Source organism: Sapajus apella, unplaced genomic scaffold, assembly GCF_009761245.1.
Source record: "Sapajus apella isolate SASKATOON/1434 unplaced genomic scaffold, GSC_monkey_1.0 scaffold189, whole genome shotgun sequence".
Classification (NCBI taxonomy): domain Eukaryota; kingdom Metazoa; phylum Chordata; class Mammalia; order Primates; family Cebidae; genus Sapajus; species Sapajus apella.
The window spans coordinates 520311-589835 of NW_022437129.1; the positions used below are offsets into that span (position 1 = coordinate 520311).

The window sequence follows — 69525 nt, forward strand, 5'->3', positions numbered from 1 at the left end:
GTGGAGGCAGGAGAATCGCTTGAACCCAGGAGGCAGAGGTTGCAGTGAGCCGAGATCACGCCACTGCACTCCAGCCTGGGCGACACAGTGAGACTCCATTTAAAAAACAACCACCAAAAAAAAAAGCTTGTTTAATTCTAAACAGGTCCTGTTAAGAATTCCTTCATTATCTTATCGTGCTCAAGGCCCAGGAAAGGCCTAAGCAAGACTCTTGGTGGGCTTCTGTTACATGCCAGCTTTTGTATAAGGGCACTGGTTCGTTCTGCTTTTAATATTTAGCCTAACCACTCAGTCAGTGCTGAAGCAGTTGTCATGGAGTCCTGCCCGTTCAGCTGTTCGTGAGACCTGGCCTGCCACAGCAGAATTTAATTCAAAAGTTGGGATTGGTCGCATATTTCTCGGTTCTTCTGGGTGCCTTGGGGCTATGGCAGAAGCTGCTACACTTGTTGTAGGGGTTCAAGCTCTTACTCTGGGTCTTAATAAGAGGAATGAAAAAAACAAACTGCATTTCCTATTCACACCACTCAACACACTTCACTTCTGACACCAGATGTGTGTGGGTTTGTCCTCACACACTAAGCAATTGTGCAGTGGACACCGACCGGGTGTCCTCCATTCAATTCAATTCTGACACTGTCTACCTGGCATAGCAACAGATCCCACAGCTTAAGGGCTCAGGCCTATTCTCACAAGACTGCCCTATTTTCAGACACCAAATGCAAGTAGTAGGTTGTCACCTATGCATCTGGCTGAGCAGCTGTAAATTGGGGTTCCCACCACCCCATTCTAATTTGTTAGGATGATTCACACTCAAGGAAACATTTGCTTATGTTTTTAATAAGCTTGTTTATAATAAACATAGCTTATTATATTAGTAAGGAATATTATAAAGGATGCAGATGAACAGCCAGGCGGAAGTGGTACATGGAGCAAGGTACGGAAGGGAAGGGGCAATACATTTCCATGTCTTCTCCCGCAGCACACCCCCATGGCATCCTGTAGGCATGCCACCCTACAGGCAGCTTCATCCATTCAGCAATTCAGAAGCTCTCTAAACCATGTCTTTTTGGAATGTTATGGAGGCTCATTAGGCAGGCATGATTGATAAATCATTGTCATTGGTAATCAACTCAACCTTGAGGCCCGCTCCACTCTCCAGCGTTAGCAGGTGGGGCTGAAAGTGCCAAGGTTCTAACTGTATGGTTGGTTCCCCTGACAACCAGCCCCATCCTCAAGCTATCTGGGGACCCCCAGCCACTAATAATCTCACCAGCATACAAAAACACACTTGTCACTCCAGACATTCCAAGAGTTTAGGAGCTGGTGTGCCAGGAGCCAGGAACAAAAACCAAATCAATATTTCTTATTATAAATCACAATATCAAAGCATCTGATGGAAATCAGATGACTTCACCCTAAAATATATTTTCTCGACATAGCTCAAGGCAGCTATTCAGAAGGGTTGGAAATACAAAAATAACTGAAAGCTGCCTTTTGTGGGGGAGATTTGCATCTGCAGAGAAATCTGCACTGATGAAGCCAGGCTGTCTCTGAGGCCTTCCCTCATCCAGATCTAGGAAAGATTAACTGAGAGTCTGACACCTTTAAGGTTTAAAAGAAACATTCACCATCTATTCTTTCTGAGGGCTGCTACCTGTGAGGCTTCATCTACAAAATAAGCCCCTCTGCTGGCCAGGCCTCCTCTTCTTTCCCTCCACAACCTGTGTTGCCTCCATAATAACTTGATCTACCACTGTAATTTAGTGTTGGTCATGTTCTGAGCTCCCATTGCTAATGTGGCCTCAACATAGTACATAAGCTTCGGAACCCCACTGGGGAGTGGGGGTAATCACTCTGATTTTCCTTCTGTGCACATTTGTCAATTTCTATGCCATTTCTCCTATTAATTTAGCTATTGTGAGTTGATTTTTCAGCAGAATTTTCCCTCTCCCCCTAGAGTTTTGGCGCTGTGAGCAGGATACTGCTGACAGAAAGGTTACATAACGGGCACTATAACTTAAAGACATTTCAAGTTAGTTTTATCCTGAGCGAAGTCTGAGGACTAACTCCCTGGGAAATACGGACCCAGAACAAGGTGAGCTACACGAAGCCAGTATTTATACATTCTGTTACATGGACATGGAGAAGCAAAGGTGACATTCCTGCAGCTCTGATTGGTGCCCAGTGACGTTGTACATAACATAAAGCAAATACGTCGTTAACATATATAGGGTGTGAAAATAAGTAATTCAAATGTAAGCTGTTGGAACCTTAAAATATTTCGAGCCTTAAGAGAATGTGATTATGGGACCTGAGTCACACAAACTGGCAGCTGTAACCTAGGAAGCTGTAGCTTCTGTTTCCCTGATTACACATTAGTCTCTTTTCTTCCCTCAATTATCTTGTAAAATGTTGTAAATGAATAAAGGGTGCCGGGGGAGACCCCTTCTCTCAACTATCAACCTTCATCATAGATTAACTTCCCTGTTTCCTCTCTCACACAAAGATTTCATGAGGATCCCATCGTCTAAAACAGAATGTTAAATACACTCTTTGTGCTTTTCACATCTAACAACGGAAAGGAAGGGAAGACAAGCCGATTAAATTGTAACTAATAAAGCAGCCCTGTGTAGAAAATGTTATAATCCAACTAGATTTCTTTCTTTTCTGCCAACATAAGTGAGACCTTCACTTTTAATTTCGGAGCACCGGCCCCACCTCTCAGGAGTCTGTGTTTTCTGATGGCAGTTGCCAGTCTTTCACTTGAATAAACTGTTTAAAACTGGATTCCGGTCCTTTCAGTTATTTCCGGTCGACAATGGTAAACGGTTAACGAGCACGTGGGCATCTTAGGGGATGACTGATTCCACACTGTCTGTGTGCTCAGTAATCCAGTGAAGTATCTGACAAACTCCAGCCTTGCAGGAAACAGTTCAGCTTTAATCCACAGCCCCGTTTCTATTACCCATATGTCTAACTTGCAGCCATCTTGGGCCACTTTTCAGATTTTCCTTTTTCTGACAATACCAAAGCTCTGCTCTTCGGAAGCACAGGTTAGGGAACCCGGGGCCTGACCAGCCTATGGAAGGATAAGACGTTCTTACCAGCCAGGCTCCCTGCCTCCCTTTTTGCAGAATCCAGTCAAGCAGAAGGTAAAAATCCCTGTCTCTATTTTCCTCTGCAAAATCTTGATTACTGGGAGAAAAGAATTTGTGTGACTAGTCTTGGGTGTAGCAACTCTCGTGTACTTTTTGATATAAGTATTCATATTGTTTGATCTCTTTCCTTAGATGGATCCTTTAAATTAGAAACAGTTCTAATTTTTTTTAAAAAGGATTTTAGAGAGCTCTTATTCTAAACAATTGTCTTCTTTGTATTTATGGGAAGACTAAATGAAAAGAAAGACAGCATAGTGGTGTCATGACTAGACTTAGAAATTCTCTTGAGAAAATTAACAATCAAGAATTTGACCTAGCTGGGCGTGGTGGCTGATGCCTGTAATCCCAGCACTTGGGAGGCCGAGGCAGATGGGTCACCTTGAGGCCAGGAATTCAAGACCAGCCTGGCCAACACTGCAAAACTACTAAAAATACAAAAATTAGCTGGGTATGGTGGTGCACGCCTATAGTTCCAGCTACTTGGGAGGCTGAGGCACAAGAATCACTTGGACCCAGGAGGCGGAGGTTGCAGTGAGCCAAGATGGTGCCATTGTACTCTAGCCTGGGCAACAGAGTGAGACTCCGTCTCAAAAAAAAAAAAAATTCACCTAAAACAAAGTTAAAATCCTTTATATACTCAAACTGCCTGCTTTGGATCCCCTGCAGGAGTTACAATGACTGCATTCTATCTTGCAGTCCTGTAGTTAAAATTCCTCACTTTAACCACAATAACCTGGGTTCAATGTTCAGTTCCCACTCAGGGAACCAATCTCATTTGGTTTGACATTTGTGTGACTTTTGACATTTGGGAGCTACCAATTTTGATTGAGGAGGGTACCTTTGATAAAAAAAAGTTCACAAGCTGGGAATATTAGCTACTTGTTCTGAGTAAAATCTGATAAGAGATTTGAAAAGAGTTTTTCAAAGACCTCTATGGTCAGAAGTCAGCTTAATTAAAAGCTGATATTCAAGCTATATATGTATTTGTGTAAAGGCCTTGTGTGTGTGTGTGTGTGTGTTGTGTTTCTTTTTTTTTCTTCTGTTTTGAAACCACTTTTTGTGTTATGGGCTTGGTCCCTCTGCATCCTTTCTTAAGAATTGTTCTCCCATTTATTTGTCTTTTTTTTTTTTTTGAGATGGCATCTTGCTCTGTCACCCAGGAGTACAATGGCGTGATCTCAGCTCACTGTAACCCTTGCCTCCTGGGTTCAAGCGATTCTCCTGCCTCAGCCTCCCAGGTAACGGGGATTACAGGCATGCGTCACCACACCTAGCTAATTTTTGTATTTTTAGTAGAGATGGGATTTCATCGTGTTGGCCAGGCTGGTTTCGAACTCCTGACCTCAGGTGATCTGCCCACCTGGGCCTCCTGAAGTGTTGAGATTACAGGCATGAGCCACCGCGCCCAGCCTCTCCCATTTACTTCTAATCCTCCTTGCTTCTCCTTGTTTTTGTCATCTTCAGCGCCACATAATGGCATCTAGAGGGGACTTCTAATGACTCTGAGACCCCTTGAGGAATACAGAAAAGGTTTCACTCACCCGCTTTCCAAGGTCTTCTGTTTTCCTTGAGAACTTTTTCCTCCAAAGAGTTGCAGGCAGGTTCCCCTTGGTCTAAAGCTCTGCTCCCCCTTGCATTGCATTGCATGATCGCTTTGGCTTTGTGGGGGTAGCTCTCGTGCTATGGGAGAACCCAACCTTTGTGTGTGTAAGATGGCTGGTCACTGGTGAGGGCTGCAGTTCTGGAGGTGGCTGACTGCAGCTGTTTGCAAGGGGCTACTCATTTCTTTGGGTGTTTAGATAAGAAAGGGACAGTGTGGCCACTTGGAGGCTGTGGAAACACTCACCACCAAGGCATAGGACTCTCCTGAGAATGAGCTCAGCACAGAATGCACTGACTGACATTGGGTCGCTCTTGTAGTGAGGTGCACTGTGGAAGCACTGTACAAGACTTGGACCCATGGAGTGTCCCTCTTTGGGAGGACCCAAGATTCCATGTAAAAATGAGATCCTTGGCTGGGTGTGGTGGCTCATACCTGTAATCTCAACACTTTGGGAGGCTGAGGCGGGCAGATCACCTGGCGTCAGGAGTTTGAGACCAGCCTGGCCAACATGGTAAAACCCCATCTCTACAAACAATACCAAAATTAGCTGGGCATGGTGGCAGGCGCCTGTAATCCCAGCTACTCGGGAGGCTGAGGCAGAAGAATCATTGAACTTGGGAGGCAGAGGTTGCAGTGAGCTGAGATCAAGCCACTGCACTCCAGCCTGGGCGACAGAGTGAGTGAGACTCAGTCTCAAAAAAAAAAAAGATCCTTGATTTCTGGGGATCTAGATGCTCTGCCTTCCAGCTGTGCTTGCTTTTCACATATTTGTTTATTCATTTTATTTTTAAAAATTAAGACTGAGTCTTGCTTTGTCGCCCAGGCTAGAGTGCAATGGCGTGAGCTCGGCTCATTGCAACCTCTGCCATCTTGGTTCAAGTGATTTTCATGCCTTAGCCTCTCAAGTAGCTGGGACTACAAGCATGCACTGCCACGCCCAGCTAATTTTTTATATTTTTAGTAGAGACAGAGTTTCGCCATGTTGGCCAGGCTGATCTCCTGACCTCAGGTGATCTGCCTGCCTCTGCCTCCCAAAGTGCTGGGATTACAGATGTAAACCACTATGTCCACTATTTCCGGTTTGTGGAAATCTTGTGATCAAATCTGAGATTGAATGAATTGTGTTTATAATGTCTTATTAAAATTATCTCTAGCATTAATAATACATGGATGCAAAGGTAGGATTTTGTTTCTTCTTTTGAACAGATTTTTGTGTAGTATTAATAAGAGATAGTAAAAGATTTTTGTTTACCCTTTGAGTAAACTGCAAAAAATATTTCATGTTGTTTTTATTAGGTATTTTCATTACCTAGGAAACTGAGTCTCCTCTCTATCACACAGTAATCTTTTAATTATCACTTTGGCTAAGTGAATATAATTTTACAGTGACCTGCAATCCTATTTTGATCAAATGCTTTAAACGTTCATTATTTTAATATCAAGTGTTTTGAAGCTTTGTTATATAACAAACTTCCCCAAATCAAATTTCTTTTCTTTTTTTCTGAGACTGGTTCTCACTCTATTGCCCAGGCTGGAGTGCAGTGGCACCATCTCGGCTCACTACAACTTCCACTTTGTGGGTTCAAGCAATTCTCCTGCCTCAGCCTCCCAAGTAGCTGGGATTACAGGCACCCACCACCGTGCCCGGCTAATTTTTGTATTTTTCTAGAGATAAGGTTTCACCGTGTTGGCCAGGCTGGTCTTGAACTCCTGACCTCAAGTGATCCGCATGCCTTAGCCTCCCAAAGTACTGGGATTACAGACATGAGCACCGTGCCCAGCCTTCTTCTTTTTTCTTGTTTTTTCTTTCTTCTTCTTCTTCTTTTTTTTTTTTTTTGTTTTGTTTTGTTTTGTTTTGTTTTGTTTTTGGTTTTTGGTTTTTTTTGTTTGTTTGTTTGTTGAGACAGGGTCTTACTCTATTGCTCAGGTTAGAGTGTAGTGGCATGATCATGGCTCACTGCAACCTCTGCCTCCTAGGCTAAACTGATCATTTCTCCTCAGTTCCTGTCATGGGGACCACAGGTATATGCCACCACACCTGGCTACCTTTTGTATTTTTAGTAGACACAGAGTTTTGCCATGTTGTCCAGGCTGGTCTTGAACTCCTGGGCTCAAAGGATCCACCACCATGGCTTCCCAAAGTGCTGAGATTACAGATGTGAGCCATCACACACAGCCCCAAAATAAAAAAAATAATAAAAATAAATAAACTCTGGAAGTCTAAGAAAGACATATTAGGCTTATTTAGTATGTAAAAATCATACAGGAAGCATTTTTAACTTTATTTGAGTTATATTTTTATAAATGTGTTATTAATAGTGTTCCAACATTGTATGGGATTCTTAAAATTCTATCTTGATACACTTTGTCAGTCATAAATATGGTTGTTTTGTTGTATGCCTCAGAAATAACCAAATTTCCTTGTCAAGTATATCTTTAATCATGGCTATTCTAAGTATTTTGTCACTCACAGAAAACAACTGCTTTAATTCTTCTCAAAAAGCAGTTTATAATCAACTGCAATCCAAAATTTCTTCAAGGAAATTAAGGTAAGGACCTGACAAGGACTTTTGAATACAGGCTTATGATAACTTTGGTCATCATACCATTGGATTAGGTAAAAACTTCTCAAACTCTAATAAAAAGCTGATTCAAAGGGCAAAGTATGTTTTTATGAGCAAGACTGAAACATTTACCGGATTTCTCCAGAATCTGAAAACTATTTGTAAGTATTCTTTATCTATGGCAATATAGTTATTTGCGTAAGTTCAATAAGGATCCGTTTTCTTTTGTAACAGGACACAATTGATATACTGGTTATTTTACTGAGGCTTTGACTGGAATGGTATGTTTTCAATATGACCAGACTACTTTGAGGAATTGAGGTTGACTTTACAGAGCCTATAAAAACTCCCCTGGAGGCCAGCCACAGTGGCTCACTCCTGAAATCCCAGCACTTTGGGAGGCTGAGGTGGGTGGATCACTTGAGGTCAGAAGTTCAAGACCAGCCTGGCCAACATGGTGAAACCCCATCTCTACTAAAAATACAAAAGTTAGCCAGGTATGGTGGCACATGCCTGTAGTTCCAGCTACTCAGGAGGCTGAGGGAGGAGAATCACCTGAACCTGGGAGGTGGAGGTTGCAGTGAACTGAGATCATGCCATTGCACTCCAGCCTGGATAACAAGAGCGAAACTCTGTCTCAGGAAAAAAAAAAAAAAGTCCCTTGGAAAGACTGACCTAATACCTAAAAGGAGGGTGAGGCAAAATTAATATAGAGTTTATGTGGGCTGAAGCTGAGGACTATAGCCCAGGACACACGTTCAGGTTGCCTTGGAGAGTGTTCTTGGAAACAAAGCAGAGGCTCAAGTTTTGTTTTGGTTTGTTTTTTTTGTTTTGTCTTGTTTTGTTTTTAATGGAGTCTTGCTCTGTAGCCCAGGTTGGAGTGCAGTGGCGAGATCTCGGCTCACTGCAATCTCTGCCTCCTGGGTCCCGGTTCAAGCAATTCTCCTACCTTAGCCTCTCCAACCTCTACCTGGGATTACAGGTACCAGCCACCATGCCCAGCTAATTTTTGTATTTTTTAGTAGAGATGGGGTTTCACCATGTTGGCCAGTCTGGTCATGAACTCCTGACCTCGTGATCCCCCCGGGCAGAGGCTCAAGTTTTTAAAGTAAAAAGGACAACTCGGAAGAGGGAGTGATTGCAAAAGTTGTTCATCAGGAATTCTTGTTAGTGTGCAGAAGTAACATTAGATAGTGACTGGAAACACTGTTGAATATAGGGTATATGGCATGTTAGGACGATGTGGTGGCAGTTACTCCAGAGTGTGCACAGCAAGTAGCTTCAGAGTAATTATTTAGCTCAAAGGGGGGTGAAATGTGACTGCTGTTACTGGTTTTTGTTTTGTTTTTTTTTTTGAGACAGGGTCTCACTCTGTCACCCAGACTGGAGTGCAGTTGTGCAATCTTGACACACTGTAACTTCCACCTCCTGGGCTCAAGCGATCCTCCCAGCCCGGTAGCGGGGACTATAGACCTGTGCCACCATGCCCGGGTAATTTTTAGTGTTTTGTTTTGTTTCGTTTTGTAGAGAGGGGGTCCTGCCATGTTGCCCAGGTTGGTCTCAAACTCCTAGGCTCAAGTGATCCACCAGCCTTGGCCTCCCAAAGTGCTCAGATTACAGGTGTGAGCCATCGTGCCTGACCACATTTTAAATGCCTCTGTGGCCCTGATATTTTAAAGGGGCTCACATTACTCAAGTAAAAAGGCCTTTTTCTTCTTTCTCACTTGTCTACATTGTTCCCTTACAAGGTTCCTGACTTTGCAGTAAGTAAACAGTGTCACATTCTGACCGGCCCAAGAACCTCAAGATATTTGAGAGACCTCAAGAAGAGAGGATTTCACCCAATTTGTACAGGTATTGTAAGTACAGCCTGATGGCAAATTCTTAGCTTACCTTCTTAGCCTCAAGAAGCTTTTAAAAGTCTAATCCAGCTGGGCATGGTGGCTCACGCCTGTAATCCCAGCACTTTGGGAGGCTGAGGCAGGTGGACCATGAGATCAATAGATGGAGACCATCCTGACTAACATGGTGAAACCCCATCTCTACTAAAAACACAAAAAATTAGCTGGGCATGGTGGCACATACCTGTAGTCCCAGCTACTTGGGAGGCTGAGACAGGAGGATTGCTTGAACCCGGGAGGTGGAGGTTGCAATGAGCTGAGATTGCACCGCTGCACTCCAGCCTGGCAATGGAGTCAGACTGTCTCAAAAAAAACCAAACCAAAACAAAAAGTCTAATCCAAAATTCTCTATGAAAGGTTCCAAAAGAGGCAATTTGGAAAGAGCCTATATGGCCAATCACTACTCTTACTATACTTTATGCAAATAATCAGGCCAAGTATAATAAGACAAAAATTTATTTTACAAATAAATTGGTTCTACTAGGATTTGTCTTTGGTAGAAAAGGGGGACCAGAAACAGAAAAATTATGTTTCAGAAGAAAACCATAGTACACCTGCTCTTATTATTATTGGGCTGAATCCTGAAATCTTTCCTGGCTACAAGTCTCCAGACTAATGTTTTTCCATTTTTCTCCCATTTTTCTGACTTGGACTCACTAGAAATTAAAACTGCTTTTCTTGAAGCCCCGCAAACTGAAGCTAGACAGCTTGATATAAACTTTGGCATAAATCACCAGAGCAATTAAATGTAAATAGCCTTCATGCCTGCTGGTGTATGGGCTACTCAGAAAGGTTACTTGAACATCTGATTTGAACTACAGTCCAGAAAAATCTGTCAGATTGCCACCACAGGCTGGCGCAGTGGCTCAAACGTGTAATCCCAGCACTTTGGGAGGCTGAGGTCAGGAGTTTGAGACCAGCCCTGACAACATGGTGAAACCCGCATCTCTACTAAAAATACAAAAATTAGCCAGGCATGGTGGTGCACACCTGTAATCCCAGCTACTCAGGAGGCTGAGGCAGAAGAATTGCTTGAACCCAGGAGGTGGAGGTTGCAGTGAGCCGAGATTTCACCACTGTGCTCCAGACCTAGCCCATCTGCAATGTTACCTCTTGAAACTGCTTTTTTGGTTTTTGTTTGTTTGTTTTTTGAGATAGAGCCTCACTCTGTTGCCCAGGCTGGAGTGCAATGGTGTGATCTCAGCCCCCTTCAACCTCCGTCTCCTAGGTTCAGGCAATTCTACCTCAGCCTCCCGAATAGCTGGGATTACAGGTGCCCGCCACCACACCCAGCTAATTTTTTATATTTTTAGTAGAGAAGGGGTTTCACTATGTTGGCCAGGCTGGTCTCAAAGTCCTAACTTGAGGAGTTAGGGATGACCCGCCCGCCTCAGCCTCCCAAAGTGCTGGGATTACAGGCGAGAGCCACCACGCCTGGCCGTGCCGATTTCTTATCTAACAACCGCTAATTCAGTTCTCTCCAAAGCTATCAACTTGCCTTTTTTTTCTTTTCTTGAGACACTGTCTTGCTCTGTCACCCAGGCTGGAGTGCAGTGACACAATCTTGGCTCATTGCAACCTCCACTTCCTCGGCTCAAGCAATCCTCCCACCTCCGCTTCCCAAGTAGCTGGACTACAGGCGCACACGCCACCACGCTTGGCTAATTTTTATATTTCTTGTAGAGGCAGGGTTTCACCATATTTCCCAGGCTGGGCGCAAACTCCTGGGCTCAGGAAATTCACCTGCCTCCACCTCCTAAAGTGCTGGGATTACAGGCGTGAGCCATTGCACCTGGCTTCAACTTGCCTTTCCATATGTGAAACTTTGTAAAGGTAAAAGTGTCAAAGTGGGGACTGAAGAAAATAAAAATATTTTACCCCAAAATATACTTCCTTGATATAGTTAAAAACAACTATTCAGAAGGGCTGGAAATAAAAAAATAACTAAAAAGCTGTCTTTTGTCGGGGAGATTTGCATCTGCAGAGAAATCTGCACTGATGAAGACAGGCTGTCTCTGAGGCCTTCCCTTATCCAGATCTGGGAAAGATTAACTGAGGGTCTGACACCTTTAAAGTCTAAAAGAAACATTCACCATCTATTCTCTCTGAGGGCTGCTGTGTGTGAGGCTTCATCTGCATAACAAGCCCCCTTCGATAACCAGGTCTCCGCTTCTTCCCCCCATAACCTGTGTTGCCACCGTAACCTAATCTACCACTGTAACCTGGTTTCGGCCACGCTCTGAGCCCCCGTTCTTCTTCTCTAACCTCAAGATGATAAATAAGCTTCTGAATCCTATTGAGGGGTTGGAATGATCACTGCGATTTTCCTTTTGGGAACATTAGTAAATTTCCATGTTATTTCTCATATCAATCTGCCTTTTGTGAGCTGGTTTTTCAGCAAACTTTCAGAGGGTGAAAGGGAAGTTTTCCCTAGGCCCCTACAGTCATTCGAGTTATTTTTATGTCCCCCATACCATGACAGCTAATCTCACGAGTGCATAAGACCCGGCATTTGTAGGTATGCCATGGGACCAGCTGTGAACAAGCATTATTATCCGACGCCTATGTTGTACTTGGGAGGTGCAAACTCCTAATCCCTGCTCTCACCAGCTTTGATCAAATAGATGATCATGTCTGTACAGTGTTGATTTAGTTGGATATTTGTCCTCGCTCAAATCTCATGTTGAATTGTGATCCCCAATGCTGGAGGTGGGGCCTGGTGGAAGGTGTTTGGATCTTGGGGCTGGATCCCTCATGGTGTGGTGCTGTCTTCCCAACAGTGAGTTCTCGCAAGATCTGGTCATTTAAAAGTGTGTGGTGCCTCCCCTGAGCCCCCTCCACTGCCTGCACACACCCTCTCCTGCCTCACTTGTTCCTGCTTTTGCCATGCGATGCGCCTGTTTCCCTTCACCTTCTACCATGATTGAAAGCTCCGGCCGGGCGCGGTGGCTCACGCCTGTAATCCCAGCACTTTGGGAGGCCGAGGCGGGTGGATCACGAGGTCAAGAGATCGAGACCATCCTGGTCAGCATGGTGAAACCCCGTCTCTACTAAAAATACAAAAAATTAGCTGGGCATGGTGGTGCGTGCCTGTAATCCCAGCTACTCAGGAGGCTGAGGCAGGAGAATTGCCTGAACCCAGGAGGCGGAGGTTGCAGTGAGCCGAGATCGCGCCATTGCACTCCAGCCTGGGTAACATAAGTGAAACTCCGTCTCAAAAAAAAAAAAAAAAAGAAAGCTCCGTGAGGCTTTACCAGAAAGCAGGCAGATGCCAGTACCATGCTTGCTGTAAAGCCCGAAGAACCATGAGCCAATTAAATCTCTTTTCTTTATAAATTACCCATTCTCAGGTATTTCTTTATAGCAATGCAAGAACAACCTAACACACATGGTAATAAAAGAAGACACTGGGCTCCAGTGTGATTTCTCTGACTTTTCTGCTAAAAATTCAGCTTTGACCTGTTAAATAAAACTGATAGGATGCAGTTAGTCTGGAGTGAGCTTCTGCACTAGGCTCGACAGACCAAACCAAAACAGAGTTCCTCATGCTGAAGTTCCCTGCCACCACGCCAAAACTAAATTGTTTATCTGACCTTCCAAGGAATCAGGACACAGAGGGATAACAGCCAAATCCCCAAACAGGCCAGCTTTAGCCAGCATGAGCGGACGTCCCCTCTGCTTTAACCTTTGCAGATGCTCCCAATACACCCATCCTAAATTAAAAATATTACAAATTAAGTCATTTTAGGTTGGGACCGTCGTACAAGGAAAGTCACTTTGAAATCATTCATCTGCTTTTCGGGCTCTGTTTCCGTTCTCCACAGCCCTTTTCTGCCTAGGAAGCCAAACCGCCTCTGTTCAGCTCATCAGAACACTCATTCTATTTTACGAGAATGAGGTATTGCCCAATTCTTGAGTCACAAATAAAAGCCAATTAAGATCTTTAAACTTGTGCTTTTGGCTTTTGACAGATCATATTTGTTAGTGGGTCACATACAGGATGTAAACAGCCAACTTCCTAGGCTGTGGTGGCTGCTCATGAAATCGTGGGAGCTTATTTTGCCTGGAATTAAATCAGCACAATCCGAGTTAACGAATAGGTAACATTTACTAGGGCTTGGTTCAGGACTTAAAACAAATGGACATAGTGATAGTAAATGTCTGTTTAGTGTCAGTCACACAACTGGGAAGATTTTGAAAAATAGGAGATTCTTGACTTTGACAAGAAGTAAATTATCTCACAGAAAATTGAGAGCTGAGGCCAGGCTTGGTGGTTCACACCTGTAACCCTAGCACTTTGGGAGACCAAGGTGGGAGAATCACTTGAGCCCATTTCAAAGCTACAGTGAGTCGTGTTCATGCCAATGCACTCCTGCCTCGGCAACAGAGCGAGAAGACCACATCTTAAAAAAAAAAAAGGGAAAGAAAATTAAGAGCTGAGTGTTTAGTGGCATTACATTGTAGCATTCACAAGGGCAAAACAGTGCCATTTCTAAAGGAAATAATTTTGCTGAAGAGCTACAAAGGCCACAGTTCAAATATGACAGACCCAAACTTAGAAGTCCTACTTTTTCTTTTTTTTTTTTGAGACAGGGTCTTGCTCTGTTGCCCAGGCTGCCGTGCAGTGGTGTGATCTCGGCTCACTGCAACCTCTGCCCCCTGGGTTCAAGCAGTTCTCCTGCCTCAGCCTCCCAAGTAGCTGGGACCACAGGACCACCAAGCCCAGCTAATTTTTGTACTTTTGGTAGAGATGGGGTTTTACCATGTTGCCCAGGCTGGTCTTGAACTCCCAGGCTGAAGCGATCCGCCTGCCCCAGCCTCCCAAAGTGCTAGAATTACAGGTGTGGCCTGCCACGCCCAGCCAGAAGTCCCACTTTTAACACAAGTAACTTCTATTTACTTTCAAAACTATGCATCACAAAGGAAATGGACAAATGGAGTAGGAAAGGCCTAAAAAAAATCTGACCGGACTATGGTGGTTAGCTAACAAAATAATATTGTATCATGGTTCCCATTTGCTTGATTAGTAATGTTGTGTCATCAACAAAACCATCCCCCAGTGAAAAGGGATCTCAGAGACACTCCACTCCACTATGCCTGCTGAGCAGGTGGCATCATCCAAAACATGTTGATGTGCGGGGTGGTCAGCAGGATTATTTAAGGCCTCTCCCCAGGCACGTACAGAAGGTTCTCTTCCACCAGCTTTGCCAGGGACCTCACAGCAGTTGAATTCTGTAGAAATAAGGCCTGTAGGAGGTAAGAGATTTTTGTCACGTTATGTTTTGTAGGATGTCCACATAGCCCATAGTCTATTGTGGTTCAGGAATGATGCAAATCATGCTATCATGCTCCCTGTTACCCTCAGTCCTCTGGAGAAATAGAGCAGATACATTGGACTCTAAAACCTCATTCAGAAATCTGCTGGCCTAAAATGGCCTCATGCTTTAGTGCTAGCCTTGTTAAAAATGAGAGCAACCCTGCAAGCAAGCTCAATATCGCTCCCTGTGACATGATGTTCAGCAGGCCTAGGAACTGGGTCTGAGGCCATGTCCTGGGCCCAATTTCACTGAATCCTCTCATAATCACGTTCTGTACCTAAAAGGGTTTCTCTCTTCCCTGGAGACATAAAATCAGAAGGCTCTGCCAGAGGAAATCTGCCACCCCATCAACGATGAGGTGATTTCGTGTACATAAAGGTGTTGCAGAGCAAAGATAGCTGTCACCACTGTGCGAGGGACCCTTTCACATGTTCTGATATAATTATCAAGGTGAAAGAAAAATCCAGTTGGATTCATGCTTTCAACTGGACTTGGGTTCCCACGAGGTCTTGAAACTTAAATCTTCTAGAATAACTATATTGGTACTGAATTCAACTGAAAAGAACTATTTTCAATGAACTTATTACTATTATCATAAACAGCCCTGCTGGCCTATTCACAGCAGTGATGATTTCAAATTACTTTTTTTTTTTTTTGAGACGGAGTTTCGCTCTTGTTACCCAGGCTGGAGTGCGATGGCGCGATCTCGGCTCACCGCAACCTCCGTCTTCTGGGTTCAGGCAATTCTCCTGCCTCAGCCTCCTGAGCAGCTGGGATTACAGGCACGCGCCACCATGCCCAGCTAATTTTTTGTATTTTTAGTAGAGACGGGGTTTCACCATGTTGACCAGGATGGTCTCGATCTCTTGACCTCGTGATCCACCCGCCTCGGCCTCCCAAAGTGCTGGGATTACAGGCTTGAGCCACCGCGCCCGGCCCTCAATTACTTTAAGACTCATAATTTACTAGAAACAAACATGTTATTTGTAATACTACTTTTCTTACACTCCCAGTAATGGTCCCCAGAGTTATTTATTTCCCATTCGCTCTATATTGTGTTTTCAGGATAGACATGGACCAAATTTATAAGACCAACAATCTGATTGTTGTCAGAGTGAAGGTGGGACCATCTTTGTGAAATATTTGTGGTAACATTAACATAACTAATATGCATCACAATACTCAACCCCTAAATTTGATGTGAAATGTCTGAGGCTAGTAGTTTGCATAGCCAGAATTGCATCCCCTAGGCTCTCCCATTATGAAATCTGATTATTAAGGGGCTTATTTGAGGCCATACAAGAACAAAAAGAAACATTAAATACAGTCCTTGGGGCCAAGGTGGCTCATGCCTGTAATCTCAGCACTTTGGGAGGCCATGGGGGGCGAATCATGGGGGCCGTGGGGGGTCAGGAGATGGAGATCATCCTGGTCATAGTGAAACCCCGCTTCTACTAAAATACAAAAAATTAGCCGGGCGTGGTGGCATGCGTCTTAGCCCCAACCACTCAGGAGGCTAAAGCAGGGGAATCGCCTGAACCCGGGAGATGGAGGATGCAGTGAGCTGAGATCGTACCACTGCGATCTCCAAAGATCCATCTCAAAAATAATAATAATAGTACAGTCCTTGAAGAAACAGAAATAGACAAATGTAGCTAATGCTTGTTGATGTCGATACCTTAATAACAAACTTAATGCTCTGAGACAATTACAAAAACATGTAATACAATTGCAATGGAAACAGCCAAAAATTCAGCATTGGACTGTTGAGAAATAATTTAATGCCCAAACAAAAATTCACCGCAAGAATCTCGGAGGGACTCGGCAATAAAGCAGCTTAGCAATTAGCTAGAGAAAAGTTCTGAGATTTCATCACTCGTTCAGCATGACATGCTGCTATCAAGATAACTATGGATTGGACTGATGTGGAAAATGGCCTATGGGTGGGTTTGTCCTCAAGACTTAGCACAATAAGAGCCACGGACATGGCCGGGCACGGTGGCTCACGCCTGTAATCCCAGCACTTGATCACTTGAGATCAGGCAGATCACCAGCCTGGCCAACATAGTGAAACCCCATCTCTACTGAAAGTACAAAAATCAGCCGGGCGTGGTGGGGGGTGCCTGCAGTCCCAGCTACTCAGGAGTCTGAGGCAGGAGAATTGCCTGAACCCAGGAGGCGGAAGTTGCTGTGAGCCGAGATCACACCACTGCACTCCAGCCTGGGCAACAGAGCAAGATTCCGTCTCAAAAAAAAAGCACCATGGAACATTAAACACTGGAAATTGGAAATTGTATCTGTACCCCTCCAAAGGTGCCTCGTCTTTGATACCAGATAATGGCCATGGGTATCTTTATGTTTTGTGGCTGGGAAATATTACTGAGGATGACAGAACAACTAACAAAGGGCCTAAATTGTTATGTAAGTGTGAGGTTATTTGATGGCAATGCAGGAGAAATGTATTGGGCCTTTCAAGAAAAACTCTTAACATTTTAGATAGGTGCTGCAGGTAAGCCACTCCTGTGGCTTAGGTTGGGTAAACTGTAAGCAACTACAAAATGATACTCAAATAGTTGCGTGAAACGGCAAGTGATAAAGACAGCACAGCAGTTTGTAACATTAATGTGTGCCAAAGGAGAATTTTTGCACACTGCTAATCAAGTTTGTTTTAACCATTTGCCATTAATATGATGGGTTTAGAGGTTTTTCCTGAGTGCATATCCCACTGACTGTTAAATTCATCCCATTGAGACCCTGATAATTGCTTTTGCGTCCATTCAAAATTCATATGTCGAAATCCTAACTAACCCCAAGGTGATGGTATCAGGAGGTGGGGTCTTTGGGAGGTGATTAGGTCATAAAGACAGAGACCTCTTGAATGGGATTAGTGCCCTTGTAGAAGAGAGCCCAGATTACCCTTCGCCCCTTCCGGCATGTGAGGTTAGTGAGAAGACAGAAGTCTATGAGCGAGCAGGCCCTCACCAGGCATCAGATCTGCTGGAGCCTTGATCTTGGAGTTCCAGCCTCCAGACTATAAGAAATAAATTTGTGTTGTTTATAAGCCACCCAGTCTGTGATGTTTTGTTCTAACAGCCTGATCAGCTTTGCTGTTTCACTGTGGGCTCGCTGAATATTTTAATGGTTACAAACTCCCCAGAGAATGCAGTGTTGCTACAAAATAATAACAAAGGTGGGGGGGAACTGTAAAGGGAAATAAAAATAAGAGTGCATTTGTCTTGTTCCCAAAAGGAAAAGAGACCCCTTCTCCCCCTCCCTTTGCTTAGAACATTTCCTTGAGAAAGCTGGTATTTGTAAAGCCTTCCTCTGTTCCTTCAGATGCTGATGCCAGTCTTTTTAAAGTTTAAATAAATCTTTTACCAGAATTAAAACCCAAAACTGTTTTTCTGAAAAGCCTGGGAGCCCCCCTCTTAAGCGTAATGTCAAGGATGACAGTGCCCCATGTCGCTTGTCACCAGGGGTGTGTCAAGGCGCCCAGTGCCCTGACAACCTGCTGTTCGTAGAGATTCAACTTGCTTTATTTTCCTATAGCAAAAGGCACAGATGGCCACCCCAATCACCAGGTGAATTAGGTAAGCTGGGAGTGTGTGTATAGCAAACAACGCTGTGGAGCTCTCTCACCTGAGTTCAAGTCCTCGCACGTGACAGCGTGTGTGTAATGGGTTGTAGCTGCTTGGCTACGTAAACGGGGGAGATTTCTGACGGTCTTTATGATCGCATTAGCTGATGACATGTAATGCATCCATGTGGTTAGTGCTTATTCAATCACAGAAGTACTATTTTCTTTCTTTTCCACATTTGTGGAGAGAATATTCTGGGTTGGCAGGAGATTTTATTTAAAATAATTTTTTTCCTCGATAGCGTAAGGTCTGTCTTCCAAGTTGCCATAGGTGACAATTTTAGCAAACGTTCTGTTACGACATAAAATGCCTTTCCTTACTGCCCAGCCCCCAGCTGGTGATACTTTACCTGTGTGTGACAGTATCACTCCATTTCAAGGAACACATTTCTGGGTGTGCTACAGTAGGGTGGGCAACGGTGCACTAAGTCAACCTAGAGATCACGTCCCCTTCATGCAGTAAAAGTTTATATCTTGTTGGTGGCGTGGTGTGATGAAAGCCAGTGGAATCGGGGGCTCCATCTTGCTCCAAGCAGTGTGGGGCCTTCGGGACGCAGGTTCCTCTTGTCTTGCAGTACTGTCATCTGCAACATGAGGGAGGTCTCAGAAACAGGAAGCACACAGCAAGCCACCAAACCTCTAACCCAGTCTTGGAACATACCAATCTTGAACCCTCAACGGGTCATAGAAGGGAAACCAGGCAGATGTCAGCACGCTGCTGAGACCTCGGTCAATGAGTCACCTAGGCTCTTGTGAATTACAGAATCAATGTTGGAAGCCCAGGAATCCAACTAATCAGGTTTGGGACCCAGAAGCCTGGCCGTCTTGGAGTCTGGAGAGGCTTGAGGGCTCCACTGAGCCAGGGATTTGTCATCAGAACTCTTGGGGTCAAGTCCTGGCCTACCTCTGGCTAGTTGTTTCCACTGAGACATGTTATTTCTCTCAGTTTCAGTGTCCTCCTCTGTAAAAACATGTATTCTACATACTGCTTGAGATGATTTCAAGGCTTACGGGAGATGATGTTTGAGGAAATGCTTTGAAAGCTACAAGGCACAAGACAAACACCACTTAATATTACTCATCTTGTCTCCGCAGAGACATCCCTCGCTGGGCCAACCTCTTCCCATATGTGCAAAGAGTGGGGAGAGGTAAACACTGACGTTTCTTCCAGTGCTGCCGAGTAGGATTCTAGCCATATGACACCCTCCCTCTGTGAGTCTCTGGACCCCCTCAGCCTGAGCCTCCAAAGTCTGGAAGGTTTCACAGCTCATGTGTCCACCAGATGACAGTGGAAGGGCTCAGAGAGATGCTTCCAGAAAGCCTTTCTCCACAAACACTACACAGAGTTAGGTCCCTGTTCCAACCCTTGGCTCAGACCCTAAAAGAGAGAGTCACTGTCATCTGTCTTTACCCCACTCAACCCCGCCCTGGCTTTGGAATTTCTCTACATTCTGTATTTGTCCCTAGCCTGTTAACTATAGCTTCACTGCTGAGCCATCTGTTCTAGACCATGTTCCTGCCTCTGCCCACCACACACTGTTCCCTGGAGCTTGACCTGGTCAGCCAGAGGAAGCATCTGAAAAGGAGCATCTCAATTTCAGCACAGTCGACCTTAACAAAATGACTTCGGGAAGTGCACCAGCTTGGGAACCAGGACTTCGGGGTTCCCCTGCTTCTGTCATTGGCAGCTGCACAGCCTTATCTGAGACTTTCCCTCCCTGGGTGTGCGTCTATAAATGCCAGGTTTGGACGCAGTGACTGCTGCTGTGATTCTGAGATGGGGAGCTGGGGAGCAGGGATGGGAAAAGAATCAGTCGGGTGAACTCCCGGCTGGCTGAGCCCTGCAGAAGCGGTCCTGGGCTCCTTCTTCCTTCAAGGCTTGGCCAAGTTCTCTCTGCTTATGCCTCCATTCTGTCCTCTTGATGGGACAGGTGCTTGTTGACTGCCTGTTGACAGGATCATGGGAAGCAGTTTCTCAGAGAAGCGACAAGAGGAGCAAAGCCCCAAGTCCTAGTGGAGCAGCCTACAAAGGTGGCCATATGCACTTGGCCTTGGCCTGGGCCCTCTTGCAGCCACTGAATGCGGACCCCTGACATTGACTTCCTCAGATCTCTTGAATTCCAGTCTCCTTCTTCCCATCTGTGCATTCCAGCATTAGATCTCATTGGTTCACCTGCTCCCACCCTGAAGTCCTTTGAGGGTTAAATTCTGTTTCAATAATATACTGGGAAGCTGATATTCACATACACACATTTTATTTTTCATAAAATAAAGGATAATATACCCACCCATACCCTGTAAGTTTCATAGCCTAGAGTCTTCCTAGTAGTCAGATTTTCTGTCTCCCAGAGGGAGAACTCCTGCACCCCAAGATCCAGGGGGCCTGGTGTTTGAGGAGCTGCATCTTCTTCCAAGCCCAGGGGAGAAAGCATGTCTTGAAGGATAGACGTTCATTTGTTCTCCTTTGTGCGACTTTGATAGAATCCCATATAAAGGCTATCTGGCTTAGCTCAGAATGCACGACAGAGGACATGGGCACTCCCCCATCTGAACAGGCTTGAAAAAGGGCACAGACCCAAGAGAGGCCTTCGCGGAGGCCCAGCACAGGGTGGTTCAGGATGCACAGACAGGTTCCCTTGGGGCTGTGGGCCAGAAGGTGGGGAAGCCACCTTAGTTCTGCTGGAGCAAATTTGGGAAGAGTCATGGGAGAAAGATTCTCTGCTCTGGGGTCTGGGCCACTGCCTACCATGTCCCATCTCTCCATCTGCCCCGTGTTCCCTCCTTCCTGTCGTCCCCAGCCCCTCATTGGTGCTCCCACTCCTGAACACCACAGCCAATTATCCTGGGGTTTCTCCCATCTGTGAAAGAACAGGTCTCTCAACTACCCAGAGGCAGACTTCCAGGATGGTGCCTGCTTAACTTTCCTATAATCCAGGGTCATTGGAGAAATGAGCCAGGTGGGGAGAGTGGAGCCTCACTTGTGGTGAGAGACCCCGGGATCTAGCCTATCTGAGACAAGGGCAGGTCAGCAACCATCTGCAACCAGAAGCAGGACAGGTGTTCTATCCATTGCCCCCGGGTGCTGCCTCCCAGGTTCCTGGAGCCACCTTGAGTCCAGCTCAGCCCATCACCCAGACGCTGAGCATTCAACCAGGGCAGTATAGTACATGGGGCTCCTCAGAATTCCTGGCATCACCCTTGCCCAACCTGTCCCTTTTTCCATCCCCACCTCACATCTCTCCTGTCCTTCAACATCTCCTGGAGCTGTTACTCTTCCTGGAGAAGGGGTTCTCGGTCCCCTTCCAGCACCCTCTCATCCTCCTCCTTCTCCATGCAGCCCACGGTGGCAGCCAACCCGGCGCCTACGCCACCCCCAACCACGGCAGCCCCTGTGGCCCCCACAGCAGCTCCAGCAGCCACCATCCCGGCCTCTGCAGCCAGTGCAGCTGCCGCCATGCCAGCACCCACCACGCCACCTGCCAGGCCCATGAGCCCAGCCCCCACAGCACCCCCCACAGCAGCCAGGTGCCCACAGAAGCGCATCGTGTAGGAGTCCATGAAGGCCTTGGCTGTGGCCTGCAGCTCGGCTTCCAGCGCCTCCAAGGTCTGATCTCTTCCCTTGCAGAGTAAGGCCACACCATGGCGGGCCAGGATGGTGTCTTTCTGGGTGGAGAGGAGGTTCCGCATGGTGTCTGGCAGGACCCGCAGCGCAGAGAATATGCGCTTGGTAGCTATGTCCTGTGACAGGGAGGGAAAGGAAGGTGCCCTGACCAGGAGCCCGAGGCATCCTCTCTCCGGCCTGTACCCTGCCCGGCCCGCACCTGCCTTCCGCACAGGTCCTGGGGCTCACCTGCTGCCTCACGTACTCCTCAAACTCCCTCTTGGCAGCTTCCACCTTCCTCAGGTCATGCAGCTGAGCAGCCATCTGTCCACGGGAAAACCCAGGCTGCCTCTTCCTTCCTCCTCAGCCAGGGGCGCCGCTCGTTTCCACATCTCCACTCCCAGGGCACACGGACCCCCACCCCAGAGGCCTCAGCACATCCCCCACCTCCCTTCCTCCCTTCCTCCCTGCCTCCCCACCTCCCCACCTCCCCCGCCTCCCCAGCTTCCCTGCCTCCCTGCCAGAATGCTGGATCCCCCAAGGGTTCATACCTCGTCCGGAGAGGTGAAGCCAGGCCCTGTCCTCCCCATCCAGCCTGAGAGGTTCTGCAGAGATACCATCGCTGGGGTCAGGGAGAGCAGGGGCCCAGCTGAGTCGCCTGGGTCTCCAGGGAGTTTTCACACCTTGATCTCCTGAGCTAGCTGCTGCCCTGTGAGCAGGCGTCTGTCCCCCCTGGCCACGGTGCGCCCCTCGTTCCAGTACCCCTGGCAGCGGCTCTTAGCATGCTGGGGGGCTGTGCTCAGCACATCTGAGACGTAGGCCCCCAGAAGGTGGCGGAAGTCATCATCTGTGTCTGAGGGAGAGATTTGCACGCTGAGAGACTGCAGGCAGGCTTTGGGAGAAGAAGGAGTGTCAGAGGCCAAGTGGGTGCTTCGAAGGGCTTGGTCGCCAGAGGAGGGGAGGTGGGAGCAGGGCAAGGGAGGTCCAGCTCTCGGGGACACTCACCACCAGGGCTTGTGTGGCCTTGGTTCACCCACCGCCTCCCTGGGGCAGGCAAAAGGCAGCAGCGGGCTCGCTTCCCTTGCAGCAGCTCCTGCACTTTGGGGTATCTGCCAGACAATCTCTGCGAGGCAGCGAGAGGAGTGCTCTGAGCTAGGAGGTCCAGCCTCCCCTTCTTGGCTCCCTGCCAGGACCCCTCCCAGTCTTCCCCACCTTCTGCCCTTTCCATGGTCCCTCCACTCCCTCCCCTTGCACCGCTCACCTGGAAGATGTCACCTATGTGCCCCTGCCCTGCCTTGTTGGGGTGGGATGAGTCACGAACTAAGAGGTCCAGATGCTGGAAGAGAAGGGGTCCTGACACCAGCAACTGGGGGTGGCGGGGCCTGGGGCTGATGAATCCAGAGATGGATGTCTCACCTGGATTGGCACCATCCCATAATGCTTGCCCATCACCTCGGCCACGTGGACAAACATCTGGGTGGGGCACAGAAAGCGTCAGGGCTGGGCCACTTCGAGGACTATGGTGTACCCCAAGCCTGTCTCCCCACCTCCATGTGCCTGCTGTAGAAGCCAAGCTTCCCCCTTTGCAGCCTGGGGTTCTCCTGCCTCTCCCCAAACCAGGCATCTCATGCTTTACCCTCCACTCTCCCCCTTCAACCCTGTTCAAGTGTCATAAACCCTAGGCCAGGCCAGGGGGCACATAGTTCCTTCTGGTCCAGGCCCTGGCCTTGTGGGCAGGGCAGGGGTGGGGATGCCCCCAACATCAGAGGTCTCTGTACCTCCAGATAGTCCAGGTCTGTATCCTTCAGCTCCTGGGAGGTGCTGAGGATCTGGAATGTAAGAGGGATTACAGAGGCCAGGTGACTTCACGGGGGAAGGGCCTGGTGAGTGGGGAGCTCACAGGCAGCCTGTGGGCCTCACAGCACAGGAGAGGCCAGTATGGGAGCCTTGAAAGCTTCAGGATTGGGCTGGCCTCGAGGCCAGAGGCAGGCCTGGAGGGTTCTGCGATCCACTAGGCCTTCGGCTGCCCCGGGGACCATCAGCCCACCTTTAGGAATAACCATGTTCCCACTTTCACAGAGTAGGATCACCTTCCCCTTTCTGGGGCAGCCCCAGAACCTATGAGGACCCCAGACACCGAAGCCTGTGAGATGGTCTGGCCTTGAGGAAGCTGGGCTGGAGAAGGGTGTGTGGGGTGAGGATGCCAACATCAGTGCCCCCCATCACCTGGTAGGAGCTCAGCATCGTGGTGAGAGCACAGAGCTTGATCCTGGTTTCCCTGCTCAGCTCAGGGCTCATGGCATCCCCTGTGTCCACCAGGAACACCGCCACCTATGCAGCAGGCAGGGGAAGAAGCACGGGGCCAGGACTACCTTGTTCTGCCACATTCTTCCCACCCGCGTCTTCCATCCTTACCCCAGAGATGCCCTTCTTGATTCCCCTTCCCATCCCTGACCTCCTTCTGCCACTTCCCCCTCACCTTCTTCCCTTCTTTCCCCAGCAAGAAGGGGTGGCTCCACATCCATATGCCCCTGGCAAGGCCATTGGCACCCCACCTGCAGTCCTGCAGGGACGCCTCTCTTCCTCTCGGCCAGCTGCCCTCACCAGACTCCTGCAGGGGAGAGAAGGGAGAGCATCAGTTGGTCGGTTCCTTGTCCCCACAGACCAGAATACCAGACCCAGTTATTCCCCTAGGCAGGGACCCCCATCCTTTCCCCACTCCCCGATCCTCCCCTGCCCCGCCCTCACCAGGCCCGGCAAGCCCTGAAGCAAGTGGTTGAGGAGGAAGGACTTCCCTGAGTGTTGCTCCCCCAGGACAGCGAGGAGGCAGACCGGGGTGTCCCTGGCCAGGGGGTGCTTCAGGCAGCGGTTGATGGCCCCCATCCTAAGGATGAGGCCCCCAGAGGCATTGACACGAACCAGCAGCAGTGGCTCCGCCCTCACAGGACAGGTCTCCTGGGCCAGGAGAAGAAAGGGGCCCCTGAGCATCCAGGACCAGCCCCTGACCCTGGAGTGTGTCCAAGCTGGAGCTCTGGGTCCTGTCCTGATGTTCTAGAATAGGGCCAAAGCCACCCCCTCCTCTTGGGTCTGACTGATGAGGCCCAGTCCCCAGACCTGCAGCGCAGGGGGCAAAGGCCGCTGCGGCAGGAGCTTCATCTTCTCGCCTAGGCTCCGGAGGCCCCTCTTCTGCTTGCATATCTTCCGGCACTCAGGGCAGCAGGGCGGCTCGCAGCCCGGGACACGGTGTGTGCTGAAGCACCGTGTGCAGAAGTCATGGCCACAGTCCAGCGAGATGGGCTCGCGCAACCTCTCCAAGCAGATGGAGCAGGTGGGGAGCTCCCGAGGCGCCATGGGCCGGGGCCCCAGGCCCAGCTCCAACTTGGGGAAAGGCGTATGGGACCTGTGGGGCGAAACAGGCCATTGAAAAGCAGCATGTCTATTGCGGACGGGGGTGCCGGCCAGGGTTGTGGTGGAAGACTGATGGCTTGGGGATGGAGGTCCCTTTGTGCCACCCCAATTTCCCTCAGTGCCTCCATGGACAGGCGGAGCTGCTCCCAGAGAGGCCAAGCTCTGCCCATGCCTTACTGACATGCATCCTAGAACAGTGGTGGGCAGCAGAGCAGTGGTGAGAGAGTCCGAGAGGGAAAATCTGGGTGGAAGGGACTCCACCACATCCCAGCTACGCAAATGTGAGCAAGTTCTTCCCCTCTCTGGGCCCCAGTTTCCTAACTGTCCCAGCGGAGAGGACAGCAGCATCCCTCAGGAGGCTGTTGGGGTGACCCTCCAAGAGGAGGCGTGTGCAGCTCCCTGCATGGTGCCTGGTGCAAATGCCTGGGAAAAGCCTCTCCCGGCCTTCTGCAGCGGGGCTCCCTCCAGGGGGTGCTGATTTCAGCCAGGCCCCCAGGGATGATTCCCTCCACAATCCCGTGCTGCAGGGAAGTGAGGAGAAGGTAGCAGCCTGTGCTGCAGTTGGGCAGATGGCTCTGGATCTTAGAAGATTCCTTCCGCTCTCTGCTCTGAGCTGGCATCTGCCTCCCTGCAGCACCCACCTGCTTCTTCCTGTCCCTCCCTCCACAGCCTGGCAGATCCAGCCTCAGGCGGACAGCCCTCCCGACTGGGCTGCCGGTTCTGTGTTCCGGGACCGGCCATTTCAACTGACCTGCCTGGCCCCACTGCACCCATCCCAGCCTGGCAGGCCCCACTACTTACCAACTGTTGCCACTGTTTCCCATGAAGCTCTGTTTTCTCTCCTTGGAGAGAAAAAAAAAAGATTTAGAACAGAATCCAGACTTCTATCTTCATGCTGGGTTTCCAGGGACCCCTCATCCTCCCCCCAGCCGGCCCATCCCCCACCCAAAGGGGGGCCCTTCCCACCCGACTCTCCTTCCTGATCTTAGGACTAAAGACTTGCCCGTTTGCCAAGCCGGTGACAAAAGGAAGTGACTGATAAGGCGGGCCTCGGCATGGGAGGCTGGGATGGGGAGAGGGTCCGGATGCAGAGGGGGAGGCCCCGAGACCTTCAACCAGAGGTAAGGATGCCTTTTCTCGTGGAAAGGCTAGCGGGCTGCAGCAGGCGGAAGGTGAGGTCGGGGGATGGTCTCCCTGAGGAGCTGACTCCCGGTCAGAGCTGGAAAAGAAATGTGACAGTCGGGAAAGAGGAGGCTGCTGCTGGACTCACCCCAGGGGGAGGAGACAGGGCTGCGGGTAGCAGAGCTCGGAGGAGGGAGGGATGGAGCCCGACTCAGAATCCCTGGCAGAGGCTGGGATGCAGGCAAGCCTGCCGAGGTGGTGAGTCGCCATGGAGACAGAAGGGAAAGATAAGGACAGGGAGGGGGAGGGGGACAGAGAGGGAGAAGGCGTGCGGTACACCCCCAAACATGGAGGCGCCCTCCAGCGGAACCACAGGCCAGCACTACCTCTACCGGGCCAGCTGAGGTCTCCCCAGGGCCACAGGGCAGGGTGGGCAAAGAGAAGAGGTATGGGAAACAGGAGAGGGTACGACCAGAGCTGACCCAGAGACAGGGAGGCTATTCATCCATTCATTCAATAAAGTTACTGAGTACCTACTGTGTACAGAGCCCCCAAGTACCACCCTACTTCACATGGCCCTGCACATCCCCTACCCTCTTCAGGGTGATGTCATTGATGCCCAACCCAGCTGCAGCCTTCTTCAGCACCCATGGGCCCTGCATGTCCTCTGGTGTATTTCCCTCCCAATGGCTTTCACCCTGCCTCAAACATGAGCAGGGTGAAATCTATCAAAACTATGAGCCACCTCTGGACCTTCTAATGGCTTCTTGACTGGGCTCCTTGTCTCCCTTTCACTCCCTAGTGCACGGCCAGCATAGGCTCCCCCAGCACAGATTACCTCACACTGCTCAAATACATTCTATAGCTCTCTAATACCATCAGATGAAAATCCAAACTCTCTGGCCTGGGGTCTGGGCTGAACCTTCCTTCCAGCCTTCTCTCTTGCCCCACTCTTCCCTGCCTCTGCCCCTGGGCTCAGCATTCCCTCTGCCTGCTGCGCTGCTCCTTCTCCCCCTGGGACACTCTCCCAGGCCAGCACCGGTGCTGCGGCCTCCCTAGAGCCTCCTTGCCTTACCCCCCACCAAATGGGACATCTGATATGTGATAGGCTTGGTGCAGCCCAGGCTTCAGAGCCAGGCAGATCTGGGTTCAATTCCCAGCTGGGGGGCTCTGGGACTCCACTGCATCTCTCTGTACTCTGAGGAGCCACCATGACCTACATAAAGCCACTAGTCCAGGCAGGGGAGTCATTGGTACATCCTAGGAGCTAGGATGCAGAAGGGTTGGGGTGAGGTGGGATCCACAACCTAGAGAAGTTCAGCGGAGACCACCTCCAGCAGGTGGAGACACTGCTGAGGCTGGGGCAACATCTTGTTCATTTTGGGGTCTAGAGGGCCTGAGATTGTAGGGCTGAATCAATCAGATTCAGAGAAGCAATGCCGTAGACTGTGTCTCCTCCTGCCCCAGGTGGGACAACCCCAGTGTGTGGCAGCAAAGCCTCACATTCAGGGGATGAGGAAGCAAGCCTGAGCTGTGCCACAGCTCTGCCTTCAGGGTAAAAGGGAGGGTTTTCTCAGGCCCCGTAGCCTTTCATCCTCGAAGGAGAGTGAGCGTGGGCGCTGGACTCAGATTCAAGCGCTAAACCCGCCTCTGTCCCAGCGTGAAATGCTGGTGAGTCATTGCCCTCTCTGAGCTTCCATTTGCTCATCACCAAGCAAAGATGTGAGGAAGCAGATGGGACAATCAGTCTTCACTTAACGATACTTACTGAGCACCAGGCACTGTGTCTCACACTGGGGTACAGCTGGAAACAAGAGAGACAAAGCCCCATCCTCCCCAAGATCCGAACCAGACAAAGAAAAGTCATTGCTATGATCTGGGTGAGAACCCAGATGTGGGGAGGGTGAGAAGAGGTGTCAGGCTGTCCTGATAAGCAAGGAGGTAGGGAAAGGCTGTCCAGGCAGGGCAAACCACATGTACAGGGCCCAAAGGGGAGGGGACACAGGGCCCATTCTGGGGAATGAAGGAGGTCCAGCTGGCCTGGCAGGAATATTAGATTCTAAGATGGGTACGCTGAGGTGAAGGGCAGAGCAGACCTTGGTCATGCAGGCCCTCAGGAGCCAAAGGAAGGGATGGGGACTTCATCAGTTGGTGTCCCAGCAGGGATCCCACAGGGCAAATGCATATGGTAGAAGCCTCAATCTTAGGGCTGGCTATATAATTTTTTTTTTTTTTGAGACAGGGTCTTACTCTGTCACCTAGGCTAGAGTACAGTGGTGCGATCTCAGCTCACTGCAGCCTCTGCCTTCTGGGGTCAAGCGATTCTCCAGACTCAGCATTTCCAGTAGCTGGGACCACAGGTGCACACCACCACACCCGGATACATTTTGTATTGTTTTGTTTTGAGACAGAGTTTCACTCTTGTTGCCCAGGCTGGAGTGCAATGGCATGATCTTGGCTCACCACAACCTCCGCCTCCCAGATTCAAGCGATTCTCCTGCCTCAGCCTCCCAAGTAGCTGGAATTACAGGCATGCACCACCGCGTCCAGCTAATTTTGTATTTTTAGTAGAGACAGGGTTTCTCCATGTTGGTCAGGCTGGTCTTGAACTCCTGACCTCAGCTCATCTGCCCGCCTCAGCTTCCCAAAATGCTGGGATTACAGGCATGAGCCACTGCATCTAGCCACTTTTTGTATTTTTTTGTAGAGACAGGGTTTCATCATGTTGCCCAGGCTGCTCTTAAACTCCTGAGCTCAAAGTGATCCACCTACCTCAGCCTCTCAAAGTCCTGGGATTACAGGTGTAAGCCACGGTGCCTGGCCAGGCTAGCTGTATAATTTGTGGGTTTGGAGAAAAATGTAGCTGCGAAGTCCCCAGGGGCAAGAAATTCCATTGCCTCGTCTCACAGCACAGTGCCTCCATCCATGGCCAACAGGCGGCCCTTCCAGATTGCCACAGTTGTTTTAGGACATGCTCAATACCTGGACTGGGGGTCAGGGTGAAGCCTATGCTGAGTTTCAGCCTGGGGAGGGGAGATCCACCACTTTGTTACACCCTAAGATGCCAGGGACCAATACAGCAGTCCCCAGTCCTCCTTGAGCCCACATTCAGGCCTCCAGATGGAGGGGAGCAGCCATGGTGGGGCAGAGGTGGGGCCACTGGGAGCCTGGGAGTGGGCAGCCAAGAGCCTGTGCTGGGGAGGCAGTGGGACATGGGATGCACACTAACCAGATTCCAAGTTCTCAGTGAAGGTGCCGTTTTCCCATCAGACTTCACTCACAAAGCACACATTCAATGCTAAAATTATTGTTTCAAGATGGTAGCTAGAGCACTGAAGCCCAAGCACAGGGCCTTTCTGAGCTCTGGCCTTGAGTGGCTGCACTGGATGCACACCTGTGAAGCTGGCCCCAGTCACTCTGGCTGCTGTGTGGACAACAAAGTAGAGGGGCAAGCGGGGAGGCTGGGGGGCTGTTGGGGAAGTCAAGGCTAGAAGTGGAATAGAGATCCACTTGAGATCACACGCGGGCACCCGAAAGCGGGTGCTCCCCGAGGCATGGTGCAGGCCAACCAGGCAGATAGGAGATGTGCTCCTGGATAAAGACTGGGCCCTGCACCTTTGCAGCCAGGGGCCTCTAATGCAATCTAGGGCTCTAAGGGGAACCCCTAGCCCAGGGAGGCCAGCTGTGGTGGTCTTGGGCCCATGTCTATGGGCAGCCCCACTTTATCCATTATGCTCCATGAGTCTCTGAGTCTACAGTCTATGAGAACGTTTGAAACCTAATGGAAGAATGAGGGTCTCCAAACCACAAAAAAATTTCAAAACCAAAAGTAACACCCACTTAGTTTAATGTCCCAGTACCCCTCACATGATGTTAGCTGGTAAACCCAGCTCAAGTTATCATCTGTAAGGTCAGATTCAAATCACAAGTGCACTGATTCAACAAATGTTTACTGAGCACTACTAAGTACTGAGCACAGTGCTAGCTTCTGAGAAGTCAGGGTGACCAAAACAGAGAAAGTAATGGCAGTAAAGTGTTGAGACACTGGCCAAGCATGGTGGCTCACACCTGTAATCTCAGCACATTGGGAGGCTGAGATGGGTGGATTGCTAGAGCTCAGCCTGGGCAACATGGTGAAACCCTGTCTCTACAGACACACACACACACACACACACACACACACACACACACACACTTAGCCAGGCATGGTGGTGCACAGCTGTGGTCCCAGCTACTCAGGAGGCTGAAATGGGAGGATCACTTGAGCCCAGGAGGTGGAGGTTGCAGTGAGCTGAGCTTGCACCACTGTACCCAGTCTGGGTGACAGAGTGAGATCCTATCTCAAAAAAGTATTCAGACATCAAAATAAACAATTTGTCTTGGCTGGGTGCAGTGGCTCACACCTGTAATCCCAGCACTTTGGGAGGCTGAGGCAGACAGATCACAAGGTCAAGAGATTGAGACCATCCTGACCAACACGGTGAAACCCCATCTCTACTAAAATACAAAAATTAGCTGGGCGTGATGCACAAGCTTGTAATCCCAGGTACTAGCGGGGGCTGAGGCAGAAGAATCACTTGAATTCGGGAGGCGGAGGTTGCAGTGAGCCAAGATCGTGCCATTGCACTCCAGCCTGGGCAACAAAAGCAAAAACTCTGTCTCAAAAATAATAATAATAATAATAATAATTTGTCTTATCAAAAGATTATCCTTTGAAAAATATTCATGGCAAAAAATTTCAATTCAACCTCGGCTGTGGGTACCAAATGTTTTAATGTGCTTGCTCTGATTAGAGAGAGTCCTCTTGAAGGTCAAAGGGCCCAGGGCCTGCAAAGTTCTTGAACCTGGAAGCTAAGGCCCTCACAAGAGGATGACTACCATGGGTGGACCCAGCAAATCTGAAAAGGAAGGGAAGAAACTCCACCCTGCCTAGTTCCTTGCTTTCAAACTATGGTGAAGCTGCCACACACATTTGCCATGGTGGCCCTAACTGGCCTCTGACCTTCCCCAGGGACTCAATGGAATAGGAAGGGCCACACTCAGCCAGGCCTGGTCCTGCAAGGTGGACAGGCCCTCAGGATGCTGTTGGGGACTGAGCGGTCACTTGAGTGAAAGTGGAATCCACAGAGAGGGTTGGGGTGGGAGGGGAGGTCCTGGGTTTCAGGGGTGGAGCTTGAGCTATGGGAGGGAGTGAATTGCAGGCCCTAGGGACACACTTATTTGTCATTTCATCTGTTGTCCATTCATTCACCAACAAATATTGGCTGAGTTAGTGTGGGGTGCTTATACCCGGCAAAGAAATGCCAGGAATATGGCCATCACTCACTCAGACAGGATCACTACCTTGGACACCTTGCACAGACTCAGAGGAGTATGGGCCTGGGAGTCCCAAGGCCCGCAGGCTGGTCCTGCACCATCAACTTGCTGGGTGGTCTCAGGGTGGTTGGGACCTCAGTCCCTGTCCACTGGCTAACCATTTGGTGTTCAAGGTTCCTGCCCTGGACAGCAATGACTGTGTGTGGCATTTGGATTTGGAAAGGGCCCAAAAGGGCCAGCAGGAACCCCTGTGTACCCCACTGGCCCATAGCTCAGCAGCTGACAGGACCAGGCCCCTTCCTGGCAGGTGGAGCTGCTGTGATGCAGGCCTCAGGCAGGATTTCTTCCTCCTGCCCCATAGCAGGCAGCTCCATCCCAACCACCCTGTCAGACCTCTGCCCAAATCCAGCCCGTGGTCTCCAGATCCTAAAGCTGAAAGCTCCCAGCACCTGCTCTCCCACTGCCTTTTCCATCCTTGTGAACCAGGCTCCTGGGGGCTCCGCTCAGGCTGCTGACCTCCTGACTTCCTGACCTCTGGCTCTAGCTTCCAGGCTGGGAGGTGGGGAGGAGGTGGACTCATTTTTGGAATAATCAGCCTCAGGAGTCAAAAATACAGTTCTCTAGACTGGGACCCTGTTTGGGAAGGTTTCTGGGTCCCTTGATGTGGGCAAGAGCCAGCTGTACACATGAACACACACATGCATGCATGCACACACCTGGTCAACCCTCCCCCAACATACCCATCCATGTAAACCCTCACACATACCATACACATATGGTCAAAACACCCCATCTATCCCACACTCTGTGCTCACACACTGTGCCACGTGCATATCCATGACTCCTTGTCTGATATAGACCCACAGTGCTCGCGCGCGCGCGCACACACACACACACACACACACACACACACACACACAGTTACACCCTCACAACTGCACTTGCACATCCACATCCATTAACATGCTCACTCCTTCACACTCACACACAAATACGTGTATACTTCCAGGCCTCATGCTCATGCACATTTACACACGGGCTCAATCTTACTACCTTATACACACAGACACACATCATACATCCTTACCCAACAGGTGCTATTCCAAGCACTTTATGTGAGAAACTCACCCTGAGTAACTCAGCCTATGAGGGAGGTACTATATCACTCCCATTGTATAGATGAGGGAACTGAAGCACAGAGAAGTTAAGTCACTTGTCTAACACCGCACAGCTATTAACGGCAGAGCTGGAGTCCAAACCCAAGCCATCAGGCTCCCCAGTCCAAACTCTTAGCCACTACACTCTATGATCTCTCTGGTGACAGAAATAAAGTTAGTTATTACAGTAAGCCTGGGGAAGAGTTTGTAGTTTTGCTGTGTCTCAATTTGCGGTCTCTTTCCTGAGGGGGATAAAAATCAGTCTAGTCCATCTATGCAGAATATTGGAAACAGGCAACTGAGTTCTGACTGGTTCTGACCCCAGCTTGCTGTGGGACCTTGGGCAAGTCCCTGATCTTTTCTGGGTCTGTTCCCTGATGTGTAAATGTTGGGGAGGAGTAATGTGATCAGAAGTCCCTTGGGTGGAACATCTCCAGTCCTCTCCCTCTTCTTAGCTGGGAGCTGGCCTTCATGAAGCCTGGCACCATGGGCACTGCCCTGGTAAGCACCGGGTCTTAGCCCATTTCTGCTACAATAATACAATGCCAGACTGGTTAATTCATAATGAGCAGAAATGTATTTGGCTCACGGTTCTGGAGGCTGAGAAGGCTAAGACCAAAGGGCTGCATCTGATGAGGGTCTTCTTGCTATGTCATCACATGGCAGAAGCCATCACAGGGACAAGAGAGAGAGGAAAGGGGACCAAACTCATCCTTTTATAAAGGAACCCATTCCCGAGGTGACAGCATTAATCCATTCCTGAGGCGACTTTTAATCACCTCTTAAAGGTCCCATCTCTCAAACCATTGCACTGGGAATTAAGTTTCCAACACTTGAACTTTGGGGGACACCGTCACTATCTTGTTCATCTTCTACCCACTCACCCATCCATTCATTCATTAGTTCTCCACTCCTCCAACCATCTATCCATGCATGCACTGATTATCTACCTATTAATCCATCAAGATAAATTCATTATCTACCTATTTATCCATCTACTCACTCAATCGCCCATGCATTCATTATCCATCCATTAATCCATCCACGTATCCACCATTCATTTCTCTCTTTTTTTTTTTTCTTTTGAGACAGAGTCTTGCTCTATCCCCAGACTGGAGTGGTACAGTGGCACAATCTCGGCTCACTGCAACCTCCATCTTCTGGGTTCAAGCGATTCTCCTGCCTCGGCCTCCCAAGTACCTGGGATTACAGGTGTGTGGCACCACGCACAGCTAATTGTTTTGTATTTTTAGTAGAGATGGGTTTTCACCATGTTGGTCAGGCTGGTCTAGAACTTCTGACCTCAAGTGATCCACCCACCTTGACCTCCCAAAGCGCTGGGATTACAAGCATGAGCCACCACCCCTGACCTCATTTCTTATATTCTTTCATCCATCCATTCTCCAACTACCGATCTACACATGCACACATGCATGATTTCCTCCATCCATCCACTCAACCACACATGCACACATCTTTTCATCCATCACTCCACCATCTATCTACCCGTCCACCATCTATCCTTACACTTATCCATCCATGCATGGGTAGGGTTCATCAATCTGTCCATGTTATTTATTGAGCAATACACCAGACATCATACTAGGCTCTGGGAGTAGACTGATGAGCCCTCAGGGTGCTTCCAGTCTACTGGGGAGACAGAAAGGTCAATAAGCAAGTACTGGGTGATAAGTTCTCTGATTAGATAAAGTGAGGGGAGACACACGAGAAACAAGCAAAGGCACCTTGCTCAGACCTGGGCACTGGGACGGCTTCCTACACAAGCTGCATCTGAAGGATGAATACGAGGTGGCCAGGCAAAGGAATGGGGACAGGCAAACAACATTTCCAGCAGAAAGACCAGCCCATGCAACGACCCAGAGCTGCAGGATAAACAGCTTCCCTGGAGTGTAGCCTATGAAGCAAGGAGAAGTAAGGATAACAGGGGCCGGTCACAGAAGGGTGTGTAAGCTCTTCCACCCTTTGGTGTCACCCCTTAGTCCATGCCCATACACTGCTTCCTTGCAGGACTTAGGATACCTGCTGTCCTGTTGAACCAATGGCCTCTGGGTGCTGCTGGCTGTGGTGAGCTGGTGCCCATGGCAACATGGCTGCCTTCCTGCCCTGGGTCCTGACCCTGGCCCTAAGGTGTAGCAGCATCTGCTCCCAGTGGCTACCCTCCTCCTGTCCCCCAGGCCCAGTGGCCCCCCCTTGCTCTCACCCTGGCCCTCACCAAGGCTATGTCTGTGCCAGGTCCCCTTGTGTGAGCATCAGAGGCCAGGCCTTCCCATCAGCAGCTGGACGGAAGTCAGAGCTCCCAGCTTTACTTTGGAAGCCCCCCACCATCAATCTGGTACTAGGCACCCTGAAACAATTAATAACAGCACAATTACCAAGCATTTGCTTAGCAATTTAGGGTTCACAATGTGTTGCCATGTGCCCTGTTACCTCGATTGGCTCTCATAACACAGTGACTATTAGCTCTACTTTATGAATGAGGAAACTGAGGCTTAGGAGCTAAGGAAACATTCCAGTGACAGCCCTGGAAGAAGTAAAATGCCCTGACTCCCAGTCCTGGTCTGCCCCTCCTTTCTGGCCTGCTGTATGCTGTGGTCTCCCAACATCCACACCTCCACACCTTTCCCACCGCCACCCTCCTTGCCTGGAATGCCCTTGCCAGTCTCTGCCTGCCCACATGAAACCCATCGCCCAGGCCCAGGTTGCTCAGAGTTTCTACAGGGAACCTTTCCCCATCCTTCTCTCTCCTCCCCTTTGCTCTTCAAACTTATGAAATGCCTCCTATGTACCAAGCATGTATCAAGAGTGATGCTGAATGCAGAGGCTACAACAAATAAGATGTAGTCCATTAAATAAGATTTATAGGAGATTATTGGTTTGGACTGAGCTCCTGGATAAGCTCCAACAGACCAAACCAAAATGGATTCACTCATGCTGAAGTTCCCTGCCACCAAGCCAAAACTGAATTGTTTATCTGATCTTCCAAGAAATCAGGACACAGAGAGATAACAGCCAAATCCCCAAACAGGCCAGTTTTAGCCAGCAGGATAGGACGTCCCCTCTGCTTTAACCTTTACAAGAAAAGTAACTTTGAAATCAGTCTGCTTTTTGTTCTGCCTGCTTACTTCAGCCCTTTCTGCCTATAAAGGCAATCTCTTCTGTTCAGCTCATCAAACAATCACTCTATTTTATAAGAAGGAGGTGTTGCCCAATTCTAGAATTTCAAATAAAAGCCAATTATATCTTTAAACTAAATTTATTGTCATTTTGTCTTTTGGCAGGTCCCTGCCCCGAGGAGCTCAAAGACTATGTGCAAACAATGAAGCAGGCAGCTGCCTCTCAGCATGGCCACTGCTGGTATAGGAGCTGCCCAGGGAAATGTGGGAGCCCAGAGGATGCCCCTCACTCACACTTTGGAAGTCAGCAAGGCTCAGTCTTGCAGGATATGGGAGGTAGCAGGGTAAAAGGTGGTGGGGGCTGGGACTCCAGACATGGGAGAGCACATGCAAAGGCCTGGCGGGACAGGTTCAGTGTGGGTGTAGCCAGAGCACAGGGTGAGGGTTGGCAGGAAGGAAGGGTAGAGGCAGGGTGACAGGACCAAGGCCAGTCAGCAGAGCGCAGATGATGGAGGGCCACGTGGCAGATTTTTGAATTTTAGCTGCATGTCAGTGGAGCCATCAACTATTTTAAGCAGGGATACATGTGAACAGATTTGTGTTCTTGAACCATTACTCTGAGTGTCCACCAGGACAGACTGGAGGAGACACCTTGCTACTTTCAACAGCCACTTTGCATTAGCTGCCTTTGAGTACTGACCACACCCTGGAGCGAGGCCTCCATGACAGACGTCTAGAGCATTGCTAACACTTGCTGTAATAAATAGCACTGTAGCACATATTACTATTCTTACCCCACTTCCACTTGGGTAAGTATAATTTAAGGATATCTTCACCAACACAGAGCAAAATCATACATATTGATCTTTGCCGATTTTGGCTACAAATGTTAAAGGATTCTTTTTATCTTTTATTCAGGGAGTTTTTGGGTTATCTATCTGCCATGTCAAAAACAACTTTATTTATTTATTTATTTATTTATTTATTTATTTATTTATTGAGTCTCACTCTGTTGCCAGGCTAGAGTGCAGTGGCACAATCTCGGCTCACTGCAACCTCCAACTCCCAGGTTCAAGCAATTCTCCTGCCTCAGCCTCCTGAGTAGCTGGGATTACAGGTACCCACCACCATGCCCCGCTAAGTTTTTGTATTTTTAGTAGAGACGGGGTTTCACCATGTTGGCCAGGCTTGTCTTGAACTCCTGACCTCAGGTGATCCACCAACCTTGGCCTCCCAAAGCGCTGGGATTACAAGCATGAGCCACTGTGCCTGGCCTTGTAGGAGAATTTTCAGATGCTCATCGAGTAGTAGGCACAGTAGGGAAATCAGAGAGTAGAGAGAGAAGAAGGTGAAGAAGGAGCGACAGGAAGTACCTGGAGACTGGGGCCTCATCTTGTTAGCCCTCACAACCCTTGAGGTGAGGATAAGCCCTCCTCCTTCTATCCCCCTCCCCACAATTTTACAGATGAGAAAACAGACTTGAATAAGTTAAATTACTTCCCCAAGCCGCATATCAATATCTCATTTGAAGCTTCAACAGTGAAAACGGTCAGGCCTGGGGTACCCAACAAACACTTGCTGAACTTATTGACAAAAGTGGGAAAGACAACATTCAAATATGGGCTGCCTACCTCCAGAGCTATGAAGCGTGGGGCACAAGGGATGGGGTGGGGGCGGGAGGGTGAGGACAGGAAGCTGGGCTGCAGAGGCAGGGTGGAAGCAGGACATACATGTTGGGAGGCACTAGCTGATGGGGACAACAGGGGAGAAGGAAGTGAGAAGAATCCAGTTAGAAGACCCCTGGAGCACCTTTCTGGATGTCCACACTGGCTAGCAGTCCCTGGCTGCTGACAGCCAACCTGCCATTATGCATCATCTCCCCTCCTCCAAGTCAAAACGGAGACCAGGCTCCATTCCAGTCTTGTGGGGAGGGGGGTAGAAGGAGGACGGCTTATCCCCACCTCCAGGGTTGTGAGGGTTAACAAGATGGGGCTCCAGTCTCCAGGTACTTCCTGCCTCTCCTTCTTCACCCTCAGCTTCTCTCTCCACTCTGATTTCTCTACTGTGCCCACCACTTGATGAGCATCTGAAAATTCTCCCTCTCCTCCTCTGTACTACCCCCATTCCAACTTGCATACTGCCCGTTAGGACCCTGGGACTGGAGTATCCAGGCAGTCAGCCAGGAAGTTGACAGATGTGGCCAGCTGGCCCCTGTGGGGTAAACTGCCCCCTACAAACTATGCCCAACTGGATCCAGGCCCCATAGACTCCTGTAAAGTGAGAGGCAGCCGCTTGCAGCCTGTTTGATAGGCAGACAGCCAGTCTGAATAGAGCCAGAGGCCCGCTGCAGTCCAGGCCTCTGCATGAAAGCCTGCTGGCCCGCTGTCCTACACCATCCTTCAACCTGACTCACAACGTCATGTGTTGTCCTGGGCAGCACCCAGGCTTTGGCACAAAACAGGCCTTGGTTCGAACACTGGTTCCACCCAATTTGCTAGGCAGGGTCACTTCTCTCACTCAAGCTCAGTTTCCTCAGCAGTAAAACTGAAGATATAATTACTCCCATATAGTGTCAGTCCAGAAAGCCTGGTGAACAGTAGATGCTCAATAAATGCTAGCCTGTTCTTTGGTTGGTTGTTTGAGAGGGAGTCTTGCTCTTTCGCCAGGCTGGAGTGCAGTGGTGCCATCTCGGCTCACTGCAACCTCCAACTCCCTGGTTCAAGCGATTCTTCTGCCTCAGCCTCCCAAGTAGCTGGGATTACAGGCACACACCACCATACCCAGCTAATTTTTGTATTTTTAGTAGAGACGGTATTTTACCATGTTGGCCAGGATGATCTTGAACTTCTGACCTCAAGTGATCCACTCATCTGGGCTTCACAAAGTGCTGGGATGATAAGCGTGAGCCACCACACCCGGCCAATGCTAGCCTGTTAATCAGCCTTGGAAGCAAGTCTGGACCACTTACCTCGCTGTGCCCAGATCTCCCCAGGCATCAGCCCTGCCCCAACTTGGCTCTCAGATCCCCTCCCCAAAGCCTCACCTCTTTTTCTTTGTCAAAGGAAAAACCAAGAGATTCTTACAGAAGAAGGGCTTTTTCCACAGTAGGCCTGAGAACAGATGTCCAACGGATAAATAACTACAGTTTCCACTAGTTTATTACAATGATAATAATGATCATGTCACTGGATTCCCACTATATGCTGAGTCCTTCTAACACGGGAATCTCCAATCTTCCCCACATTTCTCTAAAGGTGGAAATATTGGCTCCATTTTACAGATGAGAAAACTGAGGCTACCCAAGTGACCTGCAGCCAAGCCTGTTTCCTATCTAGTCTCTAGCATTTGTCTCTCGCTATCTCTCTTTCTCTTACATGCACACAGTGTTTCTTCTTCCTCTCTCTCTAACCCCATTGGCTCTCCCCTTCAGAACATCACAATCCAGGGCCCAGCAGAGCAAAGCAGCTGCGGTAGTCATGTCCTCAGCAATCCGTAACACAGCATGTTTGCTGACAAAATGAATGTGGAGTACGGTTAGGCAACAGGAAATTAACAGCTGACCTCAGGGGTCAGGAAAGAGGGTGTACAAAGGCTGAAATATGCTTCTGCTTCCTGACAATGAGTCTGATGGCAGAAAGAGCAGAGGCTCCCCACCCACATCAGAGCAGCCCTGGACTGCTTGACCCTGACTGATGACCCAGTGCCAAAGAGGAGGAACGGGGTCAGCCCAGAGGCCTGAGCAGACTTGGAAGTGATCCATGGAGCCCAGGCCACCCCACCCACCCACAGTGGCCAGCAGGGACAGATGATGGTGTCTCGGAACATTCAGGCCATCATTCCCTCCCCTGCCTCCCACCAATCTACCTGGCAGCCAGCCCCATTTTTTAAAGATGCAAATAAAAAGATGTCCCTCCTCACAGGAAGCCTGCCGTGGTGCTAGGAATCCATGTGGTACAATCCAGGTACATGTTTGTAAAGACTGGTCTACATCACTCTATATAACTTATGCCTCATAATTTTTCTTAAGGCACTTCCACTTGTGGGAAGATGGAGTAGGTATATTTTTTCCTGTACTTCCTGCTAAGTACAACTGAAAACCTGGGACATCACGTACTAGACAAATATGAGAAGACTCTGAAAGGCAGAGAAAAGAAGGCAGGTGGGCCAGGGACATCAGGACTGAGGATGGTGGCAACTCTCCTGGGCTTTCTTTTTGTCTCATTATCTCAGAGTGGGTACTAGAGAAGCTGGCAACCTGGAAACATCAACAGCCACTACAAAAAAAATCTCAACAAAACCTGCTATCTGTAGCCAAAGGACCAGGAAAAGGGTGGACTGGCAAGACAGAAAATTCCTAGACAATAAATACCCTACTGCAGCCAAACACCACAGGAAAGCACACAGCCCCACCTACCCATGCCACAAAGGCTGAATGGGGAACCTAGACCTTTCCCCCACTAGGTAGTAATAAGGGGTCCCAACATCCCCAGCTGGGTGGGGTCAGAAAAGGCCAAGTAGGGAGCCAGGATGTGCATCCCAGCCATTACAGGTGGTCTCCCTGACTTCACAGTGTTGGTGGAGACCATGTGGGGAGCCGAAATTTGCACCCTGTCTACCAGTAACAGGGAATCTCCCTCTTAAGTGTCAGTGGAAGCGAAGTGAAGAACCTGAACTTCTGCCTGTACCTGGCAGTACTGAGAAAGCACCACCCCTTTCCCAGCCAGAAGGGTGTCAGAGGAGGCCAGCTAAGACAAGCTTAAGCCAGGTGTGGTGGCTCACTCCTGTAATCCCAACAATTTGGGAAGGTGAGATGGGTGAATCAGTCAAGGCCAGGAGTTCGAGACCAGCCTGGGCAACATGGTGAAAGCCCATCTCTACTATTAGGTTGACGCAAAAGTAATTGTGGTTTTTGCCATTAATGACAAAGCTGCAATTACTTTTGCGCTAACCTAATAAAAATACAAAAATCAGCCAGGTATAGTGGCGTGCCCCTGTAGTCCCACCCACTTGGAAGGCTGAGGCAGGAGAATCGTTTGAACTCAGGAGGTGGAGGTTGCAGTGAGCTGAGATCATACCGCTGCACTCCAGCCTGGGGGACAGAGTGAGACTCGGTCTCAAAACAAACAAACAAACAAAAAACAGGTTTAAGTAAGACCCAGCATTTCATAAATAATACAAAATGTCCAGGTTTCAATCAAAAAGTATTCATCATATCAAGAAGCAGCACATCCTCAAACTAAATGACAAAGGATAACTGACAGATGCCAACACTGAGATGACAGAGATGTCAGAATTAGCTGACAAAGGTTTAAAACGGCTATGATAAAATGCTTCAATGAGCAACTGTAAACACACTTGAAACAAACGAAAACAGAGAAAGCCTCAGGAAAAAAAAAAGAAGAAGATGAAGAAGAAGCTACAAAGAACCAAATGGAAATTTTAAAACCAAAATATACAATAATCAAAATAAGAGCTCAGTGGATGGGCTCAAGAGCAGAATGGAGGGGACAGAGGGTGAACTCTAAGGCAAAACAATAGAACCACCTAATCTGACTAAGAGAGAAAAAAGACCAGAAAAAATAGGAACAGATTCCTGCACCGGGGGAACTACCATAGAACAAAGGTCTAACATTTCTGTCACTGGAGTCCTTAGAGGAAAGAAGGAGGGTGAGGCAAAAAGAAGTACCCAAATCAGTAATAGCTGGAAACTCCCCAAATTTGACAAAAGATATAAGCCAACAACAGATTAAAAAGAGAAGCAAATCCCAATCAGGATAACTCCCAAAAATTCATGGCAAAACACATTATAAATTTCTGAAAACTAAAAACTATGAAAAAATATATAAAACACCTGACAAAAATGCTTTATTTATAGGGGGAAGGCAATTGAAATGACAAGAAACATCTCTTCAAAAACCATGGAGGCCAAAAAGATGTGTCACAGTATTTCTCAGGAGAAAAAAAAAAATCTCCAGGCCTACATGATTTCCCTGAAGAATTCTACCAGACGTTTACAGGAGAATTAACACGGGGTCAGGCTCAGTGGCTCATGCTGGTAATCCCAGCACTTTGGAAAGCCAAGGCCAGAGGATTGCTTGAGCCCAGGAGGTTGAGGCTGCAGGGAGCCATGTTCACACCACTGCACTCCAGTCTGGGGGACAGACTAAGACCCTGGCGCCAAAAAAAAAAAAAAAAGAATTAAAACTAGTTATATACAGTATCTTCCAGAAAACAGAAGGAAAGAGAAGCAAATACTTCCCAATTCATTACAAAGCTATTTTGACCCTATATCAAAACGAAAGATGGTATTTAAAAAAATAAATATCCAAACCAATATCCCTCATGAACACATATACAAATTCTTAATAAAATATTACCAAATAGAATTCAGCAATATAAAAATAATTCTACACTATGATCAAGTGTAATTTATTCCAGAAATGAAAGGTTAGTTTGATAATTGAAAATCAATCATTATAACCCACTAAGTGAACAGGCTAAAGAAGAAAATCCATATGATCATATCAATCAATGTGGAAAAAGTATTTGAAAAAAATTCAACACCCCATGAATTGTCAGAAAAGTAGGAATAAAGAGGAAATTCCTCAACTTGATAAAGAGCATCTACAAAATACCTACAGGTAACTTTCACAACCTCCGCCTCCTGGGTTCAGGCAATTCTCCTGCCTCAGCCTCCTGAGTAGCTGAGATTACAGGCACGCGCCACCATGCCCAGCTAATTTTTTTGTATTTTTAGTAGAGACGGGGTTTCACCATGTTGACCAGGATGGTCTCGATCGCTTGACCTCGTGATCCACCCGCCTCGGCCTCCCAAATTGCTGGGATTACAGGCTCTTTTCTTTTTTTGAGACAGGGTCTTACTCTGTCGCCCAGGCTGGAATGCAGTGGTGCCATCAGGGCTCACTGCAGCCACAATTTCCCAGGCTCAAGTGATCCTCCCACCTAGGCCTCCCAAAGTGTTGGGATTACAGGTGTGAGCCACCGCACCTTGCCTTGGATACTTTCTTGCTAAAATCCCGAACTAGGCAATGATATCTGCTCTCACCACTCTTATTCAACACAGGATTAGAAATTCTAGCCAGTGCAAAAAGACCAGAAAAGGAGATAACAGATACACAAATAGGAAAGGATGAAATAAACTTCCCCTATTTGCAGATGACCTAATTGTCTATGTAGAAAATCCCAAGGAATCTACAAAAAGAAAGGGAAAAAAAAGAGCTTGACTGCTATAAATATGAACTCAAAGTGGATCACCAACTAAAGGTAAAATTATAAAACTCTTGGAAAAAAACAGAATATCTTTGGGACCTAGGACCAGGCAAAAGGTTGCCAGATATACCAAAAGCACAATCCACAAAAGTTGATTAATTCAACTTAATCAAAATTTATAATGTTTGCTGTGTAAAAGAGGATGAAAAGACAAGCCACAGAATGGGTGAAAATATTTGCAAACCACACAGCTGACGATGCACTAGTATCTAGAATACATAAAGGTCTCTCAAAACTCCAGCAGTAAAAAATCAAACAGTCCAATTAGAACATGGGTTGGGGGAGCGGCTGTGGTGGCTCAAGCCTGTAATCCCAGCACATTGGGAGGCTGAGGCTGGAGAGTTGCTTGAGTCCAGGAGTTAGAGACCAGCCTGGGCAACATGCAAAACCACATCTCTAAAAAAAAATACAATAATTAGCAAAGTGCGGTGGTGCACACCTCTAGTACCATCGACTTGGGAAGCTGAGGTTGGAGGCTCACTTGAACCTAGGAGGTGGAGGCTGCAGTGAGCTGTACCACTGCACCCCAGCCTGGGTAACACAGCAAGCCCCTGTCTCGGAAAAAAAATAAATAAATAAAAGAACGTGAGCAAAAGACATGAGCAGATCTTTCACTAAAGAAGATACACAGATGGCAAACAAGCACATGAAAAGACGCTTAATATCATTTACTATTAAGTAATTCAAATTAAAATCACAAGATATCATTACATACCTGCAAGACTAGCTAAAATAAAGAACGACAGTACTAAATGCTGACAAGGATATGGAATAGCAATCATTTATTGCTGGTAGTAATACAAAATGGTACAGACACTTTGGAAGATAGTTTGGCAGTTTTTTTACAAAACGAAACATATTCCTACCATATGAACCAGAAGTCACGCTCCTTGGCATTTACCCAAGTGAGTTGAAAATGCATATCTACACAAAACCTGCACACAGATGTTTCAACAGCTTTATTCATAATCACCCAAACTTGGAAGTAACCAAGATGTCCTTTAGTAAGTGAATGGAGAAATAAACTGTGGCACATCCAGACAACTGAATTTTAGTCAGTGTTGAGAAGAAGTGAGCTATCTCACCATGAGAAGACATGGAGGAATCTTAAATGCATATTACTAAGTGAAAGAAACCGATCTGAAAAGGCTACATATTATGATGTGATTCCAGCCTTATGACATTCTGGAAAAGACAAAATTATGGAGACAGTAAAAAATCAGTATTTGCCAGGGGTTTAGGGGGAGGAAGAGATGGTTGGCAGAGCACAGAGGATTTTTAGGGCAACATATAATATAGGATCAATTCAAGAGATCTAATATCCAACTAATAAAATTATCACAAAGAGAACAGAGAAAATGGAGGAAATAAATAGCCAAAGAAGTAATAGAAAAGAATTTTCTCAGAACTGAGGGAAACAAACCTCCACCCACTGACCAGCACAATGAAAGAGAAAAGACTCAACCCCAGGAATCATCCAACACAGGGCTAGGGACTGCTGTTTCTCCATATATGGCCTCCTTTCACCCCAATTATGCTCATGCATTCGTTTGATTATTTAAAAACAAAAAGCAAAGACCTCTAATCCGTATGTTTTCTCCCCAGTTATATAGCATCTACACATCAAAGTAAAATCAAGAGCTTAAATTACATATCTCAATATACCCTAATCCCAAAGGCGCTTGAGATCAAGTTGAAATGTTTCAGCCTGCATTCAACACCCTTCCTAACCCGCCTCTTCTCTCAGCCACACCCTGAGTTCCATCAGCTGATCTTGTCCCAAACTACAAAAAGGTGGGGAGAGACACCAAATCGCTCCTACCTTCCCCCCTGTTAGAGAAATAAGATAGAGTGTTCCCCACCACAAAACGTCTGTGTCTGCCCTTGGACCCAGAGTTTCCCATTACCATCTCCATACTAAGGCCTTCTGGAAGTGCCCCATTCCAAACTGCGTCCCCACGCCTGCTGCCTTCCCGGTTCACTTTTCATAGTACTTATCATCATTTCAATGTACTTTTCTTTCTCCTCTGCGGCTTCAGGAGGGCTGGAGATTCCGTTTTGTGCACAGTTGCCTATAAAGGGTTGAGGAGTGCCTGCTGCTTGGAAGATGCTTGTTACGGGATGAATCGTGTCCCTCAACATTCACACTGAAGCTATAACACCCAGCACCTCGGAATGCGACTATATTTGGAGATACAGCCTTTAAAGAGGTAGTTAAGGTAAAATGAGGTTACAAGGATGGGCCTGATTCCAATCTGACCTCATATTCCACAGCACCCACTTGGAACACCACATCCGTGTCCTGCCAAACGATGACTGTGAGGGCCTCTGTCTCCTCTCTTCCCTCCACCTCGGGCAGCCCCAGGCTTCACCCCAGTCTTCCAAATAGTCGTTCTCGCTTTGCTGCCTCTGGGAAAGGGCCTTTGGATTTCGGCCGCTCAGCCAGTCTTTCCTTTGGGCAGACAGCCCTTCTCTCTTGGAGCCCCTTCGCTTGGCCTGGGTTGGGGGGACCCACCATCTCTCTCCTCCCTAGGTGCTCTCTGCTTTGATGCAGGCTTTTCTAGCTTGGGATACAGGAGGTTGGATAAAGGAGCAGTCTAGCTGCCCGCCAGTAAGATACACAGGGAGGTGTCTGCACCTGCAGACAGAATAGGAGTCTCATCCTTAGCTGCTGTCTGAAACAACAGAAAATGCTCCATTGCACAGGCTGCTGCTTTTAGAGGAAACCAAAGTAAGACCTTGAGTCAGCCAGCATTCTCTCAGGAAACAAAGGGTGAACTCAGCTGTTTTAGGTTTTTTTTTTTTTTCTTCAGAGAATTTAATGAAGGGACTATTTACTTGGGTGTAAACATTAAGGAAAGCAACATGGGGCATTGAGACGTCCTGGGACTAGCAAGGATGACAGCCCTCATTATCCCAACCTGAGAGGAAAGGGGAGGAAACAGGGTTACTGAAGCCAGTGAAGGAGATTATAGCAGGAGATGTCATCAGCAGGTGGCAGCGGGGGACAGGGGGTGCAGCTATGGCCAAAACTGTAGTGCCCACCAAGACAAGAGCCAGGAAGAAATACTTCAACCTCTCTCCTCTCCCATCTCCTGCTGGTGTCTCCCATTAGCCAAACCCAGCTGGAAGCGAGAGGCCATGGAAACCCAGCAATCCCCTCCCTATAGGGCAGCTCCCAGGATCAGAGGAGGGTGAAGGTGGATCAGAGAACGTGGAGAACAAGCAACACAGGCCTAACCCAGGGGGAGGAGCCACACCAACTTGAGCAAATGTCCTACAGTATTACAGCGTATATTACAATAAATATTATAGAGGGTATTTAGTGGAGAATTTCAGGACACCTGCAGCGACCTCCCCTCTAATCTCACACTTGTTTTCTGTATTATAGTCAGGGATGCCTCTCTCGCTGCATCAGTCCAGTTTCCATCAAGTAACACTCAGATTAGGACAATTTGAGTAGCATTTAACAAAAGGACTATTTGTTGAGGTGCGAGCAGGAGATGGCCGCTATCTCCGGGCTGGTAATACCAGGGCTGTCGACACCCCTAGACCTGAAGGGGCCAGAGGAGGAAGGAGTTGCCCACAGCGAGTCAGGGGCTGTATGGAGATGGCTGTCTGACAGGACTTGAGACTGCTGGCTGAGGAACAAAGCCAGCCTGTGGGGACTCTACACGGAGGGGAATGAATACTCCGACTTCATTCTCCTTCCCGCTGAATCCTGCTAAGCTCCCCATTGGCTGGACCCAATCAGAAACCAGAGGGTAAGGCTGGCCTCCCGGGGCCCAGAGAAAAGTGGGGAGGCAAATGAAAGGTGTCCAACTGCCCCCTTTAGCCAAGGGGTGGGTAAAACAATCCAAGCTTGGCCAGTGGGATGGGTTCTCCCCACTCCTGGAATCTGGCAGACAGACAAAGCCATAGCCCTGTGCATTGAGCAGCATCGCCCCGGCACTGTCCCACCACAGGACGCCCACTGAGGGCCTGCTTTCCAGAGCCCAGGGCAGCTCAGCTCCCACCCACCCCCAGTCTAGACTCCCAGCAAAGCCTCCCAACAAAATCAGAGTCAGTGTCTGTTGTTAGCCATGACAGAATCCAGACATAAACATCTTCGTGCATGTGAGTTAGGGTCTCTTTCAAAAACGTTGACAGGCAGAGCAGACTGATCACTGGGAGGGCTGAGAACCAAGCTCAGAGCTTTGCAGCCCAAGCCTAAGCCAGCGTCACTCAGCACTGTGCTTGCCAAGCCACCACCAACCACCCAGAGACACTAGGACCCATACAGCACTGGGGTCACCATCACCCCAGGAATGCATTCTTCCTGCTCCTGTTTCTCAAATCACTTTCTCCCAAAATGAAGCCCGGGACCACGCATTACATCAGCTAAACCAAGGCCATGTGCCTTCAATCAAACTGCAAGGGAGCATGGAAATGTGAACACCCAGCATTCTAGTTAGGAGAGGGACACCCCAAACGTGGGAAGAGGTTTCCCATGCTGGGCAGCCAACAAGTAATGTCCCCCAACTATACCTGTAGCCTCTTCAACATGTCAGAGTATTTCCTCTAGACAACATCTTTGAAGGATTACCGACTCTGGGTATGTTATTGCCAAATTTCTTTCCCACAAAAGTTAAACTAATTTCCAGCCACATCCGATGAACAGAGTGCCTGCTTTGCTGCACCCACCCACATTACTAAATTTTTAAAGTAAAAACCAGTTGACAAAATGTAATTGATGCCTCATATCTTCATTCTCTCATTGTCTCTTTTTTAGGGGGAGGGGAGTTTCTGTGTTTGTTCATTAGTGGTATTCTCCAGAAGTCTTCAATACTTGACTTTTGATGCATTTTATTATTTGTTTTGATGACTGATCTTTTTCATTATATTCCTTTTTATAGACTTGTGTTAAAATTAGCTGGCATTTGCTGAAAGAAGAGATCAGGATTAGATTCAGCTGTGTGTAACAGGAAAAAAAAAAAAAAGAAAGAAACTTAAAGTACATAGAAGTTTCTTTCTCTCCTGCGTAACAAAAGGCATAGAGGAGGGCAGTCCAGGGCTGGTTTTGAACCCACTCCACGAAGTCATGAGAGGCTTTGCCCGGGGCCCAGGGCAGTACAGAGAAAAGCAGGAGGCAAATGAAAGGTGTCCAACTATCCTCCTCTGCCATCCCGATGAGGCCTCATCCCCACTGTCCAAGGTGGCAGCTAGAGCTCCAGCCATCACATCCCACAGGACAGAGAGCATGATGAAGAAGGACAAGCCACCTACCTTTACAACACAACTGTTGGCATCTTATTAGCCAAAATTCAGATGTGTGACCTCACCTAGCTACAAGAGGGCTGGACAATGAGCTCAGATAAAAATCAGGATCTTACTACTGAGGACTAAGGGAAGAATGAGTATTGAGGGTCAGCCAACTGTCTCCTCCACAGGCAGGGATATAGGCTGTGTTGAAGACAACCCATTCATAGGAGAATCATGATGTTTATGACGATGACGATAGCTAATATTTACTAAATAGTTGCCAATTGTGGCCACTGCTCTAGGAACTTGGTATGATTACTTAGTCCTTACCACAACCCTATGAAGTAGATACTATGACTATCCTCGTTTTACAGAGGCGGAAACCAAGGCAGAGAGACTAGGTAACTTGTGCAAGCTCACCCAGCTAACAGGCAACAGGACCTAGATTTGAACTGAGGCAGCCTGGCACAAGACACAACTACGAACAGAGGCAATCACAGAACCAAGTCAAGGAAGCCAGCTGGGGCTTCTCCAAGGGGCTTACCTATTGACTCAGGAGTGGAGATAGATGGGAACTAAGCCAGAGCTGCCTCATCTCTGTGCCTTTGAATATTTCATCTGTTCATCCGCTCAACAAATGTCTTTTTGTAACACACATTACATTTACAATTCACTGTCCAAAACCTGTGCTTGCCACTTCTTGTGGATACTCAGCAGCCAGCATAACCTATGGCACACAGCACTCAAAAGTTATCTGTGAGCCATGTCGTGGCTCTGTAGTCGCAGCTACTTGGGAGATGAAGATGGGAGGGTCACTTGAGGCCAGTTCAACATCAGCCTGGGCAACATAGGGAGATGCCCCATCTCTACAAAAAATTTAAAAATTAGCTGGGTGTAGTGGCATACCTGCAGTCCTAGCTCCTCAGAAGGCTGAGGCGGGAGATCACTTGAGCCCAGGAGCTTCAGGCTGCAGTGAGCTATGATTGCACCTGGGCAACAGAGTAAGGCCCCAACTCTAATATCTATTTATAGATATAGATACACGAGTAACTGTGCATGTACATATCAAGCCTACTCTGTGCCAGGCTCTGTGATGGGCACTAAGCATGCAGAAATGAGACAGACCCTGCTCCCTGGCCCTTATGGCCAAGAAAAGGAGGCAGATCAGTGGGCACCACGGAACAGCACAAAGGAGTGGGTGAGAAGTCTGGAGTGGCTACACTATAGTTTGTGAGTCACAGCAATAAGGGACAAGGTCCTCAAGGTAGGCCAGAGACAGACTTGAAATTCCTTTCATGTCCAAGGTGAAAAACCTAGCCTCAGCCCTGAGACAATAGGGAGCCATGAGGCTTAAGCAGGGTGACATAATCGGAGAGGCCATCTAGAACAACTCTCCTGGTGGTGTGCCAAGGATGGGAGGAGAGAGCCCAGAAGCAGGCAGATTCAGATGAAGTAGAGTCTAGGAGGTGTGGGAGCCAAAGTGAAGGGTTTGGAAGAAGGAAGGAGGGGTGGAGTGAGGAGAAACAAAAGAGGTCCCATACATGGTGTATGTGAGCCAGACAGATGGGCCAGGGAACTGTGGGAGGAGAAAAGAGCAGGCCTGAGATGGCCAGAGTGAGGGGGGCGGGCTGTGGAGCGGGGCTGGAAAGGGGCCCTGTCTTGAGCTAGGGCAGACAGAGCAGTTGGACGCCAGCAGTCTTGTGCTCATGGCTCAGAAATGTCCCAGGCCTGCCAGGAGACTGCTGCCTCTGTCCCCCCACCAACCCCAGCCAGGCTCCCACATCGGGAGCTCTGGAGCTGTCCCCTCAGCCTTCTGCTCCCCCAGAGCAGGCCTCCCCTCCTCAGAAGCCAAGTGACATCCCCACTCTCCCTCAGCCCTCCCCCTCAATGGCTGATGAAACACAGGCCAGGGAAGGATGGGGAGAGAATAAACAGACATCTGCAGGGGGGCCGGTCAGAAAGCAGCGGGCAGGCTGGGACTGCCTGGGGGTGCCAGGGGGCCCACAGGTCCTGCTGGGCGGGTGGTGGATGGAGTGGGATCCAGGGAACAGTGGAGCCAGCAGGGAGTTAACGTCTGCAGTGCTTTGCCCGACAGGCTTAATGAGACACAGGTGGTCCCCTGGCTCCGGCTCCACCTCCCAGCCCCCTGATAGTGTAAGCTGATGCTGGTTGTCTGGGGTGGGGAGAGGGGGGTTCTGCAGCTACGGGAAGGGGGGCGGGGCTGGGGCGGCTGGCGAGGGCCCAGCACATAACTCTGGGCGGTTGCAGTCTAGGGCTGCAGACACCCAGCCACTCTGAGCAGAACTGACAACATGAAGGTACGGGGCCCAGGGTGGGGGGACTCAATAGCATTGGAGGATTGAGCCCACTCCAGAGGCCCTTGGCCAGAGGGGACTATGAAGGCACAAGGAGTTCTCTTGAAACTCGTAAGCTGTGAGGGTATATAGCCTATCCCAGAGAGTGGGATTACTTGGGAGGAGAAAGAGGGGCCAAAGGGCAGGAGAGGGATTCAGGCAAGGGCAGCATGGGCACGCACGGTGGGGGCAAATGCAGAGAACAGGGGGTCTGTGGGGCTGGGAAGGGGCTGCGCTGACCATGTGCCCATTGCCAGGCCCTCCTGGCCCTGCCGCTGCTGCTGCTTCTCTCCACATCCCCGTGTGCCCCCCAGGTCTCCGGGATCCGCGGAGATGGTAAGCAGCCCCACATTCATAGATGTAGCCTGACCCACAGGTTGGGTGAGGAGAAGCTGGACTGTCAGAACAGACTGTCAGGGCCGAGCCCCAGCTCTGCAGGACTCAGGTTCCTCCTTCACTAAATGGGGCAGATGGATGACATGAGCATTGCTCATCCCCCTTGAAGAAATCTTGCGTAACTCCTTGTGACAAAGTCCCCCAGCCCCAGGGGCTGAGGCAAACCTTGGGGTGTTGAGGTGTCAATCATGCCTTAGTCCAACTCTCCTCACTGTCCCCATGTCCCCACCCCCAGCTCTGGAGAGGTCTTGCTTCCAGCAACCCCTGGACTGTGATGACATCTATGCCCAGGGCTACCGGTCAGATGGCGTGTACCTCATCTACCCCTCGGGCCCCAGCGTGCCTGTGCCCGTCTTCTGTGACATGACCACTGAGGGCGGGAAGTGGACGGTGAGTAGGAGGGAACAGAAGTAAGAGCTGGTTCTAATCCCAGCCCTGTGACCCCGGGCTTCACCTCTGTGAACCTGTTTCTTCATCTTTAAAATGGGGATAATTGTACCCACGGCACAGCTTCTAAGCAGCTGCCAACACTTAATTCTAAGTGCCTGAGGCAGGTTTTTTGTTTTTGTTTGTTTGAGATGGAGTCTCGCTCTGTCGCCCAGGCTTGAGTGCAGTGGCTCGATCTCAGCTCACTGCTGCCACCTCTGCCTCCCGGGTTCAAACGATTCTCCTGCCTTAGCCTCCCAAGTAGCTGGGACTACAGGCATGCACCACCACACCCGGCTAATTTTTGTATTTTTAGTAGAGATGGGGTTTCACCATGTTGGCCAGACTGGCCTTGAACTCCTGACCTCAGGTGATCCACCTGCCTCGGCCTCCCAAAGTGCTGGGATGACAGGTGTGAACCATCGAGCCCGGCCGAGGTAGGTTAATGCATATAACCCTCACAATAATCCTGGGAAGCAGGTGACTCCCTGTCCTACCACAGTGCATTTAGTGAGAACTAAAGCCCAGACAGGTGAGGTAACTTGCCCAGACCCCACAGCTAGGCACTCGAACTCCAGAACACTCTCCTGTTAGCCTTTCCTGCCTCTATACGAAACCGGGTATGAAGAGCCCAGGTGGGTGCTGGCAGCTGCTCCATTGGGGCCTGGTGCCAATGTGGACCTTATTTTAGCAACCCCATTCCCACTACCCACCCCCGCAACTCAGTCCTTTAACAAACTGGCCACAGCATCACAGGGTCCATGCTTGAGGTAGGCAGAGCAGGATCAGAACCCTACCCACTGGACCCTTGATGGTCCAGTCTCATCTTCTCTGCTCCAGGTTTTCCAGAAGAGATTCAATGGCTCAGTGAGTTTCTTCCGGGGCTGGAATGACTACAAGCTGGGCTTCGGCCGTGCCGACGGAGAGTACTGGCTGGGTAAGGTGGGGACCAGGTGGGCTGAGGGGCTGCCCCAGGGCCAGATCCTTGTTAGCAGCTGCCCCTCCTCCCCAGGCCTGCAGAACATGCACCTCCTGACACTGAAGCAGAAGTACGAGCTGCGAGTGGACTTGGAGGACTTTGAGAACAACACGGCCTATGCCAAGTACGCTGACTTCTCCATCTCCCCAAATGCAGTCAGCGCAGAGGAGGACGGCTACACCCTCTATGTGGCAGGCTTCGAGGACGGCGGGGCAGGTATACCCTCCCGTCAGCTTTAGGGCTGGCCCTGCCCAGTTAGCCCTAACCGCCTTCAGGCCCCTCCTTCAAACCCTCTGGAAGGGCCACAGCTGGCTCCAAACCAGCTCAAACCAGCTTGGGCCTCAGCCCTGGGGAGCCAGCATCCTGGCCCTGCTCCAGGCAACTCTGGCGGAACAGCTGTTTCTCTTCATTGCAGAAGCACATCTACCCAACATCTGGCTCAGGAAGGGTGCCCCTAACCCGCCAGGCTGCCACGTGATGTCTCTCACAGTCATCACTGTCATCCTCTCCTGGCCAGCTTAGGGCTCAGTTCCCTCCCTCAGCGGCCCCATCCCTTCTCCCCGCTTCCAGGTGACTCCCTGTCCTACCACAGTGGCCAGAAGTTCTCTACCTTTGACCGGGACCAGGACCTCTTTGTGCAGAATTGTGCAGCTCTCTCCTCAGGAGCCTTCTGGTTCCGCAGCTGCCACTTTGCCAACCTCAATGGCTTCTACCTAGGTGGCTCCCACCTGTCTTATGCCAATGGCATCAACTGGGCCCAGTGGAAAGGCTTCTACTACTCTCTCAAGCGCACCGAAATGAAAATCCGCCGGGCCTGAGGGGCTGGACCCCTCCCCTGTACACCCATGGTCTCCATGAGTGCTCCCTCTGCTGCCCCTGATGCATGCTTCTGCTGCTTCCCAAGCACCAACTCCTTACAGGGGACCTTGTGGCTCTCAGCCATGCCTCATCCCTGTCACACACCCAGGGCGTCCATTCCTAAGCCAGGTCCAGCTCCCCTGCACCTGAAGTTACGCTGCCAGCAGCTCCCCAGGCCTTTTCGAAGCGGCACATGGTTCTAGCCCGGACCTGGATGGGCTCCACGACACTGAGTTGCCTCCACCCTGTCCCATCAGCCGACAGCCAGGAGCCGCCCTCCCAGCTGCAGGCCTTGGTGTTCCATCTTGCCCTTCTTCCTCACTGTGGACCCGTCTGGGCCACCAGTGTGCTAGGTGAGTGGTGCAGAGTGAACAGGGCCCACAGTGCATTCCAGGCCACAGCCCAGCAGTCCTCTGGCTGCTCTTAAACCATGTCCCATCTTCAGCCTCCCTCCCACCAACTTACTCCCCTGTGGTGAGCACCGTGGACCCCCAGCCCACCTCACTATCATACTCAGCTTCCCCTGATGGCCCATCCCAGGCCCTGAAGCTCTATGCCAAGGCCACAGCTACTGCATACCACCCTGAAACAGTTACAGCCAAGGTAGGCATGCATATGAGGCCTTCCCCACACCCTCTGGGGGTTGAGGTTTAGCAACATGAGTAGGCAGAGGACAATCTCTGCAGGGCTGGAAGTTGGTAGGGACTGAAGGGCTCAATAAACCTTCAGAACCTGAATGAACTGGCTTCGTGCACACAAACATATTTGTTTAGCCCCAAAATGTAGGCACCTGGCTCCTCCTTGCTCCCCTACTGATGGTGTCTTACCCCAAACTCCAAAAATTACACCTGGAGTCAGGCGCAGAAGGGAACCTTGTATTTCACAGGCCTCATTTTGATGGCAAAAAGACAGTGTAATTACAACATAATAATAATAAAAATATAATACTGAAAAGGATTGTTCAGGGGGAGTCGGGATCTCCCGATCCTGTCATGGCTCGGTGGTGGCTCAGGTGGCTGCTTAAGGCTGAAAGGTGGGTCTGAGATGAACCTGCAGAATAATCCAAGCTGAGCCTCACCTGCTGGGTCCAGGGCTAAAGCCTCTGAGAATGCTCCCATGGATCCTGGAACTAGGTCCACTGTAACAGCAAGGCACAGGCTGTGGGCCTCAGGGGTCCTGGAGGTCAGGCAGGTCAGCCAGTAGCATTGGGGAGTCCATCTGGATCTCACGCTGCAGGGACTCAATATCGGCAGGGTTCATACCATGGCCTTCAAGCCAGTCAGCAAGCAAGGAGGCTGAGAGTGAGGCTGAATCTGCCTGGCTGCAGGGGAAGGGATGGGAGTGGCGCTATTAGCCTAGGCTGGAGCCTCACTCATCCCACAGGTGCAGGCCTCCTGCACCAGGAACCTCTCCCCACAGCCCCATTCTAGGAGCTCAGTCTAGCCACCTTACCCATCCTGTGGCCCATCAGCCAAGCCCATGTCGAAAGACTGGTTTAAAAATTCCTCCAGGTCAAAGCCAACGCCGTAGCCAGCCCCACTGCCCTTTGGTGTGCCTGAGAACACAGGGGGCAGAGGGTCCTCCACCTGCAAGGAATGATAGGTTACAATGCAGGCAGACTGAGTCTGCAGGGCACCCTGTCCCAGTGCTGCTGACTATTCCGCCTGGGTACCTAGGAGTGCTAACACCAGTCTCAGCAGTCAGTGCGGGCTGGCTAGGCCCATCTCCCGGCCAGGCACTTTCCCGGCCATATCTAACTTGTCTCCTAACAACATCTTCATTGGCATTATGCTCCTTCTGTGAGCCAGAAGACTTATTCAGGAATAAAGCCCCATCTGCTGCTCAGTTTTTGTGGAATAAGGACCACTTCCTGAACCCATTTTCCTTTGGCCCAGATCCAGGTGTCTCCATGGCCTGGACCTCCCTCTCACCTGTGACTTAGATAGCTGCTGGGTCACGAGGTTGACATCAGGTGACTCTGACATGGAAGATTGAGGGGCTCCCCCCACATCTGGAGGTGGGAGGCCAGATGGGAAGTAAGGCAAAACTCCTGGGGTGCTGGAGCCAGGCAACCCAGGGGGCGGCACAAGTGACTGGGGAGCCAGGAGGCTGGTAGAAGTGGCAACCTGGAGTGATGCAGGGACAGGGATAGGTCTAGGAGGGCCAGTGGGGTGGAGTGCAGGGCCAGGGGGTGGGCAGGCAGGCTGAGGTACAGGGCCGGAGGTGGAGCCTGCAGGTTGTGGTTGGGGGCCAGTGGGCAGGGCTACCGGGCCAGGGGGAGGGCTGGTAGGCTGGGCTGGGGTTGGCGTTGGTGCTAGGGCAGGGGCTGGAACAGAGGTGGGGGCTGGGGCTGGGGCTGGGGGCCGGGCCATTCGAGTCCAGCGTTCCAACAGGCTTCGGTCATTGTCACTGAGTACTAGTCCAGCCAGGGGGTCAGTGGAGGGGCCCCCAGAGGCTCCAGCCCCCCGTTCCTTTCGCTCTCGCTCCTGCCGCCGTTTCTCCCGCTCCTTGGCTCGCTCTTGCCGCCGCCGCCGCTTCTCCTCCCGCTCCCGCTGGCGCTCCTGGGCTGTCACTGGCTTCCGAGGCTCAGGAGCCTCCAGGGGTGCGCTAGGGCCATCTGTGGGGAAGTTGGGCAAGGAAGAAGGTAAAAGCCTGAAGCCTTGTCCAAGTCCAAGTTTCCCCTCTGCCCACCCGACCTACCCACAAGGCACCTCTGAGCCGGCTCCGCAAAGACTTGAGCAGCGCAGCTTTGAGGGCAGCCTTAGTGTTGTCTGAGATGGCGCCCTCTTTCTTCGGTGGGGCAGGCTCATTGGCTGCTGCGGGTGGCTGCAGGGTCAGATCAATGGTGTCAGGTGCAGGGCCAGGGCACGCTGGTGGGGCTGGTGGGGGAGACTCCATGGCACAGTCCCCACTGGGAGCCCAGGGGCTAGGCATCTCAACATCTGGACAGCCAGGCTCACTAGCCACAGGCTGTAGAGAAGGCTGGAAGCGGATCTGTTGGCGGATGCCCTCACGCCTTGCATGGAAGTCCTCAATCTCGGCCACAATGGCCTCCTTAATGCGCTCCCGAGTGAGGGCTTCTCGGTCAAAGGCAAAGTCAAAGGGCGGGGCACAGTCAGGCTCATCATCAGGGTCATGGTACTTGGCCAGGAAGGGGTGGCGAAGGGCAGCAGCTGCTGAGATGCGGGCGCTGGGCTCAAAACGCAGCATGCGACCCAGCAGTGATAGGGCCTGGCGGTCGGCACCTGGGTACACTGTCTCCCAGGGCACAGGCTGGCGTGGGGGCAAGCTCTGGATATAGGCCCGTACCCTCTCAGCCCCCACAGCCTGAATCACGGCTGGTGATGGGGTACCCAGAACCATCATGATGAGCTGTAGCTGGTGAACGTAGTTTTTGCCTGGGAAGAGCTGGCGCCGGGCTAGCATCTCGCCAAAGATGCAGCCCACAGACCAGAGGTCAATAGCCTGTGTGTACTCATGCAAAGAGAGCATGAGCTCGGGGGCACGGTACCAGCGAGTGGCCACATACTCAGTCATGAAGTACTGATGTTCAGCGGGCGAGGTGCACAGGCCACGAGCCATACCAAAGTCACCAATCTTGAGCTCACAGTTCTCATTCACCAATAGGTTGGAGGGCTTGAGGTCACGGTGGATGACCTGAGCCGAGTGCATGTACTTCAGGCCCCGCAGCAGTTGGTACAGGAAGTACCGCACATGTTCCAGTGTGAGGGGCTGTGAGGAGTGGATGATCTGGTGCAGGTCGCTCTCCATCAGGTCCAGGACCACGTAGCTGGAAGGGGAAGGAAGGGAGAGAAGCATGGGTTGGCCTGACCACACTCCAGGGACAAGCCCCATCCTCACCACACCCTTCCGATTCCAGACAGGTAACAGCCTTACCCTGGGACCCCGTAGGGGCTGACGGCATGGTATGGAGGAAGAGCATCACGTTTTAGATTCTCTACGACTTTTCCATGAACTTGGTTAAATCACTTTTGTCTCCAGACCTAGTTTCCCCATCAGATAAAAGATGGGGTTGGACTACACCAGGGCTGGCCAATAGATTTCCTTTTGGGGCTATCTCCATTGTTTGGTAGTGGCAGCTTGAAGAACTATGATGAAAACTGACCAGGCTTGTCCACTGTCTGTAGGAAAGTGTTCTGTGATTGATTAGTGAAGTCAGCTATGGGAATAGGAGGATGTGGTCATGGTAGGAATGGCCTACATTTGCCATTCTATACACTAAGATTCTACAAAATTGAAAAATCATCTGTACTCTTCTTAAGGAATAAGTTGTCCCTGGCAACACTCTAAAGGGGAATGGTCCTAGAACTGCGGGAATTTTCCCAGCCTGCTTCACATTAGGTTCAGCTGCCTTTCCAGAACTTCGGCAATATGGTTGCAGCCTTCAGAAAAGGTCCCAAGTCTGGCTCCCTCTCCCATCCCGCTTCTTACACAGATTTGAATTCGCCGTAGGGCACAGTGGGCCTCAGGATGTCCTTGATGGCGATGATGTTGTCATGCTTGAAGTGTTTGAGGATCTTCAGCTCCCTGAGGGTCCGCTTGGCATTGGTCACCACATCGAAAGCATTAGGGATCTTCTTGATGGCCACCTGCTGGCCTGAGGAGCAGGGAACAGGGACATACCAGAGGGTACCTTGGAGAAACTGCAGAGTCGAACCCAGCCTGTATCAACACCTCCCTTTTAGGATACAAATTAACAGCAGCTACCAAGTACAGGGTACATACCATGTGCCAAGCCCTGTGCTAAGCAGGTTACCTACATTATTAAACATTACCTCACAACTTCCCTACGAGGCAGGTCCCAATAGGTCAACGTGGCTTAGTAACTTGTTGGAGGCTGGGCGGCTACCCAGTGGTGGAGTCCAGCCTCTGATGCCTACACCCTCTCCCTCTCAGACCTCACCCATCCCACCACCGGTTTCTTGTGCCAGTGTCTGGCTCCAGAACACATTTCTCTTTTAGACACAAAGGACTGGATCTCCATTCTGGTCTAACTGGGGACTGTCATTTTTCTAAGGAGGCAGTAGGTGGGCAGGATGACAAAACCACCGGGCCAGGGTTTCGGAGAATCGAGCCTCCGCGGAGGCTGGCACACGGAGGGCCCTGGTCAGTGTGTGTTGATTGGAGCCAGAACTCGCACCCCGATTTCCTTCCCGGCTGTCTGGGACGGGCCGGCTTCCCACTCCCTGCAACGCCGCCACATCTCGGGGTCGACGGCTCAGGAAGCTCACCGGTGAGGCGGCGGCGAGCGGAGGACACCACTCCGTAGGCCCCGTTGCCTATAGTCTCGATGATCTCGTACTCGTCGCCCACGTCAAAGGTCACATCGAAGGAGCGGGCTTTAAGCAGTGCCAGGTTCTTGGCCGCTACAGAGGCAGCAGTGTGGGCGGGTTCGGCCTTCACGGGCCCAGGGGGCTCCGCAGAGCCGTCCTCGCCGTCTTCCTCCTTCAGGGGCTCGGCCATGGTGTCTGTGTGGAGACGCGGGTGAGGAGGGGCCCGCCTCCCGTGGGCCTCAGTGTCCCCTCTGCGGGCTGGGGAGCAGGACCAGGGAACTTCCCAGTTCCCTAAACCAACGGGGCCGGAAGCGCGCGCCTGGTTCGGGGCAGACCACGCTACCCCGGGGGTCGGAGGCCAGAGCCGGGGCCCCGCCAGGATCAGGGGAGGGGGAGGCGAAGGCGAGGCGCGGGCCAGGAAGAAAGGGAGGGGCGGGGCACCTGGGTTTCCTCGGGGCCGCACTCACCCCCGCGCCTCCTCAGGGCTTTCAGAGGTCCCGAGGCTCTCCGGCCGCCCGTCCCCAGCGCGGGGGTCTCCGAGGGTGGCTAGCTTACTTGTTCAAGGGCCGCGGCCACCACCTCAGCGTCGAGAGCTGCCCTGCCCGTCCCCCTCTGCCCCGCCTCCCAAGACCACGCTCCCTCTAGCTCCTGGCCAATCGCTGAGCTACTTCTGCGGAGGGTCCTGGCCCTTCTACCTGCTGCGTCCAATCCCAGCCCACCGGCCGAGGAAGCCACGCCTGGCGGGCGCCGCTGTCCAGCTCGCCGGCGGGAGCCGCCCAAAGGGTGCCGGGCACTTCGCAGGGTGTGCTCCCCGCCCGGCACTGCCTTCAGACGCATGCGCACTGGCAGCCGGGCGCCAAGTGAATGAAAGGAACGCCCCTGCACGTAACGCGCGCGTCCCCAGCGCTCGACCTCGTCCGGCCAATCACAGCTAGTCCCGTGAGCTCAGGGAACGGCCGATCTCTCTGGAATCCTGAGATGCCCGGGACTGGCATTGTTACCTTGGCTACTGGCTCCCGAAGTCACCCTCTTTGGGGTCCACCTTCCCTTATCAGTCCCCACCGCCCAGGGAATTGTGCCCACTATTTTCTCGGTTCCAGGAGCTCTGAGAATGTGTCATCCCCTGTAGAAGGGGCCCGTCACGGCCAACCACAGAGATCCCGGTCCTCCGGGATTCTAGAGCGTCCGATCGAAACGTCGGCTGACTTCCGGTGGCTGAACCTCTCCGCAGCTTCCGGCCAAGTTGGAAGGCACATCGGGGTTTCCTGGCTTCCAGGCGTGTTTCCTCTGTTCGTTTGTTGGTTCCGTGATTTCTGTGCTGTGGGCTGCCTCGGAGTTAACCGAGACGGCCGCCCAGCCTCTGTCCCTCTGCGGAGCCGTGAGTCGGCGGAGTCCACGCTGGAACCCAGAACCCGACCCACCCCAGAATCCGATAGTTGATTTGTTCACTTATGTAGCAAATATGTATCGAGCACCACTCCTCTAAGGCTTAGTGCCGGGGGACGCGGGGGAAGGGGAAAAGGTGGACATGGCGGATAGTGTGAACTGAGACGAAAGGTTTTATAAAGAGCCTGAAGTGGGGCTGAAAAGAAGTGAGGAATCTTGGTTTCACTTCCTAGGCTGTTTCTAGAAAAAAGCAATACAAATATTCATACCCACCTCCTCTTTCGTGTACAAAATGTAGCATATTATACGCTTTTCCTGTTGATCATTCCATACTAATAACTGGAGGGGTCCCTCACTTTTAAACAACTTTTAACCACGTACCATAAAACCCTTTAATAGTGTACAATTCAGTGTTTTTTGCTGTATTCACAGTTGAGCAGCCATCATCACTACCTAATTTTAGGTAGAGTGGTTTATAAAACATCTTCATCGCCCTTACAAGAAACCTATGTAAACCAAAAAGTATCTGAGACAAGCCTAAAGTCAATTTAGAGAGTTTATTTTGCCAAAGTTAAGGACATGGTGGTGACATAGTCTCACGTGCCGAAGGTGGTCAGGGCACAGCTCGCTTTTATACATTTTAGGAAGACATAATGCACAAATCAATACATCAAGATTGACGTTGATTTTATGAGCTTATTGGCCATTTGTCTCCTTTGGGGAAATGTCTGTTCACAACTCGAAGGGGAGGGACTTCCAAGTCACAGGTAGATTTAAAGATATCATTAGAGTTATTATCTATAGAAAGGAATATCTGGGTTATAATATGGGGTTGTGGAGACCTAGGATTTTTTTTATTTTTTCTTTTTTTTTAAGAGGGATTCTCGCTTTGTCACCCAGGCTGGACTGCAGTGGGGCCATCTTGGCTCACTGCAACCTCTGCCTCCTGGGTTGAAGCGATTCAACTGCCTCAGCCTCCCAAGTAGCTGGGATTACAGGCATGCGCCACCACACCCGGCTAATTTGGTAGAGACAGGGTTTCACCCTCTTGGCCAAGCTAGTCTCGAACTCCTGACCTCAGGTGATCCGCTGGCCTCGGCCTCCCAAAGTGCTGGGATTGCAGGCATGAGCCACTGCACCCAACCAGGAGGCCTAGGTTTTATTATGCAGTTGAAGCCTCCAAGTAGCAGGCTGTGGAGAGAATAGACAGATGTTTCTTATGAGACTTAAGTTCTGTGTTGTTGGTAATGTTGGAGGGTGTAATCAGGTGTGTCCAACTCCCACCTCCCATCGTGGCCTGAACCAGTCTTTAACGTTAAATTTTAGGGTGTGCTGGCCAAGGAAGGAGTCCATTTAGATAGTTGCAAAGGGCGTTCATATTTTATTTTTGGTTTACACCCATTAACGGTCACTCCTCATTCCTCTTTCACCTGAGCCCTTGCAACCACTGAACTACTTTCTGTCTCTATGGACTTGCCTATTGTGGACACTATACTGATGGAATCACACACTGTGTAGTCTTTTGTGTTTGGCTTATTTCACTTAGCATAAAGTCCATGTTGTCATATTAGCCATTATTTTTATGGCCAAATATATTCCATTGTTTGGATATACCATATTTTGTTTATCCATCAGTTATGAACATTTGGATTGTTTCCACTTTTTGGCTATTATGAATAATGCTTCTGAGAACATTTGTGTACAAGTTTTTATGTGGACATATGTTTTCATTTCTCTTCAGAGTGGGATTGCTGGGTCATACGGTAAACTATAAAGTTCTTGAGAAAGTGCCAAGCTGTTTTCTCCAGCAGCTGCACCATTTTACAAACTCACCAGCAGTATTTAAGAGTTCTGATTTCTCCACATCCTCATCAACACTTATTTTCTTTGTTCTTTTCTTTTTTTTTTTTCAGACTAAGTCTTGCTCTATGGAGTGTATTGGTGCAATCTCAGCTCACTACAACATCCACTCCCCAGGTTCAAGCAATTTTTGTGCCTCAGCTTCCTGAGTAGTTGGGATTACAAGTGCCTGCCACCACAGCCAGCTAATTTTTGTATTTTTGGTAGAGATAGGGTTTCACCATGTTGACCAGGCTGGTCTCAAACTCCTGACCTCAAGTGATCCTCCTGCCTCAGCCTCCCAAGTATGGCTACAATTTTCTTTTTATTGTAGCCATCCTACTGGGTGTGAAGTGATATGTCATGGTAGTTTTGATTTGCATTTCCCTAATGACTAAGGATGTTAACCATGTTTTCAGGGCTTATTAGCCATTTGTCTCCTTTGGGGAAATGTCTGTTCGATGTCTATTTATCCTTTGTGGTGTTTTTTTTTTTTTTTTTTATTTTGGAGACAGGGTTTCACTCCATCCCAGGCTGGAGTGGTGCAGTGGCAGGATCTTGGCTCACTGCAACCTCTGCCTCCCAGGCTCAAGTGATCCTCCTGCTTCAGCCTCCCAACTAGTTGGGACTAGAGGCGCACACCACTGCACCCAGCTAATTTTTGTATCTTTAGTAGAGAGGGTCTCACTATGTTGGCCAGGCTAGTCTTGAACTCCTCAGTTCAAGTGATCTGCCCACGTTGGCCTCCCAAAGTGCTGGGATTACAAGCATGAGCCACCTCACTCAGTCCTTTGTCCATTTTTAAGTGGGTTACTTCACTTTTTAATGTTGAGCTGTCAGAGTTCTTTATATATTCTGAATATAAGTCGCTTATCAGATGATTTACTCGTATTTACAGGTATTACCTTATCAGATAATTTACAGATATCTACAGATATTACCTTGTCAGATGATTTACAGATATTTACTTCCATTTTTTAGGTTGTCTTTTCACTTTCTTGATAACCTCCTCTGTTGCACAGTAGTTTTAAATTTTGATGAAGTTCAGTTATCTGTTTTGTCTTTTGTCACTTGTGCTATTGTCATATCTTAAAAAAAAGCACTCATTTTTATAGCTGCATAATATACCTTTACAAATGTAATCTATTTAACCAAGACCCCAAGAAGACATTTAGATTAGTTGAGTTTTTTCACTATTGCAAACAATGCTGCAATACATTTTCTCAAACGCATCATTTTGCACACAGCAAGTATATATGCAGGAAGAATACCAGAAGTGGGAGTGTCAAGTTAAAGAGTATTGTTCATATAATTTTAGTAGCTAATGTCAAATTTCTATCCTTAGAGATTACACCAATTTAGACACCTACCAGCAGTATGAGAGAATGACTCACATGGTGCTTTTTAAAAGCCTGGAATTATTTGCTTGTCAAAAACGGGGAGATATACCATAAGAATCCTGATTTTTGCTTTCTTTTGGAAAATCAGATCTGTCAACATCAGGTCAGCATTTCTACATAGCGATCGAGCTGTGACCCCGCCACTGAAAAAGCATGTGCTCTCTATTCACTGCAGTCCCTGCCACTGCCTAGCAGCCTCCCTAGCACAGGCCGAAAGTCAGATGCCACTTATCATTGCATTTTCACAACTGTTTTCTACATCTTATTAAAAGCAGGAAAACAAAAGAGGCTGAGATGACATGCATTTTAAGAAAAGAAAGAGAGACCAAGTATATCTCTCTGGGGGAACAGAGACAATCCCGTGTGTTATATACAGATATTCCACTCACTTGGCTCACGTTTCCTGCATGGCCACTGTGGGCACTTGAGTTCAAGATTTCTGGGTTAGGTTACCGAAAACCTCTGAACTAATCTAAGTGTCTACCTAGGATTTTTGAGTAGGCAAATGCCCTTCAGAGCTGCCTTCCTGAAAGATATTTCTGGCAGACATCATGGAGGGTGTACTTGAAGGCAGAACATGCCTTGATTAAAAGACGTTTGTGGGGTTGGGCGCGGTGGCTCACACCTGTAGTCCCAGCACTTTCGGAGGCCAAGGCGAGTGGATCACCTGAGGTCAGGAGTTCGAGACCAGCCTGACCAACATGGTGAAACCCTGTCTTTACTAAAAATGCAAAAATTATCCAGGCGTGTTGGCAGGTGCCTGTAATCCCAACTATCCAGGAGGCTGAGGCAGGAGAATCACTTGAACCCAGGAGGTGGAGGCTGCAGTGAACCAAGATCACACCACTGTACTCCAGCCTGAGTGACAGAGTGAGACTGTGTCTCAAAAAAAAAAAAGTTAACAAAGAGGTATATAAAGAAGTAAATGCAGGAGGTGTGATGGTGTCCTTTTCTAGTGACAATGGGGATGTCACCAACATGAGGAACCAGGAAGAAGAGGGTGGGGGGTGCTGATGTGCTTTGAGGCTTTCAGTCATCTGTAACATGGTAATTATTATCTCTAATCCAAGCCCTGGAGACCTTCCTGAGCCACAGAACCTTACCCTCATTCAGGGACGCCCATCACGGCAGTGGACATCCCTTTCTGTCAGCCCCCAGCATGGGTTCCAGGGCAGCTTCCCATTGGACAGGCTCAGCGTGGGGAGGTGGGTATGCTGATTGGCCAGACCTGAATCACCTGTCCACCTCTGGAAGTGAGGCAGGGAGTGCAGCTCAGCCAAACTCCTGAGACCATGTATGGATGAGGGCCATTTCCCCACAGGAAACCTGAGTCTTGAAACCTGATTGTCTGAGAGGAGTGCCGCTCTGCTGATATTATTTCCTCCCCTCCAATCCCGTGCTGCTAAGTTTTATGAAGCCACACTTTGGTTTCAGAAACACCTGGGTTTGAATCCAGCTCCATCACAAGGCAGGGCAGTAGGTAGGCATCCTTTCTAGTCTGTGCTGTGTGCTGGGGTCATAGCCATGAGCACAAGTCCCAGCCCTCTCTGATGAGGGAAATCTGTGACAGGGACCGAAATGGGAGGCCAGCCCTGAGGAGCTAAGAATTGGCCCTTTGCCCGGCACAGGAAGTCAGGAAGGGACCCTGGGAGTGACATGTAAGTCAGGACCTAACGGATGAGCATGTGGCAGCAGAGGGACAGTGTGGGCAAAGGACACAGAGCTGATGCGGGTGACAGTGTGACATATCTGAGGGCCACAAGAAGGCCAGAGGGAAGTGGCAGGAGGGAAGGGGTCACACAGAGACATGGGGACTAGAAAGTTAGGCAGGGGTGAGGCCATGCAGGGCCCCAAGGCCATGGAGGTAGCCAAGACTGACATCCCTGACCTCAAGCTCCTCATCTGTAAAGTGGGGATGTTCAGACCCACCTGGTTGCATTGTTTTGTGGACTTGAGGAATTATATCTGCAGGCGCACCTGACACAGGGTCCAGCCCTTCACTGGCGCTGCAGCAGCCAGCTGCCCTTGTTAATGCTGCCCCCGCTCCACCCAGCCCTGCAGTGTTCCAGCAGCATCTTCAGTGTGTAAACATTTCCACCTTCATCTTTCTCCAAGGGAAACTCAGGTGATGCATTATTATCCCTGGTTACAGGTGACAAAAATGGGCTCAGCTGTGGGAGGAGCCTCTGCTTGTAGGACTCCCTGCACCAGGTTTTCATTCTTTTTTATTTTATTTTGAGATGGAGTCGTGCTCTGCTGCCAGGCTGGAGTGTAGTGGCACGATCTCAGCTAACTGCAAGCTCCATCTTCCAGGTTCCAGGTTCCAGGTTCCAGTGATTCTCCTGCCTCAGCCTCCAGAGGAGCTGGGATTACAGGCATGCGCCACCACACCCAGCTAATTTTTTAAAATTTTTAGAAGAGACAGGGTTTCACCATGTTGGCCAGGATGGTCTGGATCTCCTGCCCTTGTGATCTGCCCGTCTTGGCCTCCCGAAGTGCTGGGATTACAGATGTGAGCCACCCCGCCCAGCCTGGGTTCTCATTCTTTACACACACACAGCTCTCTGATTAGTGCCATCAGTCACAAGTAACCCAGTCAGCAACTGCACGGCTGGGGCACTCTCTGATTAGTGCCATCAGCCACAAGTAACCCAGTCAGCAAGTGCACGGCTGGGGCATCCAGGTTGAAGCACAAGTGGCCAAACCACAGCCCACACCCATGTCTGCACAGCCTCTCCTGCAGCCCACGCTCTCAAGGGCAGGCAGTTGTCTTTCTGCAGGACCCCCACCCTTCCCCCTTCCCTGCCTTCCTTGGCAGGCCCTCCTGCTCTAGGCGCCATCTACCTGCCAGGGTGGTCGGGAAGGATGGACTGTCCCTGTCTCATGAAGGGAGGCCAGTTTAACAGATGAAGCTGCCAGGGACACTGCCTCTTCCCGGCAGGGATATTCCAGACACCATTGGAACAGGTTGGGGAGGCGAGTTTGGGACCAAGGACTCCCATGAGCCCTCAGAAGCCACCATAGAGGTGAGGATTGAGTTGTAATCCCATCGGCTGGTGACCTTAGGAAAGCCTCAGCCCTCTCTGAGCCTCCGTCTCCGCTCTGCATAATGGGAGTAGTGATCTGTTCCCCTGTCATGCAGGAAGGAATCTTCCCAATGCTGAAAGTGGGGTGTTGGTCTCAATCATAACTGGTTCCAGGCACCTATACACACACATTCACACTCAGACAACACTCCTAGGTACACGTTTACATTCACACACACAGATTTGCACAAACACACACAGAGATTTGCACAAGCACACATACAGGGCACAGGTACACACAAGCTACTGGGACATACACCCCAGGGACACACACGGGGACTTACACACTCAAAGACAAACCTGCACGCAGGATGCACAGACTCACACACTCTCCTCTATCCCGCCAGGGCTGCTGCCTGTTCACTCTGCCTCAGCACACAGAGTGGCCGGGGCCACCTGCCTTCCTCTCCCTGTGTCAGGAAAATTGGAGGGGTGATCACTGCCCGAAAGTGCCTCACATGCAGGGGCTCGGGGGGGCAGGATTCACCCAGAGAGGCGAAGGCACCAAAGCAGTGGGGCTTGATGGGTAGCGTGGGCTTTGTTGGGGCTGACCTACCCACAGCATGTGGACATCCAGGCCTCCAGCCTTGCCCCCTGCCTTGGCTCAGTCCAGTGTGGCATTTGCCTGCAGCCCTCCCCTTGGGAAAGGGACCACCCCTGAGGCCCGCCTATGAGTTGAGTGTGGTTTTGGTGGAGGAAAGGGCAGGAAGCCGCATCTGGGAAGTGGCTGCCCATGGCTTCCAGAGGCCTGGGTGGGTGGCTGACCTCATGGCCAGATGGCTCCAGACACCTCTCCGGGCCTCACTCTTGCTTCCACCATTCAGCACAGCCAAGCTGACCACAGACCTGGGTGGGGGAAGCTGGTCACATCCTGTCACCATGCCTGGAGTTCCACCATTGGTGCTGCAGTCCTCTGTGGTCCCAAGAGAGCCCAGCTGCTGAGCAGACACACTGAGGCTGGCATCGCCCATCCCAGAACATTCCCCGAGGCCTGCGTTTGCCTGCCAGAATGATCCCAAGTCTGTGAGGGACACACACAGCACATGTCGTCGAGATGTCAGCCACATGGCCACGTGCCCCTCCTCCTGGCCCTCCACTCTGCTCTGGAATGGTGGCACCTCCAGGCTCAGCTCAGGCCCTCTCCCTGGTGGGTTGTTCTCCCTGAGCTCCAGATCCAATACCCAGTTGTCCTGAGATGTGTCCCCCATGGGCACCCTGAGAATCCACTCTGCACAGTAGCCAGAGCAATCTTTCAAAAACTAAATCAAATCGTCCTCCTGCAGCAGCTGCCGTAACTCACAGAATAAAGCTCATCACCGAGGCTTGCAAGGCTGTGCCCATAAAGAATGGAAGGGAGACGGGAGGTGGCTGTCGGTGAAGTGCCCAAGCTCTCTGAGTCCAGGGTGTGGCAACAACTCCAGCTTGTCTGGTTTCCTGTGAGATCATCCTTTCACCCATTGGTAATGTGCTCCCTGCCCAGTTTTCTCTCTCAATCTGCAGGAAAAGCCTGTAGGAAATGACTGAGGGGGCGGGTGTGGTCCAGAATGAGTTGGGGTGTGGGCCATGTTTGGTGGGGCAGTAGGTAGGGATCCTGCTCTGAACATCCCAGGAGGAACAGGCCATGGGGTGGGCAGAATCACGCAGCGAGTCTTCCAGAAGCAATCGTGAATCTCCATCTTCTCCCACCTGCCACCTGGGTTGCCAGTTAAAACACAGGATACCCAGTGTTTTAAATTGGAATTTCAGAAAAACAACAAATAATTCTTTTCTTTATTTATTTTGAGATGGAGTCTCTCGCTGTCACCAGGCTGGAGTGCAGTGGCACGATCTCAGCTCACTTCTTGGTTCAAGCGATTCTGCTGCCTCAGCCTCCTGAGTAGCTGAGACTACAGGTGCGTGCCACCACACCTAGCTAATTTTTGTATTTTTAGTAGAGACGGGGTTTCACCATGTTAGCCAGGCTGGTCTTGAACTCCTGACCTCATGATTCACCCACCTCAGCCTCCCAAAGTGCTAGGATTACAGGAATGAGCCACCGTGCCCAGTCTCAAATAATTCTTCAGTTATGTGTGTCCCAAGTAATGCATGCATGCTGTATTTTTGTTTGCTAAGTCTGGCAAACCCACCTGGATGACCACATCTGCCTGCTCCACGGCCTCTCAGCTCCCCCCCACACCCACACAGAGGGATCCTGTGAAAACCCAAGTCACTTCACCTCCAGCCACTCAGGCCCTGGGTGATCTGGGCCTTGCACGTTCTCTGACCTCATCTCATCCCCACAGTGATGTGCTGGTAAAGTGGCATGTCCCATTTTCTAAGAAAAAACAAAATATAAAAAATTAAAGCCCTGATTGTAGCACAGGCCAATTCCCTTGGTGTAAATATTCCTTCCATGGCTGACTGCAAGCCACAAGCATGACACTGCCGAACGCGGGGCTGGGGAGGGGTGCACAGTTGTCTCAGCGCAGGCAGGCTCCAGACTGCCCTCCCTCCACCCGGGGCCTTTGCACTGACTCTGCTCTTTGCCTGGATGTGCACACCCCCAGATCCATGCATGACTCAACCCTTCACTTCTTTCTGGATTTTGCTCCAGTGTCTTCTCCTGAGAGGAGAATTGCTTGTCTAGGATAATCCTATACATCCCCCATCCCTGGCTAGCCCTTTGCTGGGCTTCATGTTTTTTCTTCATAGGACTTATCAAAAACAAAAAAGGAATGTCATCCACTCCACTACTTCTCAGAGGGGGAAAATGTGGCTCTTGGAAACAAGCATCCTAGAACCATTAGAGGTGCTTAGACTCAGCTACACCTAATGTGAAACACAGAACTCACGGTTCTAGGTTCGTGTGTGTGTTTTTTGTTTTGTTTGTTTGTTTTTCAGACAGAGTCTTGCTCTGTCACCAGGTGTCAGGCTGGAGTGCAGTGGCATGATCTCGACTCGCTGCAACCTCCGCCTCCCGGGTTCAAGCAATTCTCCTGCCTCAGCCTCCCAAGTAGCTGGGACTACAGGCATGCACCACCACACCCAGCTAATTTTTGAAATTTTTGGTAGAGACGG

The 69525-nt window shown here is 49.9% G+C and overlaps 3 protein-coding genes across 12 annotated transcripts; 1 reads left to right on the top strand and 2 right to left on the bottom strand.

Annotated features, from left to right (window-relative positions):
- Positions 1 to 20414: 20414 nt before the first annotated feature.
- RNF112 (ring finger protein 112) lies at positions 20415 to 45345 on the bottom strand. Of its 6 annotated transcripts, XM_032269137.1 has the most exons (15): positions 45224 to 45345; positions 26194 to 26409; positions 25992 to 26032; positions 24897 to 25182; positions 24531 to 24737; positions 24262 to 24393; positions 24009 to 24113; positions 23561 to 23611; positions 23199 to 23255; positions 23044 to 23118; positions 22788 to 22905; positions 22466 to 22635; positions 22334 to 22387; positions 22032 to 22106; positions 20415 to 21919 (listed from the first exon to the last, which is right to left on the bottom strand). In XM_032269137.1, the coding sequence occupies exons 2-15, from the start codon at positions 26245 to 26247 to the stop codon at positions 21449 to 21451; spliced, it is 1896 nt and encodes a 631-aa protein (XP_032125028.1). In that variant the 5' UTR covers positions 26248 to 26409; positions 45224 to 45345; the 3' UTR covers positions 20415 to 21448. The 6 variants fall into 6 exon arrangements, with proteins under 6 accessions (XP_032125028.1, XP_032125033.1, XP_032125029.1 ...); XM_032269142.1 differs by lacking the exon at positions 45224 to 45345 and having other exon boundaries at positions 24702 to 24734; positions 26194 to 26691; XM_032269138.1 differs by lacking the exon at positions 45224 to 45345 and having other exon boundaries at positions 24531 to 24734; positions 26194 to 26691.
- Positions 45346 to 50675: 5330 nt separating this feature from the next.
- MFAP4 (microfibril associated protein 4) lies at positions 50676 to 54417 on the top strand. 2 transcript variants are annotated; one of them, XM_032269167.1, is made up of 6 exons: positions 50676 to 50768; positions 51062 to 51140; positions 51436 to 51590; positions 52467 to 52563; positions 52639 to 52821; positions 53176 to 54417. In XM_032269167.1, exons 1-6 carry the CDS (start codon positions 50763 to 50765, stop codon positions 53421 to 53423), a joined length of 768 nt encoding a protein of 255 aa, XP_032125058.1. In that variant the 5' UTR covers positions 50676 to 50762; the 3' UTR covers positions 53424 to 54417. The 2 variants fall into 2 exon arrangements, with proteins under 2 accessions (XP_032125058.1, XP_032125057.1); XM_032269166.1 differs by having other exon boundaries at positions 52467 to 52821.
- Positions 54318 to 59587, bottom strand: MAPK7 (mitogen-activated protein kinase 7). Of its 4 annotated transcripts, none has more exons than XM_032269162.1 (7): positions 59453 to 59587; positions 58716 to 58952; positions 57916 to 58081; positions 56175 to 57253; positions 55395 to 56080; positions 54916 to 55049; positions 54318 to 54784 (listed from the first exon to the last, which is right to left on the bottom strand). In XM_032269162.1, exons 2-7 carry the CDS (start codon positions 58945 to 58947, stop codon positions 54631 to 54633), a joined length of 2451 nt encoding a protein of 816 aa, XP_032125053.1. In that variant the 5' UTR covers positions 58948 to 58952; positions 59453 to 59587; the 3' UTR covers positions 54318 to 54630. The 4 variants fall into 4 exon arrangements, with proteins under 4 accessions (XP_032125053.1, XP_032125054.1, XP_032125056.1 ...); XM_032269163.1 differs by having other exon boundaries at positions 59225 to 59532; XM_032269165.1 differs by lacking the exons at positions 57916 to 58081; positions 58716 to 58952; positions 59453 to 59587 and adding an exon at positions 59225 to 59395 and having other exon boundaries at positions 54324 to 54784.
- Positions 59588 to 69525: the final 9938 nt, after the last annotated feature.

Bases quoted from the DNA above. Each gene is read 5' to 3' on its own strand.
- RNF112 (XM_032269137.1), bottom strand. From the start codon at position 26,247: ATGCCGAGGCCCGCCTTATCAGTCACTTCCTTTTGTCACCGGCTTGGC. The intron at 23,612-24,008 runs GTGATGGGGGGC...CTTACATTCCAG, and splicing joins CGATGCTGAGCTCCTACCAG to ATCCTCAGCACCTCCCAGGA. The intron at 22,388-22,465 runs GTGTGAAAACTC...GTATCTCTGCAG, and splicing joins AGCTAGCTCAGGAGATCAAG to AACCTCTCAGGCTGGATGGG.
- MFAP4 (XM_032269166.1), top strand. The intron at 51,591-52,466 runs GTGAGTAGGAGG...TCTCTGCTCCAG, and splicing joins CTGAGGGCGGGAAGTGGACG to GTTTTCCAGAAGAGATTCAA. The intron at 52,822-53,175 runs GTATACCCTCCC...CCCCGCTTCCAG, and splicing joins CTTCGAGGACGGCGGGGCAG to GTGACTCCCTGTCCTACCAC.
- MAPK7 (XM_032269162.1), bottom strand. From the start codon at position 58,947: ATGGCCGAGCCCCTGAAGGAGGAAGACGGCGAGGACGGCTCTGCGGAG. The intron at 58,082-58,715 runs GTGAGCTTCCTG...CCTGCTCCTCAG, and splicing joins CGCTCGCCGCCGCCTCACCG to GCCAGCAGGTGGCCATCAAG. The intron at 54,785-54,915 runs GTAAGGTGGCTA...CTTCCCCTGCAG, and splicing joins GCTGATGGGCCACAGGATGG to CCAGGCAGATTCAGCCTCAC.